Here is a 72,089-nt window from a genome sequence, read left to right as displayed (position 1 = left end):
TTGCCCTGAGCTAACATCCATTGCCAATCTTCCTCTCTCTTTTTTTTTTCCCTTCCCAAAGCACCAGTACATAGTTGTATACTCTAGTGGTAAGTCCTTCTAGTTCTTCTATGTGAGCCCCCACCACAGCATGGTTACTGACAGATAAATGGTGTGGTTTCACACCTGGAAACCAGGCCTGGGCCACTGAAGCAGAGTGTGCCAAACTTTAACCACTAAGCCACCAGGGCTGGCTCAGGAAAGCACATTTTTTATCTGTCAAAACATTGTTCAGTGAAAGAGAAGACTGAATTAGGTAATCATGTACTGACCTGGAAAGAACGATTGTATACAGTCACTGTTAGGTGAAAAAAAATCAAGTTGAAGATCAATGTGTAGCAGTGAGCATTAAGAAAAAGGGCGAAACCTAAATAATGAATAAAATATACATATATATGTAGGTGTAAATGAACATATGGAGAACTATAAAGGATACGTAACAACCTATTGACATTGATTATTTTAGTGAAGGTTGTAGTGGAGGTAAGAAAGGAGAGGATTTATTCATACACATTTGTTCTCTGGTCCTGCTTGGGCTCAATCTGGAAGTATCATTTTCATCTTATGTCAGATCGCTGCTGTGCCCATCTGACTTTGTTGGAAGATCTGACAGGATGCAGCTTATTATAGCAAGCCTGGAGGCATACTCACATGCTGCCGCTCGTGCAAGTGTTCCCTCTTTATCAGGGTCCAGAAATAGACCAGGAGCTGTTTCCCAAAAGACATCCAATTCTTTGTTGCAAATGGCAAGTATTTGCTCCTGAAGCTCTTGACCTTTGCTATTCTCTTACTGAAGCTTGTGATAAGCTCCTTTCTGCTTCTTTTCCCACTATTGAAACTTTCATCATACAGTCTGTTGTATCATGTCACCTAAGTGGCAAGACTGCTTGTACTGCAAGTTGGACTTGCAGCAGAGCCCTTTCCTACTCTGCATTCCACTTAATGATGACTGCCTTCTGTGCCATTTGGTATATGGGTTGAAGAAATATTCCTAGTTGTGGAATATGTTGCTTCCAAAACCCAAGGAATCAACCTGGATGCTGGTTCTTAGTGAATTTTACTTTGGAGGGGCAGTTCCAGCATCACCCTACCTGCTGGACCTGTAAAAACTCTCCCAAAGTGTCAAGTTCCTGAGTCTTAATAGGGTTTATCTTCCACCTGCTAAAGCACATATTTTGCCCTGCCCTCCAACGTTCTAGCAACCGCTTGTGGAACCTGCTTTATCCTTATGATGTTATCAAAGTAGGGGGTCAATGTAAGGTTTTGAGTGATGTTTAGGTGGCCAGGTATCTTCAGACTATATTATGAAGTAAGGCAGGGGAGTTAGCCTAGCCTTGAGGCAAAATTGTAAATGAATATCATTGTTCATCTCACATGAATGGAAACTGTTTCTGAGTCCTCTTTTCTAATCAGAAGAGAAAATAATGCATTCCCCAAATCGTTGATTGCATACCATTACTAGAGACCTTATAAGTGATCCCATGTATAGAATAGCACTACTATTGGTGAAGCACATTGTTGAACATGAGGCAGGCTACTGTGATTCTCTAGGAGCCACCTCATTTGTGCCAGGTATTGAACTAAATAGAAATGTGACTACCTCTGCTGCATCCTTTATGGCTTGGGTAGTGGCATTCATTTCTGGATTCAAGTGTTCTGGAATCCTATCATCCCCATTGATTCCAGGAAGCCAAAATCCATAACACTACCTCACATAACTGAGTTTCTCAGCAAGCTGGAATCCCTCTCTCTAGTGTTTTTCTTTATTGCTTTAGTGGAAGGACTGTCCTTTGGGTCTTTTCTATGGAATATAGTTACCTGAAATATTCTCTGGTCTTATATCTCAAATCTTTTTCAAGGATAACTATATCTGTGAGCCTTTGGGCCCCTTCTTCAACTCTCTGTCATGGTCTTACTGGTATCTCTACCTTACTTAGTGTAGGCTGTCAATTTTTCCAAGATTCAAGGAGACATCCAAATAGTGCATTCCCCTCAGCTCCTGGTGTATTGCCTGCAAACTAATTTCTGAGACGGTGGAGTCCTTCCATGTAAGTAAATTCTTCCTTACCCAGCTTTATATAAGCTTGTTATCCTCAAGATGTATACCACCACATGTTTTTCCAGTCCTGGCTGCTACTTTTTAGCCACATTCTATAACTCTTTTTGTGAATAATCCTTTTCCTTCCAAAGCAGGACCAATTTTCTTTAGTGATCAGACAATACCATTTTGAACCTTTCCTCTGGTAATTATGTCTCAAAGCTGTGAGGGAGGTGGGGCTAGATCTTGAGAAAAGCATTTCATTTTCTTGTGAAGCATCTGACACTGGTGAGGCCTCTTTATGTTCTCTAAGTTAAAAGAAGACTAGAGTCTTCCAGCAAAAGAGAGAAGGCCACTCCTACAGTAAGAGACATTAGGGGAAATGGAATATCTCAAACACATCCCACATAGATGTATTATTCCCAATTTTCACTGTCCAAGTCCTTCCATATCAGAGTCCTGACTTTTGTACAAGAGATATCAGAGGCGGTCATTTCAGCTTCTTTAATATTCTCTTTTTCACCATAATGTTCTTGGGTTGAGTTTTTGTACTGTCTGATCTCTAATTGTAGGAGATGAGGATATTTTTCAATGCTGCCTTTCTGACATTGATGTCATATCCTGAGTTTGAGATTTTCTGACCTGAGTCCAATATTTTCATCCTTCAGTATGTTAAAGGCATTCAACAACAACCATCTTCATAATAGTACCATTGCTCCCCATATCTCTCACATTCTAGAGATAATGCATAAATCAGTGCACATTTTTCACCTGAACCACATCCAAGTTCACTGCAGGTGAGTCTTAGGACTGCAGTGCTAGGACGTGCAGGTGGTTACCGACCACCCTATTCCACTAGCAATGTGCTGTTGTTGCCATCTGTCCATTAGTGATCTGATTACAGAATCTCATCCCAAGAACCTACTTCTAAAGGACCGATTCTGGTACCAGCTGTCTTAGCTTGAGTTTTTACAGAAGCAAACCCTGAGATAAGGATTCCAGTGAAGGCAGTTTATTTAGGAGGCAAAGGAGAGGTGGTTTAAGAGTTAGGAAGTGAGGCAATGAATGATAATAAATTAATATTCTCTGCTTTAAATTGTCCTATTTTTATTTTGGGAGTAGTGGTGTAAGGATATGTATTCCTTCTAATAATTTGGAAACTTTCTAATCTGTTTTTCTCTATTCTAGTGGTTACCTTTATGATTATATGTAGAATACTTCTGTCTTGAATTACTGCTTTAATGTATTCATGAGCAGATTGCTGCAGTGGGCAACTGAGGGCTAATCTTGCTAGAGATCTCTGGGTGCCAGTGTGAAAAATCCACGCATCACATTAATCCCACTTGCTCTGCAGGGAGCCTGTACATAAACCAGTCTTCGGTGGAGAGCTGTTTCTGAGAGATGCTAATTTTCTGGCACTTTTTGCTTGCTGGGCAGGCAGAAGAGCAGCAGGAAGAGTAGTTTTCAAGTGAAGAAATGCAGATGCTGCTGGTTGAATGTTGGGTTGATGTGCTCTGAGATGATAAGAGTGATGCACTGAAATGATAAGGGTGAAGCACTGTCTGCTATATTAACAATGTAGTGACTGTAAACAGCTTCTAGTTCACACTTTCCCTAGTGCCTGACATATAGCCAAGAGCTGATTTTAAAACCTCCTTTTTCCTAGGTAGTAATTGTTGGGACAATTGCATCACCCACTCGTCTCACCAGAGGAATAAGTGATCATCTCTACTTTTGAATGACCCTGTCTAATTTCAGGGCGGTTTACAAATCTGATTCAAATAAAATATGGGGAATACTGAGATCAGATATTGTAAGTCCATATATCACCTCATTAACAGCTACTTCTTAGCTACATTTCAACGTTTGGATTCCGGACTCAAAAAGGGTTACTGAGCAGAGAAGTGAGGAAGACAGTGAAAATCAAAGTCATATCACCCCAATTTAGGATCATAAATTGTCTTAGCTATACCATTTCATTTTTAAAACTTTCTGCTCTTAATACTTCTATTAAAAATATTTTACTTCATGCTATGATTCTTTCATGTTTAGGGCATGAGTACAGTATATATATTTCTTCTGATACTTTGAAAATTGTATAATTCATTTTTTGTTTTTTGATGTTAACCTTTATCATTGTATAGAATAAACTCCTAGTTATTGAATTAATACCTTAAAACCATATCAGTGTGAAAGATGTTAATATTAACACATTAATATTTTTCTTATTTTTCTTCCTTAGCCTGATTTTGATAGATTATATTGTTATCCCTAATACTCCTAGTGGCAAATTTTCTTTCTTAGAATATACTTACATATAAAATATTGTATTTATCACATTTAAGCAGTATTTAATAGCTTCCTGCACTGAGAGGAGGATATTGGTGGGCTACAAGTATCTTTAAAACTTGCTCTTCTTTCATTTCAAGTTCTCATTGACTATGTTACTACGTTATTAGTACTAGTACTAGTATCATTACTGATTATATTCCTATTGTTATATCACCATTTCCTATAATACCCAGTTTTCCAATCTTGGTTTATCTATAAGAGTATGCACTGTAATGGATGCAGTGTGGAATGATATTGTGGATAATTTTGAATGAAATTTGACATTTCTTTCCTCTTCAATTAAGAAACCTAACAATTGGGTGATGATATTTACAAACTGTATATCTTATAAGGGGTGAATATCCAAAATATATGAAGAACTCATGCATTTCAACAGCAAAAGAAACTAATAACCTAATTAAAAATGGGTAAAAGATCTGAACAGACATTTCTCCAAAGAACACATATAGATGACCAACAGGCACATGAAAGAATGTTCAACATCATTAACTATCAGAGAAATGCAAATTAAAGCTACAATGAGATATCACCTCACTCCTGTCAGAATGGCTATAATCAAACAACAAGTGTTTGAGAGGATGTGGAGAGAAGAGAACTCTCATACACTGCTTGTGGGAGTGCAAACTGGTGCAGCCACTATGGAAAACTGAAAGGCAATTGCTCCAAAAATTAAGAATTTAACTACCATATGATTCAGCTATTCCACTTCTGGGTATTTATCCAAAGAATATGAAAACATGAATGTGTAAAGATACATGCACTGATATATTCACTGCAGCATCATTCACAATAGCCAAGGCTTGGAAGCAACCTAAGTGTCCATCAAGACATGAATGGATAAAGAGGATGTGGTATATATACACAGTGGAATACTACTCAGCCATAAGGACTGATGAAATCCAGGCATTTGTGACAACATGGGTGGACCCTGAAGGTCTTATGCAAAGTGAAATAAGGCAGAGGGAGAAAGTCAAATACAGTTTGATCTCACTCATAAGTAGAAGATAAAAATAACCAAAAATAATCACATAGAGAAAGAGATTGGACTGGTGGTTACCAGAGGGGCAGTGGGGAGGAAGAGGGTAAAAGGTGTGATTAGGCACATGTATGTGGTGATGGATTGCAATTAGTCTTTAGTTGGTGAACATGATGTAATCTACACAGGAATTAAAATATAATGGTGTACACCTGAAATTTATATAATGTTATAAACCACTGTTACCAGGATAAAAAAAAATGAAGTCCAGACACTTATCAGAATAAACTGTGTAGTTTTATATTTTTTCTTAAGATATATTTATTTACCTTTATTTCATAGTACAGATCTTCTCACTGTTTTCTAATATTACATTTCTCTTCTTCAGAGATAAAAATTATCCGTATGTTACATTTTCCTTTCTGCCTTATTAATCATTTTTCTCTAAACTATTTGAAGTTATAGTTTGTTTTTAAATTTTTATTTTTTTAGTTTTCTCGAATGTCTTCCATGATTATTTCAAATTGTCTATAATCCCTTCCTATTGTGTTTCATATGACTCATAATTCTCATATCATTTTCTTTCCTGGACTCACCCAGCTTATTTCTCATAACCTGATAGAATTTTGTTATTTTTTTTCAACCTTGCTATTTCACTGAATGGATGTTGTTATTCTCAATAATACAATAAAGAAGAATTTTGCCTGTTAATTGCTCACATTTTTCCTACTATTTTCCATATTACTTTTTCCTTTTCATGTTTAATGAATGTCATTTTCTATTTTTACTCTGTTTTTGCTGTTTTTCTATTGCTTTTAATTAATTTTCAGGAGAATAACAGGTAGAAATACTTTTTCCTTGACATCTTTAATCAAAAGTATATAGTAAAATCTTAAATGTTAAATATAAGCAGTTGTGAATTATAGATTTTTGAATTTTATTTTCCAGTAATTCAACAAATATTCACAGAACACCAATTATTGACAACCTTCTGAGATAGATACTTTGAGCTATCTACAAACTACCAATGAAATGTTATGGAGGTTGATAATATGAGATAACAGCTCTTCTAGGGATAAACAATAATGTTCTCAGAGAAGGTGGTGAGTGAGATAGTTCAACCTATGTCATTAGACTCTATAATTTCTTCTCTCCCTTGTGACCCTTCCATGCCCAAAACTTCCTTTCTTCTCTTCCTGCTTCCCTGCTTCTATTCATCTCCTTAGCACTGCCTGGACTGCCTTTCCTGTTAACTTTGATTTATTTAAATTTTGCTTGTCTTTCCAGACCAATTCCTTCTCTGAACATTTTCTCATATACTCTGGTTTACAGGAATCTATCCTTCCTTTGGATTCCAGTGAACATTTTAAAAAATATTTTCCTAAAGATAAGTAAATTCCCCTTTGAACTATTGTTTTATTTTCATGTCTAGGTTTTGTCTCCCCAAAACCTATGCTACAGATCTCTAATAATACTAGATGACACTGATGGGCAATGATTCTATCCTGGACACTCTATGAAGTACTTTAAATGTATTACTTCATTAAATCCTTCCAACATCTCTTAGAGCTGGAAATCATTTTTCTTTGTTTTAGAGATGAAGAGAATGAGGCACCAAGATATTTAAAAACTTGCTCAAAATGACACAAAAAGTAAGCTGTGGAATTGCAATTTCCATCCAGGAGCAACCTACTTCATTCCAGATAGTTTTAGCTGCTCAATATCTCACTCCATACTGACAGAAAAAGAGATCTCTTTTGGCAAAGGAAGCTCCCAACAGGGGAAAACTGTATATTGTTTCTTAGGAATCCTCTCTTTGAGAAAATACACAATTAGGAAATAATACCTGGTCCAAATGCCATCAAGATTGTGTTAATTTTGTTCCTTCAGGTGTAAACACTTGAGGTTGTAGTTCTTTGGGGAACTGGCTCTAAACTATTGAAAACTCCAAAGAAAATGACACTTATTCTGTGCAATATGTGAATCAATGTGCAGGTCAAATAGCATCTCTACTCCTAAGCTCTTCAAGATGGGGGATTTGTCTTCTTCACCAAGCATTTAGAAAGTCATGCCCTTAAGGAAAGGTTACCGTCATGAAGGGAGCTGAACGTTTTATCCTTCCTTTTAGAAAATGATCATTTCCTTTGAGGCAGTTAAAGAAGCTACACAAAGGATATCCTTGAAGAAGTGAGTACATTTCACTTTGGATAATATGAAGTTTTTGAGATATGGTGGCGAAACATCAGGATGAGGTAGAACTTCAGGAATATAACCTCCTCACTCCAAGTTCTCTAAAGAAAGCAGACTTTGGCATTTTGTTTACATCCTTGTGAGACAACACTACTCATTTATGTGACTTTTCTGAACTGAATTTCTTGTTTATTTCTTTATGATATAGAGATACAGCAGTGTTCATGAAGAATTCTAAAGTCACACAATGTTAGATATGAAAGGGTATAGAGATCATCTTCCTCATTTTATAGAGGACTCACATTGACTTATACTCAAATAAATAAAAGAAAGAGACAAAGGAAGGAAGGAAAGAAAGGGTGAGTGGCTGTACCAAAACTAGGAGCTATCTGTATTACCCCTACCCTCACACACCTATACTGGGATATTTGGATGGGCATAGACAGAAATATTCACGGCCATGGACAATGCTCCTGTATGCCTATGACTGTCTTTGTGACTGCTGAAAATATACTCCACATAGCACTAAACAAATAATCATGATAGTAATAACATGATCATAAATTTAATAGATACAGTCATTATTTATATCATATATGAAACACCAATTATTAATTAATTTGCATAATTCAAGAGTAGGATATTGTTTTTATTTTAAAGAAGACATTATTTGAAATGATAATATTTAAAATCAGATTTTTTTTCATATAAATTATCCTGCATAATGATCTTTCTCTCAGAATTTTAAAGATTTATTTTTTCTTCCTTCACTAATGAGTCAGAAAGTAATATTTTCTTAGGGGGTGTTCCTTGCATAAAGTATTATTTATTTGATGTTTTACATACAATATTACTACAATTGATATTGCCAAACAGATTTTGGCATAAGTGCCTTAAAATAAGTTCGTATACAATAAAGAAAATTACATAAAATAATTCTATATTATTTTGGCCCAACAGATGCTTAATTTTCTATACAATCTTTATGACAAGTTGCTGTCGAACATGTGCCAGATCACTTGCCCTCAAAGGCAGTGCCTCTCCATTCGTCCCAAAGCATAATATTCCTTTATTGGAATTATGTGGTTGGGAGTAATTTCTACCCCCCACCTTTGCTCTCAATTTATCATTTTATATTCTTCACTCGTGTTGCCTCTTCTGTCTTTACAACTGTCAAAGTTAAAACTATTCTCTCTTTTTCAGAGCTGCTCTTTATAAAACATAAACATCTTTCATTATTTCTACTAATCTTCAGAGTGTGTAACCTCTTTGTCAAATGTGTGCATTATCCTTCCCACATCTTATTACAAGTGGTACTAGGAAATAGACTGATAAACACAGATATAAATTAGGTCTTAATAAAGTTAGAATGGTACTAATCATTCAATGGGAACAGTGTCTCACCTCTTAGGCTTTCCCAGATGTCTAATATTACGATCTGAATCTCATTGGTTTGTACAGTATTTCCAGTACAGATATTCACCAGTGGGTTTTATTATCCCTCATACAGTAAGGCGAAACATGGAGAGTAATTCTCATTTCAAATACAATTTTATAACTTGAGGAAGTTGTGGATAATAGAGTTGCACACCTCTTCTTATAGGAGAGAGTACCAACTCCAAACAGTTCACGGGTGAATTCCCAAGCTTAAACATGATGTTTGTACAACTCCCAGACGTAGTATCTAGGAACATTGTCTTCCAGTTGAACAACATTTCAGTAATTGTTATAGAAATTTTAAAAATAATCTGTTATTTGCTTAAAATATTATTTTTAGCTGCTAATGATTGATTTTTTAATGATTTTTTCTTTAATGTAGCAGATTACAACTAACCAATGGAAGATAAGAATCAGACAGCAGTAACTGATCTTCTTTTCTTGGGCCTCACAGATCATCTTCCTGAGCAGATTGTCCTCTTTATCATTCTTCTCCTTGTCTATCTTGTCACACTGGGGGGTAACTTGGGGATGATCACTCTCATATGGATTGATCACAGCCTCCACACTCCTATGTACTTTTTCCTTAGCCACTTGTCCTTTGTAGATATTTGTTCCTCCTCTTCCATTGCCCCCAAGATGCTGTGTGATACCTTTGTGGAAAAAAAAGGAATCTCTTTCATGGGTTGTGCTGCACAGATGTGGTCATTTGGTCTCTTTATTGCAACTGAGTGTTTGCTCCTTGCTTCCATGGCATATGATCGGTATATGGCCATCTGTAAGCCCTTGTTGTATACACTCCTTATGAGGCAGAGGGTCTGTATGCAGTTGGTGGTAGGACCATGCCACAGGTCTGATAAGCACAATGACTCACACAACTCTCACTTTTTGCTTACCCTTCTGTGGTCCAAATATTATCAATCACTTCTTCTGTGACATTTCACCACTTCTTTCCCTTGCATGTGCAGACACCTGGATTAATAAGTTAGTGCTTCTTATCTTGGCTGGAGCTATAGGAGTACTCAGTGGCCTGATCATCATGGTCTCCTATGTTTTCATCCTGGTGGCCATCTTGAAGATCCAGACAGCTGATGGGAGGCAAAAAGCTTTCTCCACTTGTTCTTCTCACTTGGCAGCTGTCTTCATCCTAGGTGGGACTCTTTTCTTTATCTATGTTCGGCCTGGCTCAGGTTCCTCCCTTGATATCAATAAACCTATTTCTCTATTTTATACTGTGGTAATCCCAATGTTGAACCCCCTCATCTATAGCTTGAAGAACAAGGAAGTAAAAGATGCCTTCAGGAGAAGGTTGAAAGGAAAAATTCTCTAATAGGTAGATAAAATAGAACTCTATTTGTGTTGCACCATAGATGTTGGTGCAGGATGTATAGTGATAAAAACACTATCCTCGAAGTCAGAGGCTGTATGTGTGTCCTGCCTCTGTCAGTTAACAGGTACTTAAAAATGAAATAGTTTTTAAATATTTTCTTCCCTTTGTCTTGTTCTCTGTGACATAATGGGTGTCAAAATAATATTGAGACAGATTGAGATTACAAATGTGAAAATATAGTAGAAAGAAAACTTGGATGAATATTTGTACATTTGTGAGTGTGTGAATACTATTTAATTCAGGAATGAAAATTAAAAGTTATAATGGACAGAGCAAAGCCCTGTAACAATACTAAAAGATAAATAATGCAATTAGAGAAAATATTTCTGCACATGTGCCAAACAATGGGAAGATAACCCAATATTCAACAAATAGTACAAAATTCACAACCAAAAAGAAAATCTATAAATACATGGACAAAAGAACAGGCAGGGGGCTGGCCCAGTGGCACAGTGGTTAAGTTCGGACGTTCCGCTTCTTGGCCGCCCAGGGTTCATGGGTTTGGATCACGGGTGTGGACATGGCACTGCCTGGCAAAAGCCATGCTGTGGTAGGTGTCCCACATATAAAGTACAGGAAGATGGGCATGGATGTTAGCTCAGGGCCAGTCTTCCTCAGCAAAAACAGGAGGATTGGCAGTAGTTAGCTCAGGGCTAATTATCCTCAAAAAAAAACCAAAAACTAAAACAAAAACAGGCAGTTTGCCAATATAGGAATGCAAATTGCCAAAAATGTATAAAAAAATGTCCAATATCAGTATCGGCCAAGTAAATGAAATGAAATGAAAATGTCAGTGCAGCCTTTCAATGCAAATGAAACATTCATAATTTTCAATGATGATGAGGTTCCTTGTTGGTTGTGTACACCCATTATTTCTTGCTGAGAATATGAATTACTCCATTTCCACAGTACACAGTCCACAAATTACGTAGTTTATATGGCATTTGACCTATAAATTTCCTTTAGAAATCTACACTACAGAAATATAAATGCCAGTGCATAAGATTACATATATTTCAGCATTAAGTGTAGTGGCAAAGAAAAATAAAAGAAATAACTTGAATATCTGTTACTAGTAGAAAAGTATATTTTTTTCTGTTTAATGTGCAACTAATGAAAAAGACTGAATTAGGCAATCATAGACTGACCTGCAGAGAATTATGGTCTATGCTCACTCACTGTTAGGTGAAAAAAAAAAATCAAGTTGAAGATCAATATGCAGCACTGAACATTAAGAAAAAAGGTGAAACCTAAATAATTAATAAGACAAACATATATGTGCAGGTAAATGAACATGGGGGAACTATAAAGGATACACAACAACGTGTTGACATTGATTACTTCAGTGGGAGTTGCACTGGGGAGGTAGGAAAGGAGAGGTTTTATTTATACACATTTGAACTGTAGCTTCTTCGTGTGCTCTGGTCCTACTTGGGCTCAATCTAGATGTATCATTTTCATCATTTGATAGATTCCTGTTGCACTGTCTGACTTTATTTATTGGAGGTTCCAACAAGACCAGCTCATTATAGAAGGCCTGGATGCGTACTCACATGATGCCCCTTCACAAGCATTCTATCAGGATCCAGAAATAGACCAGCAGCTGTTTCTCAAAAGACATAAAATTCCTGATTACGTGTGACAAGGATTTTCTCCTAAAGATCCAGACCTGTATTATTTCGTCACTTTCCCCACTATTAAAACTTTCATCATACAGTCGATTGTATCACGTGACCTAAGTGACAAGGCTACTTGTACAGCAAGTGAGACCTGCTGCAGAGTCCCTTCCTGCTCTGCGTCCTAATTAAAGCTGACTGTCTTCTGTGCCACTTGATATATGAGTTGAAGAAATGGGGAGTCAATGTAATGTTTTAAGGGCTCCACCAGCAATTGGCTCTTGTTGCCATCTGTCCAGTAGTGATTGATTCCGGAATCTCCTTCCAAGAATCTGCTTCCAAAGGGTCACTTCTGGTACCATTGTCTTAGTTTGAGTTTTCCCAGAAGCAAACCCTGTGATAAGAATTCAAGTTTGAGCAGCTGATTTGGAGGCAAAGGAAGCACTAGTGGAGGAGTTAGGAAATGTGACAGTGAATGGGAAAAAATACTCTCTGGTATGAGTTTTCTATTTTTATTTTGGGATTGGTGGTGAAAGGAAATGTATTCCTTTCCAATATGTTTTTATCTTTTCTACTGGTTACATTTAGCAGCATATGTAACAAACTTTTATGTCTTGAATTATTACTTTAATGAGTTCATGAGCAGATTGCTGCAGTAGGCAACTGAATGTTAATCCTTCTGGAGATCTCTGGGTGGCAGTGTGAAAAACCCAGGCATTGGACTAATACCACTTCAGGGGCAGTGGAGCCGGAGAATGTGTATGTAAGCCAGTCTTTGGTGGAGAGCTGCTCCTGAGAAGTGCTAATTTCCTGGGACTTTTGGCTTGCCAGGAAAGTGGAAGAGCAGCAGGAAGAACAATCTTCAAAAGAAGAAATTCAGATGCTGGTGGTTGAAGGTTGGGCTGATATACACTGAAATGGTAAAGGTGAGGCACAAACAGAATCTGCTGCATCAATCATTATAACAAATATAAACGGCTTCTAGTTCACACTTTCCATATTGCCTGGCATGCAGCCAAGAGCTGATTTTAAAACTTCCTTCTTTCTAGGTAGCAATTGTAGGGACAATTGCATCATGCACTAGTCCTACTCAATGAATAAATGACCATGTTTCCTTTTGAATGACTGTGTCTAGTTTCAGGAGAATGGACAAATCTGATTCAAATAAACTATTGGGAATATTGAGATCAGATATTATAAATCCATATATCCCCCACTAGCAGCTGCTTCTTAGCTACATTTCACAATTTAGATTCTGGAAAAAAAAGAGTTACTGAGCAGAGATGTGAAGAAGACTTTGACAATCAAGGTCACCACAAGCTAGGGCCATCATAGGAATGTTTACATACACCTGTTGTGGTTCATGTCCTTGGCTAGAAGGAATAGATCTCCCCCTGTTTAGTATGATTAGCTGGGGAGTAGTATTATTACTTTATTTTTGGCAAAATAATGGCAGTAAAAAAAATTAATTGGAGATTTAGACCTAATTCTTGAATATTTCTGTGAACTAATATACTCTATATACTATTTTTGTATTCTATTCTCTATCAATTGATAATATTGTAGTTATCTTTAATTTGCTAAATATTCCTTACAGCATATTCTATTAAAGCAATTTTTATATTTTAACGTGCATTTTTAATATGCAGTATAATTGCATGGGGTGCAAAATTCAAATAGCACATTAGGACATCTAAACAAGAATAAGCTTCCAATTCACTACACACAGAATTTGTTTTTTGTATTTTCAGACCTTTTTCTGCATATAAGAAACATATGTAACTGTGTGCATGTGTGGGTTTTTAAAAATAATACATATAAATGCCTACTATAGACAGTGCTCCATTCTTTGCTTTCTTTGCTTAAATATTTTACTGATTATATTTTCGTATAAACACACATAGCTCTAACTTGTTCTTAACTACATATTTAGCATGCCCCTTAATGTAAACATTTATTATTCAGTCCTTTGCAATAATAAAAACTAATTGTGCAAAAACCATGTAAGAAATATATAGTTTTAATTTTTAACATTCCATTCTTTAATGGTTTTTTATTTGAATGCTTTTCTCTAGAACATTTGCATGGCAAGGATTTCAACCTTAAATAAATAAATAAGGACATACATAAATATAAATAAATAATAACAAGAACAGCCATATACCCTCTGCTCAGCTTAAGCTATTAATATTTTGTTTTATCTTTTGTGCACTTGCATTCTCTCTCTGTCTCAATATACACATACTCACATAGATAGATATCACATATATAAAAGTTTTTCTTAAACCACTTGAGTGTGAGTTATAGTCATCACAGCCCTTTATCCCTGGATGCTTCCTTGTGTATTTTCTAAGAATAGGGATATTACCTAACATAACCACAGTACAGTTAGTAACCAGTACATCTTTTTATGTTTTTTTTTAATTGCTCCAGTGTGAGTTTCCTGTGCTTCAGGGAGTGTGTGAAGGTCTGGACTCCTTTTTATAACATGGAAACTTCATGATTTGTTTTTATATCTTCTAGGGTTACCTTTAGAATTGTAGCTATTAAAATTCTATTTCTTGCATTATGACTTTAAAACCCTACGACACTAAGAAAACTGTTCAAGTAGTGTATGTATATGTCTTACTTCTATTCCACAAACTAACTTTTAGGCTATATTATTATTTTTGTTATTTTTAGTGGTTAATTTTCTTCCTTTTTAAAATACACTTATACTGACAATACTGTCAGCTTTAAACATTTGTCATGGACCCCTCAGATGAGATTAGAAACTTGGTCACTTACACTACCTGACAAACTCTTTCTTATTCCACTCCTTACTTTTGTTAGTTATATCATCATTGTCATATCATCATTTCTTGTTACATTTAGTTTGTATTCCATACTTACCGTATTTTTAATGAGTTCATAATAGTTTTCATCATTGTGAAATTTCAGTTGTAAATTATTTCTTGTCTATCATCATACAAGTGCTCCCCTTCACCCCCTGTGCTCACTCCCCACCCCATCTCCCCCTCCCCCTGGTAATGACTGAACTGTTTTCTTTGTCCATGTGTTTCTATATATTCCACATATGAGTGAAATCATATTGTGTTTGTCTTTCCCTGTCTGGCTTATTTTGCTTAGGATGATATCCTCCAGGTCCATCTATGTTGTTGCAAATGGGATGACTGTGTGTTTTTTTATGGCTGAGTAGTATTCAATTGTATATATATATACCACATCTTCTTTATCCAGTTATTGTTTGAGGGGCACTTGAATTGTTTCAACGTCTTGGCTATTATGAATAGTGCTGCAATGAATATAGGGGTACATACATCAGTTTGGATTGTTGATTTCATGTCATGTTGTTTGGGTAGATACCAAGTAATGGCAAGGCTGGGTCACATGGTATTTCTATTTTTAGTTTTTTTTTTTTAAAGATTTTATTTCTTCCTTTTTCTCCGCAAAGCCCCCTGGTACATAGTTGTGTATTCTCTGCTGTGGGTCCTCCCAGTTGTGGCACATGGGACGCTGCCTCAGTGTGGCTCGATGAGCAGTGCCATGTCCGTGACCAGGATTCGAACCAATGAAACACTGGGCTGCCTGCAGCGGAGCGCACGAACCCAAACACTCGGCCACAGGGCCAGCCCCTCTATTTTTAGTTTTTAGAGGAATTTCCATACTGTGTTCCATAGTGGCTGCACCAGTTTGTATTCCTGCCAGCAGTGTATGAGGGCTCGCTTTTCCACACACTCTCTCCAACATGTGTTATTTTTAGTTTTAGTGATTATAACTATTTTGACAGGCATAAGGTGGTATCTTAGTGTAGTTTTGACTTGCATTTCCCTGATGATTAGTGATGTTGAGTGTCTTTTCATGTGTCTGTTGGCCATTTATATATCTTCTTTGGAAAAACGTCTGTTCATATCCTCTGCCCATTTTTTGATTGGGCTGTTTGTTTTTTTGCTGTTCAGTTGTGTGCGTTCCTTATATATTATGGAGATTAACCCCTTGTCAGATATATGATTTACAAATATTTTCTCCCAATTTGTGGGGTGTCTTTTTGTTTTGATCCTTGTTTCTTTTACCTTGCAAAAACTCTTTAGTCTGATGAAGTCCCACTTGTTTATTTTTTCTTTTGTTTCCCTTGTCTGAGAAGACATGCTATTTGAAAAGATTCTTTTAAGTTCCATGTCACAGAGTGTACTATCTATGTTTTCTTCCAGAAGTTTTATGGTTTCACGACTTATCTGCAAGTCTTTGATTCATTTTGAGCTTATTTTTGTATATGGCATGAGATAATGATCTACTTTCATTCTTTTGCAAGTGATTGTCCAGATTTCCCAACACCATTGTATGTTCTTAGCACCTTTATCAAAGATTAGCTGCCTGTAGATGTGAAATTTTATCTCTGGGCTTTCAATGCTGTTCCACTGATCTGTGTGCCTGTTTTTGTACCAGTATCACACTGTTTTAATTACTGTGGCTTTGTAGTACATTTTGAAGTCAGTGATTATGATGCCTCCAGCTTTGTTCCTTTTTTCTCAGGATTGCTTTAGGAATTCAGGGTCTTTGGTTGCCCAAGGTGAATTTTAGGATTCTTTGTCGTATTTCTGTGAAGAATGTCACTGGGATTCTGATTGGAATTGCATTGAATCTGTAGATTGCTTTGGGTAGTATGGACATTTTAACTACGTTTGTTCTGATCCATATGCATAGAATCTCTTTCCATTTCTTTACGTCATCATCTGTTTCTTTCAATAATGTCTTAAGCTTTTTTTTTAGGTTTTTCTTTGTTTTTTTGAGGAAGATTAGCCCTCAGCTAACTGCTGCCAATCCTCCTCTTTTTGCTAAGGAAGGCTGTCCCTGTGCTAACATCCATGCCCATCTACCTCTACTTTATATGTGGGACACCTACCACAGCATGGCTTTGCCAAGCGGTGCCATGTCCACACCTGGGATCCAAACCAGCGAACCCCGGGCCAATGAAGCGGAATGTGAGAACTTAACCGCTGCACCACCGGGCCAGCCCCTTAAGTTTTTATTGTATAAGTCCTATATCTCCTTGGTTAAATTTATTCCTAGATATTTTATATTTTTTGTTGAGAGTGTAAATAGAATTGTATTATGGAGTTCTCTTTCTGTAAGTTTGTCATTAGACTATAGAAATGCAACTGATTTTTGTAGGCTGACTTTGTACCCTACAACTTTACTGTAGTTGTTGATTATTTCTACTAGTTTTCCGATAGATCATTTAGGGTTTTCTATATATAAGATCATGTCATCTACGAACAGCGAGAGTTTCACTTCTACACTCTCTATTTGATTTCTTTTTGTTCCTTTCTCTTGCCTAATTGCTCTGGCCAAAACCTCCAGACTATGTTGAATAAGAGTGGTGAAAGTGGGCATCCTTGTCTTGTTCCTGTTCTCAGAGGTATGGCGTTCAGTTTTTGCCCATTGAGGATGATGTTGGCTGTGTGGTTGTTATATATGGACTTTATTATGTTATGGTAATTTCCTTCTATCCCCATTTTGTTAAGAGTTTTTATCATAAATCGTTGTTGGATCTTGTCAAATGCTTTCTCTGCATCTATTGAGATGATCATGTAGTTTTTATCTTTTGTTGAAGTGGTATATCACATTGATTGACTTGCAGATGTTGAACCATCCCTATGTCCCTGTTACACATCCCACTTGATCATGATGTACGATGTTTTTGATGTATTGCTGTATTTGGGCTGCCAATATTTTGTTGAGGATATTTGCGTCTATTTTCATCAGTGATATTAGCCAGTGGTTTCCTTTTTTTGTTGTCCTGGTCAGGATTTAGTATCAGACTGATGTTGACTTCATAGAATATGTTAGGAAGCATTCCGTCTTTCCTAATTTTTTGAACTAGCTTGAGAAGGATAGGCATTAAATCCTCTCTGAAAGTTTGGTAGAATTCTCTAGCAAAGCTATCTGGTCCTGGGGTTTTAATTTTTGAGATGCTTTTGATTACTGTTTCAGTCTCTTGTGATTGATCTATTAAGATTACCCATTTCTTCTTGATTCAGGTTTGAGCAGTTGTAAGTCTAAGACTTTATCCATTTAGTCGAGATTGCCCATTTTGTTGGCATATAGCTTTTTGTAGCATTCTGTTATGGTCCTTTGTATTTCTGTGGTATCCATTGTTATTTCTACTCATTTCATCTCTAATTTATGTGAGCTTTCTCTCTGTTTTTCTTTGTAAGACTGACTAGGGGTTTGCCAATTTTGCTTATCTTCTCAAAGAACCAGCTCTTTGTTTCATTTATCCTTTCTACTGCCTTTTTTGTTTCAATTGCATTTGTTTGTGCTCTTATTTTTATTATTTCTCTCTGCTGACTCTGGGCTTTGTTCTTCCTTTTCTAATTCAGTTAGGTGTAGTTTGTGATTCCTTGTTTGGGATTCATCTTGTTTTTTAAGGTCAGCCTGTATTTCAATGAAATTCCCTCTTAGTATTGCTTTTGCTGCATCCCATATGAGTTGGTATGATGTGTTTTCATTTTCATTTGTCTCCAGATATTTTTTTATTTCCCCTTTAATTTCTTCAATAATAAATTGGTTGTTCAATAGCATGTTGTTTAGTCTCCACATCTTTTTCCCTTTCTCAGCTTTTATCTTGTAACTTATTTCTTGCTTCATAGCATTGTGATCAGAAGAGATGTTTGTTATTAACTCAATCTTCCTAAATTTATTGAGACATGCTTTGTTTCCCAACATATGGTCTATCCTTGAGAATGTTCCATGCACGCTTGAGAAGAATGTGTATTCTGCTGTTTTGGGTTGGAGTGTTCTATATAGGTCTACTAAGTCCAAGTGGTCCAGCTTTTCATTTAATTCCACTGTTTCCTTATTTACCATCTGAATGATCTATCCGTTGAAATGAGTGGAGTGTGAGGTGCCCTAATATTATCGTGTTATTATTAATATCTCCTTTTAAGTTTGTTAATTGCTTTATGTACTCTGATGCTTCTGTGTTGGGTGCATAGATATTTATAAGTGTTATGTCTTCTTGGTGGAGTGTCCCTTTGATCATTATATACCGCCCCTCTTTCTCTCTCTTTGCCTGTCTCATCTTGAAGTCTATTTTGCCTGATATAAGTAGTGAAACACCTGCTGTCTTTTGTTTGCCATTAGCTTGGAGTATCACCTTCATCCTTTCACTCTGAGCCTGTGTTTGTCATTGGAGCTGAGATGTGTTTCCTGAAGGCAGCATATTGTTGAGTCTTGTTCTGTAATATATCTCACTACTGTGTCTCTTTTTATTGGAGAATTCAATACATTTACATGTAAGGAGATTATCGACATATGAGGGCATAATGGTGCAATTTTATCACTGGTTTTCTGGTTATCCTTCATTTCTTTGTTTCTCACCACATGTGTTTTGGTTTACCAATTGACTTATTTAGGTTTTTTTTATGTTGGATTTCTTTGTTTTCTCTTTATTTATTGTTTGGTTCTCTGTTTTATTTATTTGGTTAGTGGTAACCCTGAGGATTGTATACAAAATGTTGTAGATAAGATAGTCTACTTTCTTATGGCCTTTTATTTACTTAGATTAAATTGATTCAGTCCCTTACCTCTTCCCCTCCTATGTTGTTTTGTCACATCTTATTCCATCTTGTGTTGTAAGTTTGTGGTTAAAATGACAAGATTATCTCTGTTTTATGGTGTATTCTTGGCTGAAAGTTTGTCCTTTAAAGATTTGAATATGTCATTCCTGTAAAATTTCTGCATAGAAATCCACTGAAAGCCTGATAGGTGTTCCTTTTTAGGTTATTTTCTTCTGTCTTACTGTCCTTAGTATTTTTTCTTTGCCATTCACTTTTGGCTGTTTCACTCCTATATGCCCTACAGTAGGTCTCTTTACATTTACATATTTAATAGATCTGATAAGTTCTTTCACATGGATTTCCTTCTCCTTCCCAGGTTTGTGAAGTTTATTATTTCTTTGAAAAAGCTTTCTGCTCTATTCTCCTTCTCTTTTCCCTCTGGAACACCTATAATTCTTATGTTGCATTTTCTAATTGAGTCAGATATTTCTCAGAGACTTTCTTCATTTCTTTTTAGTCATGGTTCTCTCTCCTCTTCTATCTGGAGCATTTCAATATATCTACCCTCGATTATGCTGATTGGCTCTTCTATGATGTCTGCTCCAGAGTTTAGGAAATCCTTGTTTTGTTTTATCTCACCCATTGTGTCTTTCATCTCCAATGTTTCTGGTTGATTCTTCTTTATAGTTTCAAACTCTTTTGTGCAGTAGCTCCTGAAGTCATTAATTTGTTTCTCTACATTCCCTTTTATTTCACTGATTTTTTTGATGATAGCTATTTTGAATTCTCCATGATTTAGATTGCATATTTCTCTGTCTTCAGGACTGATTTCTGGGTAGTTGGTCTGGAGATTTAATATAATTTTTGATGCTGCTAGAGGACCTGACTTTGTTCTTTTGCATCTTGGTATTATTTGGTTGCGATTACCACCAATCACCACTGTGTGAGGGTCAAGAGTTGTGTATTCTGAGCCCTCTTTGTTCTGCCAGGATCCCAGGTGCTGGAGCCCGCACTGGGTGGATTAGGGGAAGAGGCTCTTTCTTCTGAATGCTCTGGGTATTTTCTCATTCTGCCATCACTATCTACTCTCCTAGGGTGGTGATTTGATGAAGTCACCCCTAAACTAGCTTTCACTTTGATAGAGGCTTTCCCCTAGGCTGTGAGGGACCTCAGAGGTCTTTGATGTTCCCGTAAAAGGGCTAACCCTCCCCACTTCATTCCCTCTTGGAGGCTATTCATTGTCCCAGATTGCAGTCTTTTGGGGAGGGAGCAAAGTTTTCTCTTAGCCCATTCCACCTTCTCCAAGAGGAGCTCCAGCCTCTCCATTCTCTGACATATGGCTGCATGGGTGTCTCAGACATCTTTTATGTTGTATGGATGCTCTCTGTTGGAGTATGAATGTTTTTTTCATTGTGTTGTGGAGGGACAAGATCACCAGGAGAGCTCACTCTACAATGATGCTGACATCACTGTCAATTTCCATATATTTTTAACATTGGTTCTCTATATAAACATATTCACTATAATGTAGTCAGAATAATGGTGTGGAGAAATTTTGAGGCTAATTTGAATAATTATGCCTTTGTTCTTGCTCTCATTAAGAAAAAATGTGGTCTTAGAATTCCAGATTCATTACCAAGAGAAGTCAGGATATCCTCACTTTTGTATTTATTCTTTTGAAACATATTGTGCACTTCTAGCCCATAGATATAGTAATTATAAAATTATTACATGTTCCATTCCATTTGTTTGCTTCTGGTTTTTAAAGATATTAATTATTTATATGTTATTTCTTCTTTTGAGCCTTACTAATCGTTTTCTTTGTAAACATTTTGTTGTTGTTATTGCTTTGATATATGACTTGCAAATATTTTCTCCAACTTAGTGGGTTGTTTTTTTGTTTTAATCCTGTTTTCATTTGCCTTGAAGAAGCTCTTTAGTCTGATGAAGCCCCATTTGTTTATTCTTTCTATTCTTTCCCTTCTCTGAAAAGACATGGTGTCTAAAAACATCCTTTTAATACTCATGTCAAAGAGTGTACTGCCTACGTTTTCTTCTAGAAGCCTTATGGTTTCAGGTCTCACCTTTAGGTCTTTGATCCATTTTGAGTTTATTTTGATGAAGAGTGAGAAAGAATGCTCAATTTTCATTCTTTTACATATGGCTTTCCAGTTTTCCCAGCACCATTTGTTGAAAAGACTTTCTTTTCTCCATTGTATTCCCTCAGCTCCTTTGTCGAAGATAAGCTGTTCATAGATGTGTGCTTTTATTTCCAGGTTTTCAGTTCTGTTCCATTCATCTGTGCACCTGGTTTCGTACCAGTACCCTGCTGTTTTGATTACTGTAACTTTGTAGTATGTTTTGAAGTAAGGGATTGTGATGCCTCCCATTTTCTTCTTTTTTCTCAGGATTGCTTTAGCAATTCAGGGTCTTTTGTTGCCCCATATGAATTTTAGGACACTTTGTTCTAATTCTGTAAAGAATGTCATTGGGATTCTGATTGGGATAGCATTGAATCTGTAGATTGCTTTAGGTAGAACAGACATTTTAACTATGTTTATTCTTCCAATCCATGTACATGGAATGTCTTTCCACTTCCTTATGTTGTCATCCAATTCTCTCATAAAGGCATTGTAATTTTCATTGCATAGGTCTTTCACTTCCTTAGTTAAATTCACCCCGAGGTATTTTATTCTTTTTGTAGCAATTGTGAATGGTATTGTGTTCTTGAGTTCTTTTTCTGTTAGCTCGTTATTAGGATATAGAAATGCTACTGACTTATGCAAATTGATTTTATACCCTGCAACTTTGTTGTAGTTGTTGATTACTTCTAAGCGTTTTCCAATGGATTCTTTGGGATTTTCTATATATAAGATCATGTCGACTGCAAACAGTGAGAGTTTCACTTCTTCCCTCCCTATTTGGATTCCTTTTACTCCCTTTTCTTGCCTGATTGCTCTGGCCAGGATCTCCAGTACTATGTTAAAAAAGAGTGGTGATAGAGTGCATCCTTGTCTCATTCCTATTTTCAGGGGCATGGAGCTCAGTTTTTGCCCATTGAGTATGATATTGGCTGTGGGGTTGTCATATATGGCCTTTATTATGTTGAGGCAGTTCCCTTCTATGCCCATTTTGTTCAGAGTTTTTATCATAAATGGCTGTTGGATCTTGTCAAATGCTTTCTCTGCATCTATTGAGATGATCATGTGGATTTATTCCTCAGTTTGTTGATGTGGTATATCACATTGATCGATTTGCAGATGTTGAAGCATCCCTGTGTCCCTGGTATGAATCCCACTTGATCATGATGTATGATCCTTTTGATGAATTGCTGAATTCTGGTTGCCAAAATTTTGTTTAGAATTTTTGCATATGTGCTCATCAGTGATATTGGCCTTTAGTTCTCTTTTTTTGTGAGGTCCTTGTCAGGCTTTGGTATCAGCATGATGTCGGCCTTGTAGAATGTGTTAGGAATTGTTCTATCCTCCCTAATTTTTTGGAATAGCTTGAAAAAGATAGGTATTAAATCCTCTCTGAAAGTTTGGTAGAATTCCCCAGGAAAGCGATCTGGTCATGGGGTTTTATTCTTTGGGATATTTTTGATTGCTGTTTCAATCTCTTTCCTTGTGGTTGGTCTGCTCAAATTGTCTGCTTTTCTTGACTTAGCTTTGGGAGATTAGAGGAGTTCAAGAATTTATCCATTTCCTCTAGGTTATCCATTTTGTTGGCGTGTAATTTTTCATTGTATTCTCTTATAATCCATTGCACTTCTGGGGAGTCTGTTGTTATTATCCCTCTTTCATTTCTGATTTTGTTTATTTGAGCTTTCTCCCCTTTTTCTTTGTAAGTCTGGTGAGGGGTTTGTCAATTTTATTTATCTTCTCAAAGAACCAGCTCTTTGTTTCATTGAAGCTTTCTACTGCCTTTTTCGTTTCAATAGCATTTATTTCTGCTGATTTTTATTATTTCTCTCCTTCTGCTGACTTTGGGCTTTGTTTGTTCTTCTTTCTCTAATTCAGTTAGGTGTAGTTTAAGATTGCTTATTTGGGATTTTTCTTGTTTGTTAATATGTGTCTGTATTGCAATGAATTTTCCTCTTAATACAGCTTTTGCTGTATCACATATGAGTTGGTATGGCATGTTATCATTTTCATTTATCTCCAGGTATTTTTTGATTTCTTCTTTAATTTCTTCAGTGATCCATTTCTTGTTGAGTAGTGTATTGTTTAGTCTCCACATCCTGGTGCCTTTCTCAGCTTTTTTCCTGTAATTAATTTCTAGCCTTATAGCATTATGATAGGAGAAGATGCTTGTTATTATTTCAATTTTTTTTTAAATTTGTAGAGGCTTGCCTTGTTTCCCAACATATGGTCTATCCTTGAGAATGTTCCATGTGCACTTGAGAAGAATGTGTATTCTGCTGTTTTGGGATGAAGTATTCTATATATGTCTGTTAAGCCCAATTATTTTAGTTTTTCATTTAGCTCCACTATTTCCATGTTGATTTCCTGTCTTGATGATCTGTCCATTGATGTGAGTGCAGTGTTGAGGTCCCCTACTATTATTGTGCTGTTTTTAACATCTTCCTTTAAGTCTGTTAATAGTTGCTTTATGAACTTTGGTGCTCCTGTGTCGGGTGCATAGATATTTATAAGCGTTATTTCTTCTTGATGAAGTGTCCCTTTGATCATTATACATTGTCCCTCTGTGTCTCTCTTTACCTGACTTATTTTGAAATCTGTTTTGCCTCATATAAGTATTGCAACACCCTCTTTCATTTGCTCACTATTGAAGTATTGTCTTCCACCCCTTCACTCTGAGCCTGTGTTTGTCCATGGGGCTGAGGTGTGTTTCCTGGAGGCAACAAATTGTTGGATCTTCTTCTTTAATCCATTTTGCCACTCTGTATCTCTTTATTGGAGAGTTCAATCCGTTTACATTGAGGGTGATTATTGATGCATGTGGACTTAAAGCTGTCATTCTGTTGCTCGTTATCTGGTTTTCCTGCATTACCTTTGTTTCTTGTCCTGTGTGTTTTAGCTTTCCCATTGACTTCTGCAATTTCATATGCTGGGTTTCCTAGATTTTTCCTTATTTATGTTTTGTGGCTCTGTTCTGTTTTTTTGTTTAGTGGCTACCCTGAAGTTTGTATTTAGAATCTTGTGTATAATATAGTCTATTCTCCGGTGGTCTCTTACTTACTTGGCCTAGCCTTATTTAGTCCCTGTTCTCTTCCCCTCCTAAATTATTATTTTCATCTGTTATTCCAACTCATGTTATGAGTTTGTAGTTAGAGTGATAAGATCGTCTTTGCTTTAGTGGTTTCCTTACCTTTATCCTAATGCTATAGTTGAATATTTGCTATCCTATTCTTGTTCTATATATCTGTCTCCCTACTCTGTGTTTTGTGACCCCTTTCTCCCTTTTCTTTTTTTCAGGTATGAGAGCCTTCTTGAGGATTTGTTGTAGTGGAGGACTTTTGGTTACAAATTCCCTTAACTTTTGTTTGTCTGGAAAAGATTTAATTTCTCCCTCATATCTGAAGGGTATTTTTGCTGGATAGAGTATTCTTGGCTGAAGATTTTTACCTTTTAAAGTTTTGAATATGTCACTGCATTTTCTCCTAGCTTGTAAGATTTCTGTAGAGAAATCCGCTGAAAGTCTGATAGGAGTTCCCTTGTAGGTTATTTTCTTCTGTCTTGCTTCCCTGAGTATTCTTTCTTTGGCTTTCATTTTTCCATTTTTACTACTATATGCCTTGCAGTAGGTCTTTATACATTGACGAATCTAGGAGATCTGAAAGCTTCCTCCACACACATTTCTCCCTCAATCCCTAGATTTGGGAAATTCTCTTCCATAATTTCATTAAGCACACTTTCTACTCCATTTTCTTTTTCCACGCTCTCCATTATTCAGATAATTATTAAATTCGTTCTCCTTACTGAATCCGCTATTTCTCTGATATTTTCCTCATTCTTTTTAATCCTTACTTCTCTTTCTTTCTCTCTCTGGAGACATTCAGGCTGTCTGTCTTCGATTATGCTAATTTGCTCCTCTATGGCGTCTACACAGGCATTCAGGGAATCCATATTCTGTTTTATCTGGTCCATTGTATTTTTCATCTCTAGTATTTCTGTTTGATTCTTCTTTATAGCTTCAATAACTTTTGTAAAGTAACTCCAGAACTCATTGACTTGTTTCTCTATCTTTCCATCTATCTCATTGAGTTTTTTGATGATAGCTACTCTGAGCTTATTTTCACTTAGGTTACCTATTTCCAAGTCCTCAGGACTTAATTCTTTGTTTTTATTTTTTTCCTTCCAGTCTGGAGCTTGTATAAATTGCTGAATGGTAGAGGGGTGGTTTTTGCACATGATGGTAGTATTCACTTGCAATTACAGCCTGCCACCATTAGATGGGGGTTGAGAGCTGCACGTTCTGTGCCCTCCATGTTCAGCCAAGATGGCGGCACCCAGCACAGGTTGAGGGAGGAGGGGCATTTCTCTCGTGCGCCAATCTGGATTCTGATCAGCTATTGTTTTCTGGTCTCAAGGGGGCCTGGCTTGATGGGGTTTCCACACACAGAAGCTTTCTCTCATCAATGGGTTTGCACTGCACCAGCCGCGGGAGTCCTGGACGATCCCCTGGTCGCACGACCCCTCCCCCACTCCTTCCCTCACCCACGGCAGCAACCCCAGTCTCTAGGGGAGGGAGCAATGTTCTCTCTTACCCTGTTCCAGCTCCTCCAAGGCTGGCTGCAGCCTCTCTCCATCCTCTGTCATCTTGCTCTGTAGGTCTCTGATGGTCTCAGCATTAGGGGTTATTGGTTGAAATTCAGTTTTTCCGTTTCTTTGGTTGTATTTTGGTGGGGAGAGAGTCCCAGGTCAGCTCACCCTGCCATTTTGCTCTGCCTCCTGCACTTTGTAAACATTTTAAAGCTGTAGTTTTGTCCTGTTTCATTTGCTCATTTTTTTCAAGACTGTTTTTCATGTCCTTGACTGTTTCCAGTAGTGTCTTTACTCAATTCTACATTTTCTCATGTAACAGTAATTTCTAAGATTTTATTTCTCACTTCACTTTCTTCCTAGAGTCATCCAGCTCATTGACCATCAAAGTAGGCAACTTTATCCTATTTTTTGAATGCTTATGTCCTCATAGATAAAATTTCATATAAATGTAAAAAAGAAGCATCTTCCAAAGGAGAATTTGCTTTATCAGATTTTTCATATCATATTATTTTCTCCTCTTTAAGTTAAATGAACTGTCATTTTATTTACTTGTCTTAATCAGAAGTGTATACTTTAACATAAATTGCTACAGTTATACCACATTATGGATTGTGGAATGGTTTATTTTATGCTTCATTCAAAAAATGCTTCTGGGATATATCTTATTTGAAACTTTCTGAGATAGATATTTCATAGGATACAGAAAATTGTGAGACTATGTCCTTGAACTCAAAAAGTCAGTTCATAATCAAGATGACCTGCCAGTGAAATTTTGGGGGTTTGCATGAGTGGGAGATCAAGAGAAACTTTCCAAAGAAAGTGGTTATTGTCATCCTCCAACTTATCTGAATTAGTTTCCAATTGCTGCTGTAAAATATTGCCACAAAATTAATGCCTAAAACAACACACATTTATTACTTTAAAGATTTGCAGGTCAAAAAATCCTACACAAACCTCACTCAGCTAAAATCAAGTTGTTGGCATGATTGCATTGCTTCCTGGAGGTTTTAGGAAAAAATCTGTTTCTTTATTTTTCCCAGCTTCTAGAAGTTGCCTACATTCCTTTGCTCATGGTTCCCTTCCTCAATCTTTAAAGCCAGCAAATTTGCATATCTCTGACCATTTTTACTGAGTTATGTCTCCCTCTAACCACAGTCAGAAAAGTCCAACCAGATAATCTCCTCATCTTAAGGTCCTTAATTTGAACACATCTGCAAAATCCCTTTTGCCTCATAAGGTAACATGTTTATATGTTCCTGGGATTAGGAGATGGACATCTTTGGAAGACTTTATTCTGACTACCACACTTTCTCCTTGGATGCTACATTTTCTTCTCTCCTCTATGAATCTTCATTACAACTAACTTGAATGTTCCTCTTTCCCTGCTTCTGTTTATATCCTTGATTCTACCTGGAATGCCTTTCCCCTTAACTTCAGGTAATCTCAAACTTGCTCATGTTTCCAAACTAAATCTTTCCATGAAATTTTCTCCAACCACTTCAGCTCCCCATGATTCTTCCTTCTTCTAAAATCCTTTGGAATGTTTTGCCTTGAACCAAGCAAGTGATTCATTAAACTGTAGGCTTTCTTTTTATTTCTAGGTTCTGTCTCCACAACTAGGCTGTATGTTCCTAAAAATATTATGACATTAGTGAGCACTTATCCTGAGGCATGTACTCTTGTAAGCACGATTCATTTGTAATTCATCTAGATCTCCCAATGTCTCTGTAAGCCAGGTACTATAATTATCCCCATTTTACAGATAAGAATATTGATGCACAGAGAATTGGAAACAAATGAACAAAATAACAGGCAGACAAAACAAAACCAAGAAACCCACTTGCCCAAAGGCATAAGCTGTGTAGCTGAGATTTGAAACTGGGCCATGTAGCTTCAGGATCTAGGCAGCATATTGCTTCACCCTAGCTGTGTGCCTGCTGCTTAACACATCACTGTCTATGGATGAAAAAGATGGTCTCCTTTTGCAAAGAAAATATCAAATTTAAAAAAGCATTGTTTGCTTAGGAATCTGCTGTTTGAGAAAATACATCATTTTGGAAATAAACTTGCCATAAATGCCAGTGAGATCACTTTAATTTTGTCCCTCAGACTTGTGAGGTTTTAATTCTTCAGAAACCTGGATTTAACATGTTTAAATCTATCAAGAACATGTGTTCCTTATTTTGTACTGGATGTGAGTCAGCTTGGAGGTCTAGGGGCATATCTTTACTCAGGCTTATCAGCATGGAGATTTATCTTCTTTACCAAGAGCTTAGGGTGTCATGCTTGTTTCAGAAGGTCACTACTGAGGAAATTAAATCTTCCAAACTGACTTTCTGATAAAGATCATAAAACCTTGCATTTTGCCCTTTACCTTGAAGCACTTAGTAGGGAAACAGAGGATCCCCTTAAAGAGGTGAGTATCCTGCATTTTTGATAAAAAGAAATTTTGATAAAAAGGAAATTTGATAAAAAGGAAATATTTCATAATGAATTTGAGTTTTATAAACAAAACTCACCACCCCAGAAACTCCAAAGTGAGTGGCCTTTGATGTTTAGTCCAGCTCTTCCTGATGCTAAACAACTGATTCTTTTGTTTACATTTTAATCTGAAGTTGTTCTTTATTTTTTAATAATATAGAGACACTACAATGTCTAGGAAGAATTCTAGGGTCATAGAATGTAGGAACGGAAAGGGCTTAGAGATTATACCCCTTATTTACAGAAGAAACAGAGTGTCTTATTCATGTTCACATGCTGAATAGTGGCAGAAGCAGCATGCCTCCCTCACCATATACACTTACCAGGTATGTCCATAAATATCCAAAATCATTGCCTACAAGTTCCAATAGAACTTTAGAACTATTTCAGACATAAAGTTAAAGAATTATTTTTCCAACCTCTTCAGTTCACAGTGATCCTTTCTTCTTCTGAAATCCTGTGGCATGTTTTGTCTTTGATCAAATACTGCAAAGTACTAGCAAATGCTACTTTGAAATGTAGGTTTTCTTTTTACTACTAGGTCCTATATCCCCAACTAGGTGTAAATTCCTAAAAATAACAACTGATGTTAGTGGCTAACTTTAATAAGCAATTGCCCTGTGGAAAATGTATCCCACAGATTTCTCAAATAATATAAATTCGGAGACACAAATATTGTTTTAACTATTGTTTTGTCACTATAGCATCTTAATTATTATATTGTCAAAGTATGATATTTTTGTTTGTTTATGAATGGAATTGAGCTGGTTATAAACATTGTATGATATTAGAATATTTCCTATGGATACTCTTGCACCTTGTGCTTCTTACTGTAATTTTAATAAGTTTAATACATTCTTCCTTAATGAGTCAGACAGGTAATATTCACTTGAAAATTTTGTCTAAATAAAAATGTTAATCATTTGGCATTTTACATATTTCATTAATAATAGATATTGCCTGTCTGAATTTATGCCTTAAAGAGGATAATAAACATTATGGGAACTTAGGGGAAATAATTTTATTATTGTCATGTACAAAACATATTTATACAGTCATAGATATGATAGGTAAAAATTATCTGGAGATGAAGTCTGCTGAGCTTACGGTGGCTACTTATTTTTCTATATGATTTCCATGAAAAGTTTCTATACAATATTTGACTGATGAATTAATCTCAAAGGAAGGCTATCTCAATGTCTTCCAATGCATTGTATTCTTTTATTTGAATTATATAGTTGTTGGTGAAATTTTCTTCACTTCATTTAACACCAATCTAGAATCCTCTGTTCTTATTTGTTTGTGCCACTTCTGTCTTCAGGATAGTCAAAGAATAAAAAAATCTGACATCTTGTCTGAAGAGCAGTCCTTTATAAATATAAATATGATCATTATATGCTACTATATAATGTCCATTCTAAATACCTCTCTGATATTTGTATGCATTCCCCCTTCTAATCCTTTTATAAGGTGAATAGATTAATGTACAAAGGTATGAATGTTGTTATGACGTCTGAGTGGTTCCATCCATTCCATAAGGACAAGAACAGAAAGGGCTTTACTTCTGTATTGTTTAGCCTATCTCAAATGTCTGTTATCAGAATCTGAATTCCTCATCATTTCTTACATTATCACTGGTAACTGTATTCTGGGGTGGATATTATTATACTATCAAGCCATAAAGATGAAATACTGAGACTGAATTTCATTTCAATTTTAGAAGCCAAGGGGGTTTTACATCTTATAATTGGACTCCTTTTTGAGTGGCAGAGGGTACTGAATCCAAAAATATCAAGTATGAATTGCTCAAGTTTACATGGAATCTGTGCATAACTGACAGAAACTAGTACTCAGAATACTGTTGACCACTCCAACACTATTCCCATAATTGCCTGCTACACAGATAAAAACACATGTAGTTTAAAAGACTATTTTGTACACACCAATTCATTTAAAAATTTTTTTTTTAAATTTCTTATAACACATTACAAGCGACCAATGGAAGATAAGAATCAGACATCAGTGATTGAATTTCTTCTCTGGAGTCTCACAGACCGTCTCCCTCAGCAGATTGTCCTCTTTGGCATGCTTTTCCTTGTCCATCTTTTCACAGTAGGGGGTAACTTGGCAATGATCACTCTCATATGAGTTGATTCCAAACCTCACACTCCTACATACTTTTGCCTAAGCAAATTTGTTGCTATTTGCTCCTCCTTGTCTCTTGACCCCAAGCAGTTGTGTAATATATTTGTGGGGAAAAAAGTCTTCTCTTTCATGGGTTGTGCTGCACAGATGTGTTTTTATGGTCTCTTTGTGGTAACTGAGTCTTTCCCTCTTGCTTTCCTGCCATGTGATTTGTATACGGACATCTCTAAGCCTATGTTGTATACACTCATTATATCCCAAATGGTCTATGTGCAGCTGGTGGTAGGACCTTATATCACAGCTCTCATAAGCACCATGACCCTTATGATATTGACTTTTTGCTTACCCTTCTTTGGTCAAATATAATTAATCACGTTTTCTGTAAAATTTCATCACTGCTTTCTCCTGCATGCACAAAGACGTCTATGATTAAACTTATGTTTTTATTTTTGGCTGGATCTTTCAAATACTCAGTGGCCTGATCATCAGAGTCTCCTAGGCTTTTACCCTGGTGGCCATCTTGAAGATTCACACAGCTGATGGCAGAAAGAAAGCTTTGTCCACTTGTTCTTCTCACCTGGCAGTGATCTCCATCTTATATGGGACTCTTTTCTTTATCTGTGTTCAGCATAGCTCAGGTTTCTCCCTGGACATCAATAACATGGTTTCTCTATTTTATACTCTGGTAATCTCAATGTTGAATCCCCTCATCTACAGCTTGAGGAACAGGGAGTTGAAACATTCACTAAGGAGCAAATTTGAAAGGAAAAAAACTACAGAAGGTAGATAAAAATAATTTTAATCGTGCTGCACCACAGGTGTTGATTCAATAAAGTGTGGTAAAAAGAATATTAGAAATTCTTTTTACTTCCTGAGTCTGCCAGTTACCAGGTCACTTATATACTGGGAATACTGTTTATATTGTTTTTTCCTTCAATCTTCTCCTTTGAAAGATTATGGGAAATAAAAAATAATTTTCAAATATATTAAAGATATAATTGTAATACATGCCAGAAGAAAATCCATAAAATTTATATTTTCTTATATATGAGAAGACATTTTATTCCAGACAAGAAATGCCAATATTATAAGGGAAAGATTAACAGATTTCAATAACAAATGTTCCATAGAGCTTGTTCAAAGTTAGAAAGTGGAAGGTGAGAGAACAATTGCAAAACAAGTGACTCACAATGAGTTAATGTCCCAACAGGAAAATATTGGAACATATATGCATATATATGAAAAACAGCAGAGAAATGAAACAAAGTATAGAAATAGACCAACAAATGAAAGGGAAATTGACACAATTGGAAATTCAAATTGCTAAAAACATAATTATATACAAAATTGTTCAACTTCACAATTGCTCATGTAAATCAAAATGATACCACAATGCTTTTGTTCATCCATCAGATTGGCAAATACAAAATGATCATGTGTGTAGTTCAGTCAAGATGGCAGTATAGGGAGACTCTGAACTCACGTCCTCCTACAGACACAACAAATTTACAACTACTCTTGCAAGTATTACCCCTGAATGAGAACTTAAAACTGGGTAAAAAGAATCCATGCAACAAGGTACAGTGCTGACTGAGGTGGAAGAGGCAGAAATTCCTTTCTGGGCATAAAAAAGCCACCTTCATGAACTACAGTCCTTTACAGCCAGTTGCAAGCAATCCTAACATACACAGCCTTTGCTGGAGGAGTGGGTGATTTGAGTGAGGGAGCATTACAGCTATAAGCAGCTTTTGGACTCAGCACAACCAAAATGAGGGTCATAATATCTCATTTTGCTGGTTATTAAGTACAATGGGGAATGCCCCCAGAAAAGATATTTGACATAAGGGGGAAAAAGCATACTCTTAAAGGACCCACATACAAGTTCACCCACTTTGAAAGGCAACCTAAAATCACCAGAAAGAAAGACGCACAGCCTTTTGGTGAAAAGAGATTCACCTCCTAGGTTCTGGGTGCATCTTGGTAAGAGGTGAGAACTCTCTGGGGACTGAGACATTGGAAGTAGCCATTATTGTAACCTAGTACAGATGTTCTGACACAGACACTTGCAGAGACCACTGGAATACTTCCCCTGGCTTATTAGCCCAGGGGTCTGCCCCACACAATAGAAAAGCAATTTAATCAAGGTCATCCAGGAAAAGCAGTCTGCTCTAGGTACTGGCATCACCTAAAGCAAGCCCTCAGGCAACTTGTGGGCCCACATAGGTGGGGTACATGGAACCTCTGCAGCCAGGTGATTGGGTCACCTCTTCAGGTCACAGCATGCATGAGGAGTTGGTGGAGTCTGTGGGGCACTGGTGGTGTGTGTGGGATCTCTGCAATGGGGTGACTGGGCCCACTTCAGTGGGTTGGGGCATGCACATGGGGCAAGAGAGTGTTGATGCAGTGTGTGACACAGTGTGGTCAGTGGGATGTTTCAGCTGCAGCAGACTTGTGCTTCTCAAGCAGCCACATAGGGGATCAGCCCCACCTTCCAAAGCCTAAAACAATTGGGTGCACCCATGCCTGGGGCCATCCCCACTTAGCTGCAATCCTGACAAGGGCTTTGCAGGCCAGAGGTCAACAGTAATTGTCAACACCTGAGCCTAGCAACCAGCCATGCTCAGGGCCACTCACTGAACAGAAAATCCGCAACAGGAATGTGCTATTAGAGCTTTCAGCCAACTGTGTTGGGATTCCCAACTCCAGATATAAAGTGATGGAAGAGTCCGTAGCAGCCACAAATGGCTGAGCATTACAACCAGCAGCCAGGCTGACAGCCTAGTCTCCCCAGGCACCTGCAGCAAGAGCAACCCTGCCACAACAGAAGGATACACATAGCCCACACAGGGGAATCTCCTGGAATATTTACAACTGATGATAAGAGGGAAGCACATTGCTGGGCATCAAAAGGCATCACTTACATAAGGCCAACTCTCCAACGTTAGGAAACTTAGCTGACCTACTTATACATAGATACAAGCTCAGAGAAAGGCACAAAATGAGGAGACAAAGTAATACATTCCAAGCAAAGGAAAAGGACAAGACATTAGAAAAATAACTAAATGAAACAGAAATAAATAATCTACCTGACAAATAGTTAAAAAAACATAAGTAATAATGATGCTCACTGATCTTGGGAGAAGAATGGATGAACTCCATGAGAACTTCAACAAAAAATTGGAAAATATAAAAAAAGAAATGATGAGAAATGAATAATACAATTCTGGAAAGGAAAAATTCACTAGAGGGCCTCAATAGCAGAGTAGATGATACAGATGAATGAATCAGTGAGCTGGATGAATGACTAGAGGAAATCACCCAAGCTGGACAAATAAAAGAAAAAAGAATTAAAAAGAATGAGGACAGTCTAAAGGACCTCTGGGACAACATCAGGCACAACAACATTCATATTATAGGTGTCCCAGAAAGCGAAGAGTGAGACAAAGGGGCAGAGAATCTATATGAGGAAATAATAGCTGAATTCTTTCCTAACCTAAGGAAGGAAACAGACATCCAGGTACAAGCAGCACAGAGAGCACTAAACAAGATAAACCCAAAGAGACCCACACCCAGACACATTATAATTAAAATGTCAAGAGTTAAAGATAAAATGAGAAATTTATCTCTAAAAGCTGCAAGAGAAAGGCAGTAGGTTACATACAAAGGAATCCCCACTAGGCTATCAGTTGACTTCTCAGTAGAAACCTTACAGACTAGAAGAAATTGGCAAGATATATTTAAAGTGCTGAAAGGAAAAAATCTACAGCCAAGAGTACTCTACCCAGCGAGGTTATCATTCAGAATGAAAGGAGAGATAAAGAGTTTCCCAGAGAAGCAAAAACTGAAAGAGTTTATCAACAAGAAACCAGGCCTATGAGAAATGCCAAAGTGACTTATTTAAGTGGAAAAGAGAAGACTGCAAATAAGAATAAGAAAATTCTTAAAAATAAAATCTTTGGTAAAGGCAAATATACAGTAAAGGTAGCAGATGAACCAGCTAACAAGATAATATGAAGGTCAAAAGTCAAAACTACCAAAATTATTTATTTCCAGGATAAGAGGGTAAAGGATACACACACACACAAAAAGGGATCAGATATGATATAGAAAACATAAAATGTGGGAGGAGGAGAGGAACAGAGTAGAACTTTTAACAAGAAGGCAAATTAATGAGATCATCAACTTAATATATATTGCTATATACATACGTTATGATATATGAACCTTATGGTAATCACAAACCAGAAACCTATATAGATACACAAAAGTTCAAGAGAAAGGAACCCAAAGATAATAATAAAGAAAGCCATCAAACCATAAGTGACGAGAGCAAGAGAAGAAAGGACTAGTGAAGAACTACTAAAACAACCAAAAAAAAGTAATGAAATGGCCTTAAGTACCTACTTATCAATAGACAATTTAAATGGCAATGGTCTAAATGCTCCCATCAAAGTCAAACAGTGAATGATTGAAAAAAAACCAAGGTTTATATGTATGCTACATATGAGAGACACACTTCAAATCTTAAGACACTCTCAAACTGAAAGCAAGGTGATGGAAAAACATCCTCCATGCAAATGACAATGCAAAGAAACCTGAGGTAGCCATACTTATATCAGACAAAATAGACTTTAAAGCAGAATTTGTAACAAGAGACAAGGCACTACATAATAACAAATAGAACACTCCCCAGGAGGTTATAACACTTGTGAATATTGATGCACCCAACATAGGAACATGTAAATATACATATCAATTATTAACAGATAGAAAAAGAGGAATAAATAGTAACACAAAAATAAGTCCCCATGGGACTTTAAGATTCTACTTACACCAATGGGTAGATAATCCAAACAGAAGATCAATAAGGAAACATTGGCCTTAAATGACACATTAGGCAGACAGACTTAGTAGATTTATAAAGAATATTCAATCCAAACCCTACAGAATGCACATTCGTTTTAAATGCACATAGAACATTCTCAAGGACTGAACACATATTATGCCAAAAACCAAGTCTCAATAAATTTAAGAAGATTTAATAATACCAAGCACATTTTCTGACCATAAAGGTATGAAGCTAGAAATCAATTGCAGGAAGAAAATCAGAAAAGGAATAAATATGGGGAGAATAAATAGGATGCTACTGAACAACGATTGGGTCAATGAAGAAATCAAAGGAGAAATCAAAACATATCTGGAGACAAGTCAAAATGAAAATAACATACGCCAAGATGTATAGGATACAGCAAAAGTGGTTCTAAGAAAGAAGTTAATAGCAATACAACCTTTACTTGAGAAACGAGAAAAATGTCAAATAAACAATCTAACAGTGCATCTAAAGAAACTAGAAAAAAAAGAAAAAAGAAAGTACAAAATCAGTAGAAAGAAAGAAATAATAAAAATCAGAGCAGAAATAAATAGAGGTTAAAAAATAGACAAAATCAATGAAATGATGAACTGATTCTTTAAAGATAAACAAAATTGACAGAACTGTAGCTAGACTCACTAAGAAAAAAAGAGAGAAGGCTTAAATAAATAAAATCAGAAATGGAAGATGAGAAATTACAATAGACACCTCTGAAATAAAAAGATCATAAGCAAATACTATGAAAAACAATATGTCAACAAATTGGATAATCTAGTAGACATGAATACATTCTTAGAGTCACACAACCTTCCAAAACTGAATCAAGAAGAAATAGAGAACTTGAATCAACCAATCACTAGTAAGGAGATTGAAACAGTAGTCAAAAACCTCCAAAAAAAAAAAAAATCCAGGACCAGATGGCATCTCTGGTGAATTCTACCAAACATTCAAAGAAGACTTAATACCTATCTGTGTCAAACTGTTCCAAAAGATTGAAGCGGACCAGAGCCTTCCTAACATTCTATGAAGCCAACATTATCCTGATACCAAAACCAGACAAGAAAAACACAAAAAAAGAAAATTACAGTGCAAAAACCCTCAACAAAATACTAGCAAATAGAATACAACAATACATTAAAAAGATCATACATAATGATCCAGTGGGATTTATTCCAAGGATTCAGGGATGGTTCAAAATCTGCAAATCAATCAAGATAATATATCACATTAACAAAATGAAGACTAAAACATACGTGATGCAGACAAAGCATTTGACAAGATACAACATCCATTTATGGTAAAAACTCTAAATAAAATGGTTATAGAATGAAAGTACTTCAACATACTGAAGGTCATGTATGACAAATCCACAGCTAATATCATTCTCATTGGAGAAAAACTTAAATCTATTCCTCTAAGAACTAGAACCAGACAATGATGCCCACTTTCACCCCTCTTATTTATCATAGAATTGAAAGTACTACCCGGAGCACTTAGACAAGAAAAAGAAATAAATACGATCCAAATTTGAAAGGAAGAAGTGAAACTGTCACTATTTGCAGACAACATGATTTTATATATAGAAAACTCTAAATAATACACCAAAATATTTAGAAATATTAAATGAATCTGGTAAATTTTTAGGATATAAAATCCACATACAAAAATCAGTTCCATACCTATACGCTACCAAAAATCAGCAGAGAGAAATTAAAAATACAATCCCATTTACAACTGCAACAAAAAGAATAAAATACCTACAAATAAACTTAACCAAAGAGATGAAAGATCTGTACACTGAAAACTTTAGAACATTGAAAGAATTGAGGAAGACACAAAGAAATTGAAAGATATCCCATGCTCTTTCCTTGTAAGAATTAACGTAGTTAAGATGTCCATACTTCCTAAAATAATCTACAGATTCAGTGCAATCCCTACGAAAGTTCCAGTTTCATTTTTCACAGAAATAGGACAAAGAATGCTAAAATTTATATGGAACAACAAAAGACCCTAAAAACCAAAGGAATCCTGAGAAAAAAGAGCAAAGCTGGAGATATCTCATTTGCTGATTTCAAAATATACTAAAAACCTATAATAACCAAAATAGCATGGTACTGGCACAAAAACAGACACATAGATTTGTGGAACAGAATCAAAAGCCCAGACATAAACCCACACATCTATGGACAGCTAATTTTCAACAAGGAAGCCAAGAACATACAATGGAGATAGGAAATTATCTTTAATAAATGGTGTTGGGAAAACTGGACAGCCATACGCAAAAGAATGAAAGTAGACAATTATCTTTCACCATATACAAAATTAACTAAAATAGCTTAAGGACTTGAATGTAAGACCTGACACTTTTCAACTTCTAGAAGAAAACATAGGCAGTACACTCATTGACGTCGGTCTTAGCAGCATATTTTCGAGTACCGTTTCTGACCAGGGAAGTGAAACAACGGGAAAAATAAAGAAATCGGACTACATCAAACTAAAAAGCTTCTGCAGAGTAAAGGACACCACCAACAAAACAAAAAGACAACCTAACAGTCACAAACCATATATCTGATAAGGGGTTAATATCCAAAATATATAATGACCTCATACATATCAACAACAAAAAAACTAACAACCTAATTAAAAAATGAGCAAAACATATGAACAGACATTTCTCCAAAGAAAATATACAGATCACCAACAGACACATGAAAAGATGTTCAACATCACTCACTATCAGGAAAATGCAAATGAAAACTACAAGGACATATCACATCACTCCCATCAGAATGGCTGTAATTAACAATACAGGAAATAACAAATGTTGAAGAGGATGTGGAGAAAAGGGAATTTTCATACACTGCTAGTGGAAGCACAAACTGGTACAGCCACTATGGAAAACAGTATGGAGATTCCTAGAAAAGTTAAGAATAGAACTACCATGTGATCCAGTTATTCCACCACTGGGTATTTGTCAAAAGAACATGAAAGTGTAAAGATACATGTACCCCTATATTCATTGCAGCATTATGCACAATAGCCAAGTCTTAGACACAACCTAAGTGCCCATCAAGAGACGGATGGATAAAGATGTGATATATATGCATAATGGAATTCTACTCAGCTATAAAAAATGATGAAATCTGGCCATTTATAACAACATGGGATAGACGTTAAGAGTATTATGCTAGGGGAAATAAGTCAGAGGAAGATAGTCAAATACCATATAATCTCACTCATAAATAGAAGGTAAAACAGCAACAGGGAACGACAAAGAGGCAGAGATTGGGTTAGTGGCTAACAGAGGGAAAGGGGGTAGGGAGGAATGTGGAAAGTGTGATTAGGCACATGTGTATGGTGATGGATTGTAATTAGTCTCGGGGTGGTGAACATGAGGTAATCTACACAGAAATCAAAATATAATGATGTACACATGAAATTTATGTTATAAGCCAATGTTACCTCAATTTAAAACAGTGATTATGTGCCATCCTGGTAAGGTTACCATTTGGTTATAGATAGCAATTTTACACTTAGCTACTGTAGCTAAGCTATGAATAGCTACATTTCAGAAAGTAATTTGATGATTGTTGTTAAAACGCACATAATCTTTGATCTAGCTATCTCATTTGGAAATCTATGCTATAGAAATATAAATACCAGACACTAACTTTGCAGAATCTTTCTTTCTTTTAAACATTGTGTAACTCATTACACAATGAATGAGTTAAGTATTCATGCTTTGGAGGAAACTCCCTGATACAATCATTGATAGATGGGGAAAAAAAATCAAGACAAAGTTTAATGTGTAGAATTAGATTTTGCAATCACAAAATCACACTTGTAAAGAAAATGTAAGGGTAAAATCTACCTAATGTGTAAAATATGTTGGTATGTTCATATGTACATGATCATGGAGAGAAGCATGCCATCATGGAGAAGCTCCAGGCCAAACTGTGCACATTGGTTATTGAAGCATGACATTGAAAGTAGCAAAGGAGGGTGTTTCATACTCATCTAAGTTGTTGGACTTGTTTTACAATAAATATGTTTAATCTTTTAGTTAAAATTCACTTTTGAAAGCTACAATCTTTGTTAAAACTGAATGAGTGAGTGAATGAATACATCAGTAAATAAATAAATTCAGGGAGTTGGGCCCAATGCCTTCTCCTAAGGCTACTTCTACATATAATATTCTGTGATTTCACAAAACATTTCTAAGCATTGATGAATGAAATATTTTTCAAAAATAAATAAAACGGAGGGGCTGGCCCCATGGCCGAGTGGTTAAGTTCTCACGCTCCACTGCAGGCAGCCCAGTGTTTCATTGGTTCAAACCCTGGGTGCGGACATGGCACTGCTCTTCAAACCACGCTGAGGCAGCATCCCACATGCCACAATTAGAGGGACCCACAATGAAGAATATACAACTATGTACCTGGTGGCATTGGGGAGAAAAAGGAAAAAATAAAAATCTTTAAATAAAATAAATAAATAAATAAATAAATAAAATGGAGAAATTCTCATCAACTCTATTCTTCAGTGTCTTACTTTTTCCATCTAAGGATTTGTATTTTCCCCTACCCCCCAGATCTGTAATTTTCATATATAATAGTAAATTTTCCCCTTATTAAAAACTTTGAAATGATAACAAAATGCTCTTAAAAGTGACACAATGCAAATACATTGAAATTTGAAAAGTATGCTAAATATTATCTTAAATATGTCCATACAAAACTACATTTTATTGCCTTTGTAGCAAAACATTTCATAGACAGAATGCATGTTTCTCCTGATACAAATGCAATTTGTTTTATTTTATACCTGCCTACAAATGATGTTTCAAACTTTGCATCTGGTATTTATATTTTCATATCATAGATTTCCAAATGTAAGATAGCTAGTTCAAAGTTTGTGTACAATCAGCCAATCTTGTGAAATTTTCCAACACCATTTTACTAAGAATTGTTAAAACTTGGGCTTAGGAGGACAAAGGGAAATGTAATTTTCCTAATTCTTTCTAAAGAGATCAACAATTTCTTTTGCCTTAAAATGACTCTATTCTGTTTCTTCATTATATACCATGTCTTAAAGTACAAGTCAAATTTTGAGATAGTCATGTCCTAGTATGACACCTGAAGTATTTTGACTTTCAATTTTTTTCTTAAACATTTATGATACAAAATATACTGAAAGGGGATTGGGAGGAGAACAGCAGGAAGCAGGTGATAATTATAAATTTCTTGACTTGCTTTCTGTTCCTTTTCAAATTGTATGCAAATATATTCAAACCAACTGTCTTCCTCTAGCTCCAGTTATTGATGTTCTGATATTGTAATGTATTCTTCTGCCTACAATTCTCTTCCTACCATATTTAAATGAATTCTACTTGTTTTTCATATACTGCTTACATATAGCTTCCACTCAGACATTATCCTAATTCTCCAATCTCAATTAGAGCCCCTCTGTATTTTGCTGTTACAGCATCATGTTTTTTTTTTTCTTCAGACTTTATAAGTTTAACATGGTACATGTTAACATAGACTTTTGTTTTGTTTTTATTAGTGAGAAATATTCCCAGCTGATTCTTCATATTAGGCAGTGACTCAAATTCACTTGGAAGTGTATTTTTTTGTTTGTTTCTTGTTTTTCTGTGAGGAAGATTGGCCCTGAGCTAACATCTGTTGCCCATCTTCCTCTTTTTGCTTGAGGAAGATTATCACTGAGGTATCATTTGTGGCAATCTTCCTCTATTTTATTTGGGATTGTGCCACAGTGTGGCTTGAAGGGCAGTGTTAGGTCTGTGCCCAGGATCTCAATCTGTGAACCCAAGGCCACCAAAACAGAGTGCATGAATTTAACTACTGTGCCACTGGGCTGGGCCCACATCTCTATTACTTTTACATGTTTGAACTGTTTGGCATAAAAAGCAAACTAAAACTGAACAGTCAAAGTAAATACTTGAATATCATAAGAACATCGATTTTAATTACAGCTAATGTATTAAAAGGCTATATGGCTTTGTAATTATTAATCTATAAAATTTATTTTTGTTGTTTTTATTACAGATTGTCAGGAAACAATGGATGATAAAAATCAAAGAGCAGTGACTTAATTTATTTTCGTGGGCTTAAAAGATCATCTTCCACAGAAGATTATTTTCTTCTTGATATTTCTTTTTGTCTGTCTTGTCACATTAAGAGAAAACTTGGGGATGATCACTCTCATTTGGATGGATTCCCAACTCCGCACCCCCTTCTACTTTTTTCTCAGCCACTTGTCCCTTGTGGATGTCTGTGCCTTTTCTTCTGTTGCTCCAAAAATGTCGTGTGATAGCTTTCCAGAGAGAAAAGTCATCTCCTTTATGAGATGTGCTTTATAACTGTGGGTTTTTGGTCAGTTTGTAGTGATTTGAGTATTTTTTCCTGGTCACCGTGACATATGATCAGTACATAGCCATCTGCAACTCTTTATTGTACACAATCACCATGTCCCAGTGGGTCTGTGTGCAGCTGGTAGTAGGACCTTATGTGATGGGCATTCTAAGTGCCATCATCTATGAGACCTTCACTTTTCTCTTGCCTTTCTGGGGTTCAACTCTGGTCAACCACTTTTTCTGTGACATTTTCCCTGTTCTTTCCTTGGCATGTGCTGACACTCAGAACAATAATTTGGTTCTTTTCATCATGGCTGGATTAATAGGAATACTCAGTACCCTGATCATCCTGGTCTCCTATATTTATGTCCTCAAAACCATATTGAATATCTGGTATGCTTATGGGAGGCAAAAAACTTTCTCTACCTGCTCTTCACCCTTGTCTGCTGTGGCCAGCTTGTATGGTACCCTTTTCTTCATTTAAATACAGCCCAATTCAAGTTCATCTTGGACATTAATAAGGTGGTTTCTGCATTCTATACCACATTGATTCTTATGTTGAACCCTCTCATTTACAGCTTGAGGAACACAAATGTAAAAGATGCATTTAAGAGGACTTTTGTTAGGAAGAATTTCCTGCTGGGTAAATAATTCAAGAATATTCAAGTAATTCAAGACTAGCTTTTGCCATTGTACAGGTGGAGCAGCTAAAGTGTGTATTAGAAAGATAATGTGGGGGCCAGACCAGTGATGTAGTGGTTAAGTACACGTGCTCCACTTCAGTGGCCTACAGTTTTTAGGTTCAGATCCCAGGCATGGACCTAGCACTGCTTGTCAAGCCACATTTTGGCATCATCCCACATAAAGTAGAGGAAGATTGGCACAGGTGTTAGCTAAGCAACAATCTTCTTCAAGCAAAAAGAGGAAGATTGACAAAAGATGTTAGCTCAGGGCTAATCTTCCTCACACACACGCACAAAGAGAGAACTGGACTTGGTCTAAAGAAATGTCAGTTTAAACCTTGTCTCCTCCAATTATCAAGAATATTAAAAGCATATAAATCCTACACCGTTTTGGGTTCTCAATGTCTTAATCTGTAAAATGAGGTAATTAACTCAAAGCCATCTAAATTATTTTCTTCTCTAAAGTTCTATGATTTTACACAATGTGTCCAAACTCCTATGAATGCCATCTTTTCATATAGTGGCCAAAAAACAAAAAAGAGCTTCCTAGCAATGATATCCCCAGTTTTCCAGTTTTCCCTACTAGTAACTGTATCCCTTGAGTTCAATTACCTGAAAGGTTTTTCAACTCAATGCTTTATAATCATAACACAAGTTTTGATAAAAATGATTAAGCACAAAAGGTAGAATGAAACTTTAGTACTTTATAAACAATAAGTTAAAAGCCCTAGGTGGAAAATTGTGAGGGACTAAACATCATGTGTGTTTTGTACACAAATTAATGCATAACATTAAAACAATACCTGAAACATGATAAATTTTCAGGAAAAAATTTAAATGAGTGAATGAATAAGACAAATAGTGACCTTAAGTCATAAATATACCCTCTCCTAACAAATGGGAAACATAACTGCTTTAGGGATATATCTCTTCTAGTTTTCTCTGGATAAATTTCTTTCATTAGTCTTCTTCTCACTGATGTCTTTTCAACCCAAAGTGATTTAAGACCCACATCATTCTTCATGGAAATGACCACTTCCTAGGATTAGCAATTCTCATTCTCTCTATCTGTAATTGCTTCTAGTTTACAATCTACATGTATTCCTGACACTTTTTATTTCTATTCCTCTAGCTATGGCTGGTACTATTTGGTTATTCTGTTACTACATGAGATTTTGAAACTAAAGATATTTGCTCTTTCTTCCACTTTTCAAAATGCTGGCCATGACCATGCTCCTCCCTAAACTACTATTTGTTTTTTCTCTTTTCTTCTCATTTCTTTTCCTCCTCCTATTTTCCTTTCTTCTGTTCCTTCCTGCTCCTTTCCCTCCTTTTTTTCATGAGATCAATGTATGAGAGATCATGTATATTGCCCTTGATTTTGGAGGAATGTGTCTCATCTAAGTTGAGTCCTCCTCAAACAGCAGAAATATTTGTCCCCATTTTCTTTCTTCGTGTTACACTATCTAACATCTTTTTAAAAAGGAATTTTACTTTTTTCATTTGTTGTCTACTTGGTGGGGCCAAAGTTTTCTTACTATATGGTCCATCATTAAATGTCAACTCCCTGATTTTTATAACGTGTTCCTTCTTAATTGAATCTGGCCACCTTCTTAGGAAACTCACCTGCATTCTATGGCTGTTTCCTCTAGTGCACATTGGTTTGTAGGCTGGCTATGTCTAGGAAGAACTGGTTAATACTTTTATCTAATTTTTAACTCATTTTCTTGCTTTCTTCTGTATCAAGGCCATATTTATGGCTTGGCATTTTCTTATAGTGAATAGAATGGTAATAAGCATAGGATATGAAATGTATTTATAGACTTATTTGTAGACTCTTTACTTTATTGAGACAAGTAATTTTTCAGAGCAGAGGAGTAGGGCATATTCTAAGTGCTATAACAGGAGGACCCAGGCTACAACATTTATCTAATCCAGCCCTTTGACTTGGACCCAGGCAATCTCATGTGATTGTTGATGAATAGTTTAGCTTTCCTATTTCTGAGAAGGCTGCTGATGTGATTAAAATAGGTTTTTCTAGACCTTGATACACAGACTGACACATTGGATACACATGGAGCCTAAAATATTTTCATGGCAGTGACGCTGAGATTTTAATCCTGTCAAAGCTTTGGGTTTTTTTTTAGCTGTCTTACTCACTGATGTATCCCAAGCACCTAGAATACTGCTTGATACATCATGGGTAATCAGTAAGTATTTATGCACTGAATGAATGAATACAAATGTGACATGGAGTAAAATATAATTTACCCTTTTCCTCTTAAGTACTTATGGAATCTCCTTACACTTCTGTCCCCATTCATTGCTGTGACCACAAGGGAGGCAAAAGCGAAAGTTTTTCTGGATCAATCTTCCAAGTTTATCTGGTTTTTCATCAATAACTTATTATGTCTGGCATTTGAATGATCACTTAGACCAAGAAATCTCTGGTATTTTCAGGCTTTACAGCCCTGATGTTGTGCAACTTGAATTCTCTCACTTCTTGAACTCTAGGTCTCATACATCATACCTGTTAAGTTCCAGTGATCTCAAATTTCAGAAATAAGAATTATACAAGTGTGATGAGTGAGAGAGCATAGTCTCTACCATAAACATAAATTTCTTATCATGACACTAGTTTTCATATTAGTGGAATAGAAAAAATATATATAATGGAAAGAAATATCTAGAAACAGACAGATGAGTATTTTGGGAATTTGTATATGATAAATTTGCCGCTTCCTTCAAATACAGAAAATTCACACCAGTCAGGAAAAATTTGAATGATAACTATAAGGGAGAATCACTCCATCACATATCAAATCTAACCTAACAGTTAATTATGTTATTTAATTAGTAATTAGAAATGTCTAATTAGTGAATGTGTAATTAGAAATGTGAAATTAGTCATTATAAATTAGAAAAGTGTATTAATTCTTTATTATTAATTCTGATGGCAGAAAAATAGTGAAGGATATTGTTATATTTCAAGTAAATAATAGGAGAAAATAGAAGAATATAAGATATATGTTCTTTCAGTTCAATCATCTATTCCTGTCTTCTGGTGGTTCAGCAACACCCACTGACATCTCTTGCCTGGGGTCCTATTATCCTCACACTACTCAGCTAGCATTGTAGTTCTGGAACACTGTCTCCTATGTCCAAGTGTAGTCTAAAGAGGAGAGCTACCACCAATCACTGTTAGTGACATTGGTGCCCTTCTGATCAGCATATTCTTATGGTATTTATAACTGTTGCACCCTATGGGCCATGTCTTGCCAAATAGTCACCTAAAAGGTCTCCAGCTGTAAATTCTAGATTTCCCATATCCCTGAACTTCTGAATTCATTTATACACTGTCTACCATAGTGATTTGGTTAGCATAAGTCATCACTCTTTTCATGCATCCACTCAAGCAGAGAATCCAATCAAGTGGCCCTTGTCTGAGTGTCAAAGCCCCTATCTTGGGAGAGTGTTCCCAAGTAAAAAATCTCTCATTTTCCAATTTTATATCCTGATTCCCTTGACCAAGCACTCTCAGACTCTACTCCTACACATAAACCCTTGTCTCATGCTAATACAGCTAGCAAATATTTGCAAATCCTTTGGGGTATAGTCTAGATTTTTCACACTGTTGTCAAATCCAAGACCTCCTATTTGGGTTTACCATGACTTTACCTCAATTATAGGTCTAGTGCCCTGAGGAGGTGGAGAGTTCTCTGAAGAGAAGGCATGTTGTCCTAGGGAGAGAGACCTCTACATTTTCTTATAGCCTGGTGGAATACTACCTCTCAGTGTGCAGGGCAGGCCATGTCTTCAGGATTAGATAGTTCTGAGATGTCCATATCTTCAGTGGCATCCACCCAGATATCTCCATCCCAAGTGATAGGGTCCCAGGACCAGACCTTGGCATAACAGACTTGACTTGTTTGGCCACTTAACTCTCTTTGAAGTTCAGACACTATTATTATTAAATCTTGAGCTTAGTCCCTAGTCTCTACCAACCCCACATAAAATGAACATGAGAATGTCATTGTATGTAACCAAAGACGCCCCTTGGCTTTCATATTTGGCTTCAATGGCTACTTACTCTCCCTCTGTTGTAGATCATCAATGGCTTATCAGTAACCCTCTGACTCCATTATCCTGATAGCTACTATTCCAGTCATATGTCTTAAATACCCGGTACAACATACATTCACTATTAATGCAGCTCATCCACTGGCATATCCTCCCCATTCAGCCTATTGCAAATTAGAATTGTTAGGCTGCTATCCTCTGTTGAAGGATGTCTGAACTCTTATCTATTACTGGTTATGGGGTTCTCATTGTCACATTGATGGTGACTGATTCAGCTCCAATTCAACATTTGCCTGCTCTCTCAGACTACTGATGCTACCAGCTATTGCAGGCTGCCTTCTCCTGAAGCAAAAACACTGAGATAGAGTTTGAATTGCAACATGTTTATCAAGGATGAACACTTATGAATGGAAGGGGAAATAAGTTAGATTGGGGAAAGAAAGAAGCAAGACTGTGTAGCCAACTTGACAGAACCTACACCAATGTGGTGAATTTCTACAGAAGTACTGCCAGAGTTGTCTCAGGTTAAGGCAAAATGGCCAAGAATTTATATTCCTGCCCACTCAGTCAGCTGATGGGGTCTGTTCCTGGAATAGTGTGACCTTGGGCAAGGTGGCTCTCTGCAGCTGAGGCCAATCCTAGCAACTGAAGGCTGTCTGCTTACTGCACTCTTTGTTTTTAGTTTGAACGTTCTTCCTTGATGAGATCTGGATGGTCCAGCTCTCTGTATAGCTTTTGGAAGAATCAGATTACCTAAGGCCAGGGGAGGAATGAAGAATTGGAGCCAAGCACAAACAGAGCCAAAATAAAATATACATTTTCTCTAAAGATATAGTAGAAATGGTAGTAGACATTGACTTGGATCTCTAAAGCCCAGTGATCTGTGTGTTGAGATGAAGTTTCAGTCTCTTGGGTCAGCTATGATCCTGGTGGAAACTAATTATAGAAACCACATAAAGGCAGATATCAGAGACTAGCCTTCTAGGTGAGGTCTAGGAAGATAGATGAACATTTTTTCAGACAATGAAGACTGACGCTTAGAATTCAGCCTTGGCTCAATTCTTCTCTCTCCCATATGAGGAAAAAAACCCTGTCCATTCAAGTTTGATCTTCCCTGGACTATCTCTCAAAGAAATAGCCTTAATTCATTTCCATTCACAAAGAAAGTTCTCAGTACCCAACCCCTAAAAGAAGGTAGATTACTCTCCTAAGTTTCCCACCTGCAACCACACTCTTAGAACTATTTGTCCATTACTGCATTTGTTTAAAAACATTCACTGAGCATTTACTCCTTAAGGCACTATTCCGGGAGTTGGGGATATAGTGTGGAAAAACTAAAAACAATCTATGCCCATTGTTACAGGCTGGTAGGACACAATAAAAATTCAGTGTTAGGTAATGGTAACTGCTTTAAAGAAAAATTAAACTGGTGAAAGGGAAAAAGTGAATGAGTGTCATGATAGGATTAACTATAATCTTTTTCAAAGGATTATCACTGATGGCCTTTATGATCATTGGATATTTTAGCAGAAAGCTGAATGAAATAAAGAAGAAAGTTGTGCAGCTCTCTGGAGAGAAATATACCATAAGCAGAAGAAAGAGAGAGGAAGCTTCTGAGGTAGAATCTTGATTTGCTTTCTAAGAATGGAAAATGGACTGAGTGAGGTGACGAGAGGTAGAAAGATCTAGGTCTTTCTGTTAACCCACTTTCTTGGGCTCTTATGAAGCTTAAAATTAGTTAATACTCTCAAAGCACTTTGAAGAATGCCTGGCATATAGTAAACATCTCCAGTGAGTAGATTAGTGTCCTCTGGAAAATTTTATGTGAACAGATGCCATCTCTTTTCTGAAATACCATGAAAGACTCCTTATTGCTTACAGAAACAAGTTCAAACTCATTTGCCTAATGTTAAATTACTTATGAATTTGAGGCCAAGTCTATCTATCTGACCTTATAATTTGAAATTTTTAACAGCCAATGTGGATTACATTTTCTCTCAAAGATGCTGTGCATATTTATAGCTTTCTATTGCAGCATAGACAACCGCAGTCCACCTTACTTTTATTTACCTATATTTTAGCATGCCTTTGCGATTCACCATGTCCAAGGGACTATTTCCAAACCCTCTGGTTGCAATGATTCTACCTTCCTAGTAATTCATGGGTCAATTACGGGGTCACTAGTGCTGCTATGTACCCAGGCTCCCTGTCTGATTATAATCTGTCTGAAGCAGAGCTCTATTTTAGAATCTCAAATCTGCACAATGTGAACAACTGGTACTCATCATGCAGTAGTTTATGGCTCAAAACTGTGTGTGTAGGTGGTCCCAAAGGGAGAGAGAATATTATTTTGTGCAGTTATGCTTGACACAAAGTCCCCAGACTATTTTCTCATAAAATAACTTTATTATCCTCTCTCTAGTCCTGATCTCCTGAGCTTCTGGTTCCTCAAGGGAGTTGGTTCCAATTTATACAACAACCTCTGCTGCACGTTTTCAGAACTGACTCAATGAACTCCTTTTGAAGGTGTCATTAGAAGGTCCAGGTTTCAAGATGGTGTAACTATATTGTTTATCTTCCTAGACACCTGAGGAAACTAAAAAGAATGACAAGTCTACATTTGTTGAGTAATTCATTTTCATATCAGGGTGTGTTAATTTTGGAATTCACTTTGCCATAAGCAGGCAGAGTCTAGGGCATGTTTCTTTAGACAGGTGAGTCAAGTGACTTCTCAATAGCCTTCAGGAGGCCACATATGGAAAAGAATTTAGGAACCTGGGAAAATATCATCTCTAAGCTTAGCATGACAAATAATTTGGTGCAAATAGAATATTTACTCGGTGTATTTTGGTTTAAATAACCTAACTTGCATGTACATTTTAGTTGAATTTTGTATTTGTCATAGAGATATTGTAATTTACTGGTTCATTTTTGGGCTCAGAGAATGTTCAAATTAAGAGACTTTGACTTCTCTGGGTCTTAATTTATTCACCTTACCTAAATTGGGTGTTATAAGTAGAAAACAAACCTCTGAATCGGCTGACTTGAATTTTCATGCTGCTCACGTCATAGTCGCATGCATACCTTGGATAATGACTTTTCAGTATTAGAATATTTGGATTGGGTACAGCCAAGGAAATTTAACTTAATAGGCACTTCCACAGAAAGAAACCATCATTTTCACACAGGAATTTAAGTTTTATACAAATTATAAAGCACAACAATTATCACTGATGGATGTATTTCATCACATTTGTTTACAGAGGCAATTTCTTGAGATGATAGATGTATATATTCTAGTTTCATCTTATGAATTTTTTTTATAACCTAAGTTTGTGACACTTAAAATGCCCTGTTTCCATCTTCTTTAGTATAGCTGATTCACATATGAATGACCTCTAGTGATTTTCTATGTTTAGAAAAACTAAATTCTTGGAACATTTTACTACTAAAGTATAGTTTTTATGACTAATCTTAAACTCTACCCCTCAAGGTCTTTTCTTCCAAGCTCTGAGACAACAGGAGGTCAGGGGCTTTTAATTTCATTAATTTCTTCTTAACAAAACCCTTTCAAGATTTTTTTCAGGAAAGAATATTGTTAGACTTATGTCACTACTTCTCCTGTGGCACATCCATTAATATTTTTATATGATTGTGCTTTTGGAATCATTATGATTATTTCAATGCCCAAATTGATACCTTTCTTCTTCAATTTTTGTTGATCGTTGTCCTCATTTCCTCTTGTCCTCCCTCCTCATTCATTTCTTATGAAAATATGTTTTATTTTGGGATAAAGATTCACAGGGAGCTTCAAAGATAGTACAGAGAAGTTCCACATACCCTTCACCCTGTTTTCCCCAGGGGTTACATCTGATGTAACTACAGTACAACATCTAATCCTGGAAAGTGACATTGGTATGATATGTGTGTGTATCCTTCTATATAACTTTATAACATGCTTAGGTTTTTTTAACCAACACCTCAGTCAGTAGACAGAGCTATTCCATCTCTACAAAGATCTCCCTTATGCTACCCCTTTACAGACTCACCACCACCCTGCTTCCCACAATTCCTGAGACTGACAACCACTCACATGCTCTCCATCTCTACAATTTTGACATTTCGAGAAGGTTATATAAATGGAATCATAGAATTGTGGACTTTTGAGATGTACCTTTTCAATTCAGTCTAATAACCTTGGGTGCATCCAAGTTCTTGTGTGTGTCATATTTTGTTCTTCTTTATTATTGAATATTGTTCTATTGTATGGATACACCACAGTTTAATATTCACTTATGGTAGGACTTTTTGGTTATTTAAAATGTTTGGCATTATAAATGAAACTTGTATGAACAAAATTGTACAGGTATTTTATGTGTACATAAATATTCATTTTTCTTACAAAATTACCCAGAGTGTCCCAATCGTCCTTAAAATATTTATATTTTTCCTCTCAAAAACCTATTAACACTATTTGGATCACAAAAGCAATATTTATGTCACACAATATTTAAGAACTGCTCCCTCCTTTGATGGACTTAAAAATCTGATGGAGTTCGATTAATCAGTGTATACACCATTGATATGAGGGAACATGAGAGTTTTGGAAAAGGAGTCACACCGGATTTTCATCCAGTTCCAAAGTTAACTTCTCTTGTCTCAGTTTTCCCTCCCTCTTTAGATATCATAACCTTAGATAACTTAATTAACTACTGCTATAGATTCTAAGGGCATTGGGGAGGAAGTTACGTTACTAACGTCTATTTACCCTTAATTAGCAGTGAGAATAGGTATCAGTCTAAATTCATTGAATTCTCATAGTGCCCTTTTTGATGGTGTGCTTCTTAAAATGTCCTTGGTTCCAAGGTAAATATTTTTAGAAACATAACCTGGGATGGTTAGAGAACTTGCCTCAGATAATCTCCAATGTCCACTTCTGGGTTAAAATTCTATGATTCTATTTAAAAAGCCTGTTTCCAAGGAAGAAACAGAAGAGTTCTATGAGCTATAATGTCTTACTCAGGATCACACAAATAGTTCGTGGATAGACAGCATAACTGTCAGGAGTAGAAATCAAGAGAGTGAGACGTCAGGCCATGCTTTTTAACTTAAAAAAATAAAGTTAAATGCAGATCAAAAATTAAGAAGTCGTTAATTATGAACTGAATGCAAAGAAACATTTTTCTCTTTCTCATGACATTAAATCAGAGAAATGGATTAATGGAAATCAAACTACGGTGATTGAGATTTTTTTATGTGGGCTTAACACATCAATTCCAGCACGAGGTCGTCCTTTTTGTAATATTTCTCTTGTTTTATCTCATCAGTCTTCTGGGAAAATTGGGGATGATCACTCTCATTTGAATGGACTCCCGACCCCACACCCCAATGTACTTTTTTGTCAATCACTTGTCCTTTGTGGATGTTTGCTCCTCTTCTGTCCTTGGTCCCAAGATGTTGACTGACATCTTTGTGGAGAAAAACCTAATCTCTTTCTTTGGTTGTGCTACCAAGTTATAGCTTTTTGGTCAGTTTGTTGTGACTGAGTGTTTCCTTCTCGCTTCCACGGCTTTCTCAATCCTTTATGGGACAGCTGTCTCAATCCTTTATGGGACACTCTTCTCCATCTATGTATGTCCGTGTTCTAGTTTCTCCCTGGACATCAATAAAGTGGTTTCTGTGTTCTACACATCAGTGATTCCCATGTGGAACCCCCTCATCTACAGCTGAGAAACAAAGAGGTCAAGGATTCTTTCAGAAGGGCATTTGAAAGAAAAGAGTTTCTTATGGGTAGATAAACTAGAACATCTTTTGTATTACAGGTTGAGAACTAAGATAAATACAAGATACATGAATATGGGCTGGATGTGGGAAACGTGTTTAGATTCACTCTTTATTTTACTCTTAAGTATTCTGTGTCATTGAAACATCATAGAAAGTCTTTACATTATAACTTTTTCATTTTTATTTTCTCATTCAGCAGGAATGAGTCTTAGAACTTTAAACTGAGTTTGGTGGATTATTGAATGTCAAAACTTTAAAAGATATTCTCAAGGGTTGTGACTCATATAATAAGAATATATACAGATGGCCAATAGGCACATGAAAAGATGCTCATCATCACCAGTCATCAGGGAAATGCAAATTAAAACTACAATTAGATATCATCTTATGCCCATTAGAATGGCTATAATCACCAAGATAAAAAACAACAAACGTTGGAGAGGTTGTGGAGAAAAGGAACCCTCATCAAGTGCTGGTGGGAATACAAACTGGTGCAATCACTGTGGAAAGCAGTATGAAGATTTCTCAAAAAATTAATAATAGAAATACCATATGGTCTAGCTATCATACTACTGGGTATTTATGCAAAGAATATGAAATCAACAACTGAAAGACACCAATGTACCCCTATGTTCCTTGCAGCATTATTCACAATAACCAACTTGGAAGCAACCGAAGTGTCCATAGACCAAGGATTGGATAAAGAAGACATGGTTTATATATACAATGCAATACTACTCAGCCATAAAAATGGTAAAATTGTCCCATTTGCAACCAGATACATGGATCTTGAGGGCATTATGCTAAGTGAAATAAGTCAGACAGAGAAAGACCAACACTGTATGGTTTCACTCATATGTGGAATATAAACAAATTTACAGACAAAGAGAATAAATTAGTGGTTTCCGGGGAAGCGGGGTGGAGAGCTGGCACAAGGGGTGAAAGGGCATACCTATCTGATGCATGACAAATAATAATGTACAACGGAAACTTCACTATGTTATTAGCTTTTACAAGCACAATAAAAAAAAGGTCTTTGCTAAATCCCGAGTAAGTGTTAGAACCACTCCCTTAACAGTAGTGTTGTTTTACTGACAGGAGGTTAAGTTCCCTCAATTGCCTGTGAACTTGGTCTTGTCTCTTTAAAAATATACTGTTAAAAATTGGATTATGGTCAAAAGGTAAAAAATTCCAATTATAAGATAAATGATTCCTGGAGATGTAATTAACAGCACAGTGACTATAGTTAGCAATATTGTCTTGTACATTTGTACGTTGCTAAAAGAGAATATATCAAAAGTTCTCTTAACAAGAAAAATATTTGTAGCTATGTAAGGTGATTGATGTTTACTAAACTTGTGTTAATCATTTTGCAATAGATACATATATCATCATATTCTATACCTTGAACTAATACAATGTGACATGACAATTATATGGTATTCACTAGGCAGGAAAAATATTGAATTTTTGAATTATTATTAATTTGTTTATTGAGGTAATACTTGTTTATAACATTATATCAATTTCAAGTGTGCATCAGTATATTGTGACTTCTGTATACATCATGTTCACTGCTAAAAGTCTAATTTCTATCCATCACTGTACAAATGTCCACCTTTACCATTTTCACACTTTCCCATGCCACTTCTCTTCTGGGAAACAACAATCTGTTCTCCATATCTGTGTGTTTATTTCTTGTTGCTTTTCATCTTCCACATATGACTGAAATAACATAGTATGTGTGTTACTCCATCAGACATATTTTACTTAGCATAATACCCTAAAGTTCCATCCATGTTGTCACAATTGGCAAGATGTCACCTTTCTTATGGTTGAGCAGTTCTCCATTGTGTGTGTATATTATATATTATGTAATTATGTAACCACATCTTCTTTGTCCATTCATCTGTCAAAGGGCACTTAGGTTGTTTCCATGTCTTGGCTATTGTAAACAATGCTTCATTATAGGGGTACCTATATATTTTCAATTTAGTGTTTCCATATTATTTGGATAAATACCCAGAAGTGGAACAGCTGGATCATATGGTAGTTTTATTCTTAATCTTTTGAAAAATCTCCATACTGTTTTCCAGAATGTCTCACTAGTTTATATTTCCACCTACAGCATATGAGAGTTTCCTTTTATCCACATCCTCTCCAACACTTGTTATTTCTTGTCTTTTTAATAACTGCCATTCTGATGGGTGTGGATAATACCTCATTGTGGTTCTGATTTGCACTTCCCAAACAATTAGTGATGTTGAACATCTTTTATGTGATTGTTAAAAAATGTATTAATCAGTAGGTATGTAAATATAACACTCTCTAATACTCCTTTTGTGTTTGGAGTACATATTTTGCAAAGGCTTTTTAAATCCCATATACTCTCTACTCATAGTAATAATTTATTGGGATTTTGTCACTGTAATTACATTATTCATGCATGTGAAGTGCAGAATGCATTGAAGTTATTTAATAAAGTGTTAGTTATTACTATTGATACATATTGATTTTTGTGTCAAGGGTGGGACATTAATTCTATTTTTATAGAAAATGAGCCTGAGAGCTGTGAAGAATCAATGGATTGCCCATTACCTCATACGTTTGTCTCACACATTTATTTTCTTCAGATACAATATTCTTTCAACCATACTTTTGTGTTTTATGTTCTGTAACATAACAACAAATCCAAGAAATAAGGGGACAAACCATTTGTTGTACAATTGTATGACTCACTGGGATCAACATTTTAATCTTGAAGGCCTTTTTTAAAAAGTAGTTAATTTTAGGAGGAAGATCCAAGATGGCGGCGTGAACAGACTTCTTTGTCTATCCCCCTTCGAATCTACAGCTAATTGGACATTCATCGCTTGACAAAGGATATCTATATAGCATCTCAGGACATCGGAGAGACCCACATGCTATACATCAGAAGGCAGACGGACTTCCCTACCGGAGGAGGTAGAGATAGGTGAAACCTATCCAACCCCGACCCCCGAACAGCCTAGATCCTGTGGGCAGCTTTCTCCCTGCAGACTCCCCCAGAGCATTGCCACACGCCAAGGGCAGGAGGGAGCGCATACCAGAGGAGAGACGGTGGAAACAGGTGAATGGACCCCTACCCAAGCCCCCCGCATTTACTCCTGAGACCAGAGGGAGGCTCCAGGGTTGCACACCGGAGGCCATGGGGAAAACCCCTACCCGCCATAAGCAGAGAGGTCCCGCCCAGCATCAACAATGCCTGGGGGCACCCAGAGAGAAACCCAAGAGGCACGCCAGCCCGCTGGCTGCCGCCGCCAGCTCCTCTAAACAGGCTTTTGCCCAGGAGGGGATCTGGACTACCAAAGATCTCCGGGGAGAGGTCCGGGGCTGGGTGGAGATCCAGCTGCTGGCAACGCGGCCCAGGGTGAAAAACTCTGAAGTCCTGTCCTGGCGGCAGGCAGGGACTTTGCCTGCCATTATTGGAGCGGCCCTGCCCAGTCTCCGCAAAGCCTGGGGGCTCTCCCAGATGGCACGCCAGCCCGCCAGCTGCCACAGCAAGCTCCACTGACCGGGCACTAGCTTGGGAGAGGCTCGGAACTACCAGAGATCTCCTGGGAGAGGTCCGGGGCTGGGTGGAGCTCCATCGTCCAGCTGCACAGCCTGGGGGAGAAACTCTGAAGGCCCATCCAGGCAGCAGGCAGGGTCTTTGCCTGCCATTAGCAGAGAGGTCTTGCCCAGCATCCACAATGCGAGGAGGGTCCCAAAGACGAGAATCTCAGGCAGGGCATCAGCCGACAAGCTGCCACTGAACTCAAGGTATCCAGCTATCCCCAAGTTAGGGCAATGAGCTCCCCGAGATCCTAGGGGAGAGGACTGGGGCTGGGTGGAGTTCCAGCGACCTGGTTCTGTGGCCCAGGGGGGAAACTCTACAGTGTCACAGAAGCCTCAGCGATAGCCTCTGCACAGCACTAGTAGAGAGCACCCATCTGTCAACCACAAGGCTGGAAGACCTTGGGAAAAAAGTAGCATAGCTAGGGGAGCTAACCACAGACTGTAGAAAATGCCCATAGCTCTGCTGTGACCCATAGTGGACAAGCAAGATTTTGTGGGTGCCGACAGTGACAGAGCTGCAAATATAAGTGATCCTGCCCCTGGCCGCTGGGAAAGCCCATAAAACCACTGCAAAACCTAAGGAGGGACCACGTCTAGGTGGTCTGCAACAGTAGGCACCAGCAGTCTGAAGCTCCCCTGTGAAAGCCTCCACAGCTGAAGAGGGAACCCGTAGGATCACTGTGACTGTGTGGAGGGGCCCAGGCCCAGTTAGCAACAGCTGATAGGGTTCCTGGTTGGAGCAGTATAAACAGCTGTCCTCCCACCACACCAGTAGAAACAAGTGGAAGCAGTAACTAAACTCTATCTCTATGTGGAGGCACAAATCTACACCATCAAGCAATATGAAAAAATACATTAAATCTCCAGAACAGAAGGAAAATGACAAACACACAGAAAACAACACCAAAGACAATGAAATATACAACCTAAAGGATGATGACTTCAAAACAGCCATCATTAAAAAACTCAATGAGTTAAAAGAGAATTCAGATAGACAACTCAAAGAGTTCAGGAGCTATGTCACAAAAGAGTTTGATACTATAAAGAAGAACCAAACAGAAATACTGGAAATGAAGAACACAATAGAGGAGATTAAGAATAATCTAGACACACGGAACAGTAGGGCTGATAATATGAAGGAAAGAATTAGCAATTTGGAAGATAGAAATACAAAAATGCTGCAGACAGAGGAGGAGAGAGAGCTAAGACTAAAAAGAAATGAAGAAACTCTCTGAGAATTATCTGATGCAATTAGGAGATGCAACCTAAGGATTATAGGTATACCAGAGGGAGAAGAGAGGGAGAAGGGGGCAGAAAGCCTATTCAAAGAAATGATGGCTGAGAACTTCGCAAACCTGGGGAGGGAGATGGAACTTCATGTAACAGAAGCCAATAGATCTCCAAACTTTATCAATGCAAGTAGACCAACCCCAAGACATATAGTAGTAAAGCTAACAAAGGTCAACGACAAGGAGGGAATATTAAGGGCAGCCAGGCAGAAGAAATTAACCTACAAAGGAACCCCCATTAGGCTTTCAGCAGACTTCTCAGCAGAAACTTTACAGGCTAGAAGAGAATGGAATGATATATTCAAAAATCTGAAGGACAAAAACCTGTAGCCGAGAATTCTCTACCCAGCAAAAATATCCTTCAAATACGATGGAGAAATAAAAACTTTCCCAGATAAACAAAAATTAAGGGAGTTCATTGCCAGCAAACCTCCTCTTCAAGAAATGCTCAGGAAAACCCTCATTCCTGAAAAATCAAAAAAAGGAAAGGGACTATAAAACCAAGAGCAAAGAAGATAAGTAGAAGGACAACAACAGAGAGTAGCAGCTCTACATCAGAACAGACTAAACCATGGGACGAGAAACAAAGGAAATTGAAGAGAACTGGAAAACAAGAGATAAAATGGCAGTGGTAGGCCCCCACACTTCAATAATCACTCTAAATGTAAATGGATTGAACTCTCCAATCAAAAGACACAGAGTGGCAGGATGGATCAAAGAACAAGACCCAACAATATGCTGCCTCCAGGAAACACACCTCAGCCTCAAAGACAAACACAGACTCAGAGTGAAGGGATGGAAGACAATACTCCAAGCTAATAATGAACAAAAGAAAGCAGGTGTCGCTATACTAATATCAGACAAAGTAGACTTCAAAGTAAAACAGGTAAAGAAAGACAAAGAGGGACAGTATATACTGATAAAAGGGATTCTCCACCAAGAAGACATAACACTTGTAAATATATATGCACCCAACACAGGAGCACCAAAATTTGTAAAGCAACTCTTAACAGAACTAAAAGAAGACATCAACAATACTATAATACTAGGGGACCTCAACACCCCATTAACACCAATGGATAGAGCATCCAGACAGAAAATCAACAAGGATATTATAGAATTAAATGAAAACTTAGACCAGATGGACTTAATAGATATATATAGAACACTTCATCCAAAAACAATAGGCTACACATTCTTCTCAAGTGCACATTGAACATTCTCAAGAATAGACCATATTCTGGGAAACAAAGCAAGCATCAATAAATACAAGAGAGTTGAAATAATATCAGGCATCTTTTATGATCACAGTGTTATGAAACTAGAAATCAACTACAAGAATAAAGCAGAGAAAGGTGCAAAAATGTGGAGACTAAACAACACGCTACTGAACAAACAATTGATTATTGAAGAAATTAAAGAAGAAATCAAATATTATCTGGAGACAGGTGAAAATGAGAACACGTCATACCAAATCATTTGGGATGCAGAAAAGCAGTCCTAAGAGGGAAATTCTTCGCAATAGAGGCTCACCTCACAAAACAAGAAAAAGTTCACATAAGCAACCTCAAACAACACATAACAGAATTAGAAAAAGAAGAACAAAGCCCAGAGTCAGCATAAGGAGGGAAATAATAAAAATAAGAGCAGAAATAAACGATATTGAAACTAAAAAGACAATAGAAAGGATCAATGAAACAAACAGTTGGTTCTTCGAAAGAATTAGCAAAATCAACAAACCCTTAGCCAGACTCACCAAGAAAAGAAGGGAGAACTCTCAAATAAATAAAATTAGGAATGAGAGAGGAGAAATCACAACGGATACCAAAGAAATACAAGGGATCATAAGAGAATACTATGAAAAACTATATGCCAACAAATTGAACAACCTAGAAGAAATGGACAAATTCCTGGACTCTTACAACCTCCCCAAACTGAAGCAGGAAGAAATGGAGAATCTGAATAGGCCAATCACAAGTAAAGAAATAGAAACAGTAATCAAAAAGCTCCCCAAAAATAAGAGTCCAGGACCAGACGGCTTCTCTGGAGAATTCTACCAAACATTCAAAGAAGACTTAATACCTATCCTTCTCAAACTATTCCAGAAAATTGAGGAAGATGGAGTACTCCCCAACACATTCTATGAAGCCAACATCACTCTGATCCCCAAACCTAACAAGGACAACACAAAGAAGGAGAACTACAGGCTGATATCACTGATGAACATAGATGCAAAAATCCTCAACAAAATTCTGGCAAACTGAATACAGCAATACGTAAAAAATATTATACACCATGATCAAGTGGGATTTATATCAGGGACACAGGGATGGTTCAACATCCATAAGTCAATCAACGTGATACACTACATCAACAAAATGAGAAACAAAAACCACATGATCACCTCAATAGATGCAGAGAAAGCATTCGACAAGATCCAACACCCATTTATGATAAAAACCCTCAATAAAATGGGTATAGAAGGAAAGTACCTCAACATAATAAAGGCCATATATGACAAACCCACAGCCAACATCATACTCAATGGACAAAAACTGAAAGCCATCCCTCTGAGGACAGGAACAAGACAAGGGTGCCCACTTTCACAAATCCTATTCAACATAGTACTGGAGGTGTTAGCCAGAGCAATTAGGCAGGTAAAAGAAATAAAAGGAATCCAAATAGGCAATGAAGAAGTAAAACTCTCGCTGTTTGCAGACGACATGATCTTATATATAGAAAACCCCAAAGAATCCATAGGAAAACTACTAGAAACAATCAACAGCTTCAGCAAAGTTGCAGGGTATAAAATCAACATACATAAATCAGTAGTATTTCTATACACAAACAATGAACCAACAGAAAAAGAACTCAAGAACTCAATCCCATTCACAATCGCAACAAAAAGAATAAAATACCTTGGGATAAATTTAACCAAGGAAGTGAAAGATCTATACAATGAAAACTACAAGACTTTCTTCAAAGAAATGGACGACGACATAAAGACATGGAAAGACATTCCATGCACATGGGTTGGAAGAATAAACATAGTAAAAATGTCCATACTACCTAAAGCAATCTACAGATTCAACGCTATCCGAATCAGAATCCCAAGGGCATTCTTTACAGAAATTGAACAAAGAATCCTAAAGTTCATATGGGGCAGCAAAAGACTGCAAATTACTAAAACAATCCTGAGTAAGAAAAACAAATCCGGAGGCATCACAATCCCTGATTTGAAAACATACTGCAAAGCTACAGTGATCTAAACAGCATGGTACTGGTACAAAAACAGGTCCACAGATCAATGGAACAGAATTGAAAGCCCAGAGATAAAACCTCACATCTATGGACAGATAATCTTTGACAAAGGAGCTGAGGGCCTATAATGGAGAAAAGAAAGTCTCTTCAACAAATGGTGTTGGGAAAACTGGACAGCCTATGTAAAAGAATGAAGATCGATCATTCTTTTTCACCAGTCACAAAAATAAACTCAAAATGGAACCAAGACTTAAAGATTAGGCCTGAAACAATAAGTCTTCTAGAAGAGAATAGAGGCAGTACACTCTTTGACATCAGTTTCAAAAGAATCTTTTCGGACACTATAACTCCTCAGATGAGGGAAACAATAGAAAGAATAAACAAATGGGACTTCATCAGACTAAAGAGTTTCTTCAAAGCAAGGGAAAACAGGATTGAAACAAAAAATCAGCCCACTAATTGGGAAAAAATATTTACAAGCTACTTATCTGATAAAGGATTAATATGCATAATATACAAAGAACTCACACAGCTTAACAACAAAAAAACAAACAACCCGATGAAAAAATGGGCAGAGGACATGAACAGACATTTCTCCAAAGAAGATATAAGTATGGCCAAGAGACACATGAAAAGATGTTCATCATCCCTAATCATCAGGGAAATGCAAATCAAAACTACACTAAGATATCACCTTACACCCGTTAGATTGGCAAAAATATCCAAAACCAAAAGTGACAAATGTTGGAGAGGTTGTGGAGAAAAAGGAACCCTCATACACTGTTGGTGGGAATGCAAACTAGTGCAGCCACTATGGAAAACATTATGGAGATTTCTCAAAAAGTTAAAAATAGAAATACCCTATGACCCAGCCATCCCACTACTGGGTATCTACCCTAAGAATCTGAAATCAGCAATCCCAAGAATCCCATGCACCCCTATGTTCATCGCAGCATTATTTACAATAGCCAAGACGTGGAACCAACCTAAATGCCCAGAACCTGACGACTGGATAAAGAAGATATGGTATATATACACAATGGAATACTACTCAGCCATAAAAAAGGACCAAATTGTTCCATTCGCCTCAACATGGATGGCCCTGGAGGGTATTATGTTAAGCGAAATAAGCCAGACAGAGAAAGACGAACTCTATATGACCCCACTTATAGGTGGAAGTTAACATATAGACATGGAGAACTGATGGGTGGTTACCAGGGAAAAGGGGGGGTGGGGGGAGGGTACAAAGGGTGAAATGGTGTGCCCACATAATTACTAACAATAATGTACAACTGAAATCTCACAAGGTTGTAATCTATCATGATCTTAATTTAAAAAAAAGTTAAAAAAATAGTTAATTTTAGTCCACTGACTAAAGGATGTAAATAATCTCTAATACCCTAGAATTTTTTGCTTGTTTTGCTTATTTTTCCCCATACTTTCTGGTAGTTTTGGTGTCTGTATTAGGTGATGACTTGGGTCAAGATACTATTCAATTAAGAGGAAGCCGGAGTTAGGTAATGTTATAATCAACAATTAATTTAACAATTTTTTTTTGTATATGACTTTCATGTGCCTAAAACTTTACTGGGTGTTATTCATATTGAAAAGAATGGTGCTCATGAAAATTACAACCTGGTGGAGCATAAAGACAAGCAACAAACTAAAATATTAAAAAGATGATTACATATCCATGGTGATTTCTGTGACAAAAATAATCAAGGCATCAAGATAGACTATAAAGGAGTATATTTATGCAGGGGTAGTAAAGCAAAACCTTTGCAAATAATGTAGAAATAGTGAAAAATATGAATAAATTCTGTTCATTGTATGGCTTTCCTTGGAGTCTGGATGTCAGTATTTGGGTTATAAAATTAGAAGGGACCTACAAAATAGTGTTACTGAACACAACACAGTTTCATTACCTGATGTGCAGGAAGGCCAAATTGCAGCAATGTCAGGTTTGTAGAAAGTAAAGAGGTTTATCATTGAAATGCAGACAGACAAGGAGATGGGAGTTAAAAGTCAAATCCATATCCTCAAAGGGAAAAGGATAAGGTTTATATTCTTGCCGAGGAAGATTCACATTGAGCTAACCTACACTGCCAGTACTCCTCTTTTTCTTTTTGCTTGAGGAATATTAGCCCTGAGCTAACATCTGTGCCAATCCTCCTTAACTTTTTGTATGTGGGACACCTCTATAGCATGGCTGATTTGTGTAGCAGGTCCACACTAAGCATCCAAACCCACAAACATGGACCACTGAAGTGGAGTGCATGCAACGTCAACAACTTGGCTTCAGGGCTGGGCCCAAAAAGGGTAGAGGATTTTGCCTGGGGTTTTAGGTAGTGGAGGAGAGTATGTGCTTGGATTTTAGGTAGGGAAGAGGGAGAAAGTGGCCTTCCTGATTGGCGTTTTCCCACCAGTCTGCATTTTCCTTTAAGACTGACTTTCTTTTTCTTTGACTGTCTAGACTTTTCTGTTTAGTTTTCCTTCTCAGCCTGTGTTTGGCTTTTTCAAGCTGCATCTCGTTTTTCTTGATGTCTAGACGTTAATTTCCTAGGAAAACATTTCACTCTTATTCTAAGGAGGGACAGAAAGACCTGGTTAGTTTTAAATAACAGTTGATTATGCTGAGTATGCACATCTGCAGTTAGTAAAGCTTAGCTCAAATTTTTGTTCTAGGCAAGATTTTAAGTTCTTCATTCTCAATTTCAGTACACATTGTCTTATGATCATTCCTAAATCTTAGGGAATTGGAGGGAAGACCACTCTAGCTACTTCCTGCTGTGAAAAGGTGAAGTTCAGTGTCTGAGGAATGAAACTGTTCTATCTTTATTTTTAAATGGTTTTGGATACTAGGTGGGGAGAGCAAGGAATCCTTTGCATGAATAATATTTTAGCAGTCTGATCAATGGCTTTGGAACAAGATTTAAGTCCATATTTTATAATTACACAGATGGTCACACATATTGGCAAAATAGACAGCCCAAGTTTTAGTATCCCCTCCATAGTGGACCTCAATCCTAGGGGAATCTTTTGTAAGATGCCTGTAAACCAATAAAGGTTAGGGCCTAGAATCTGAGGTGAAACCTGATGTAGCCATGTAGCCTGCTATCTAATAGTCCAACAACTAAGATAAACTGGGAGTCATTTATTACTTATCTTTAGGGGGCAGTCTTCTGAACAACTTGTGGCCTATAAGGTGTTCCCTTGTTGTTTCAGAGAAGTCAGTGTCTAGAGTATGAAGCCAGGCAAGGTTTGGGTTATCCCAATTGTGATGATTTTCTACAACATTCTTCCTGTTCCCTGTGGCATTTCTCTTGTGGTCTCATTCAGTGGGGATGAAGTTGATGTTTGGTATGCTGGTACTCCCAGGATTTCAATAACACTCAGTCTCCATGATGAAGATGGTGCAGAGGGACATCTGACAGTGTTTAATTCCTTAATTTGAGTTCCCTCTGTGTCTTTTGGATGATCTCTAGAACATAGAATATGTCTCCCAAAGTTAGACCTATATTGTAAGCAAGTAACCCAGTATTTAAGAAGAAGCATTTCCAGAGAAATAGAAAGAAAAAATGAGATTAATATTCAGAAAAAAAATATAATCCAATTTCTGAGCCCAGGGGATGACCAGTCAAGAAGATTTCTAGATTTCAAGGTTCAAGCATCTTTTGCAGTTTGAAATGTCTGATGATGTCATTGAGTGTTCAGGTAAACATTTGATTGGCTTATACAGTAACAGTCATGAAGATTGTCTAAACATAGGTTATCATTGTGTTTTCTCTTAAATTTATATCAAGTCATCAAGCTTTAGTTTACAGGACGTCTGGAAAAATGGTGCTTTCAGTTCTCAATGACTCAAAATGAAAAAGATGGAAAAAATTAAAAACACCAATTTGGAGATGTGTGCCAGATTTTTGAGGGAACTAAAACAATTCAAGATCCAGTCCAGTTTACAGGTAAAAAGCAAAAACTTCAAAAACAAATAACAGAACTAGAATCTAACTCCACAAATGTGTACTATAGTTTCTACTGAAACATAATTTTTTTCTCTAAAATAACCCTCATTTTTTCCAAATATAGTCAAATTCAGTCTCATTGAATTGAAAAATAAGTAGTTTCAATAAACCTGTCTCAAATATTTACATAAGTACGGCAAGAATAGCAATTGATCATATAAGGTCTTTTATGTCTGCTTTGCTGAAACTTATATAAGGAATCTCAGATTGAACTTTAAAGGACTCTTGAGGCCATGAAAGCCAAGCTAGGGACTTGTCATCAGACTCTGCCTGCAATGCACACATATTTTGGGTAAATTCCTCTCTTCTCAAGTATCCCAAATTATCTTGAGATTCTTGCACCAGCCAGGGAAGTCACCTTCTTTATTCACCTGGTAAGGTTGTTGGGAACCCTTTAAGCAAGGCAGCAGGTCAGTATTTCCAAGTGGCTTTATTTGTTATGTAAAGTCAATCCTGTGACTTAAAGTTGTTTGGTAATATCTGAGTCTATGCCTGTTTATGCCAAATATGATATTCAAGTCAAAGCCTTGGTACTATAACCAGTGTTTTGAATTGTGCCCTGGTATAAGGAGAATAGATTTTTATTGAACTTATGCAAATAACTATATTGCCATGGAAATAAATATACTTATTCATTAAGAGTCTCGAAATTCTGGAGGGATAAGGTGGGGAAAAAAATAAATGCTTCACTTCAGTTTATAAATTGCTATGTCATAATCCCTTAAGAGAAAATAGAAAAAGATTTTCTTAAATCTAGGGAAACAAAAAATAAAAAATATCAGCAATATTTCAAAAGGAAATTCATAAAAATTGTAATCATCCTCATAAATTTATTCAGTTCCATGTAATCACTTTTGATCTTGATCTTTTGTTGGCAGTTTTATGAGGCCATCAGTTTCTCTACTACACGTCTGTAATTTCTTACCCAGCTAAATTTAATAATCTGAAAGTTTATCAGAAATCTGGATTCTAGAGCAAATGTCAGATTCATTTCCATGAATCTCTCTAGAGATGAAACATATTTTCAAAAACATCAGAGTAAAACGATACTGTCTGTGAATAACAAAAGACTTAAAAATGGCAATTGACAGAGAAACCTAGCTATTTCTGTGACATACAACAGTTTGAGATAATAACTAGAATTATGACTGACAACCAGGACAGATCAGAGTATTAGGAATGTTATATAATTTTTAAAGCACTTATATTAATGATATTTAGCACACAATATAACCTCAGAAGGTTTATCATCTTTTATTTGACAATACTTCCTATGTAATTTAACACATCAAACAAGTTTAGTTTAATAGCTCTCTTCTTATAGAAAGAGAGAATAAATTCTTTGAGAATTACCAGAGTTTATTGGTAATCTTCAAAGTTAATTTTAAATCAGAAGAAAGACTTTATCCAGGATTTGAAACTTGAGGAAAGTTTGTCAAAATTTAAGAAGATTGTAAAACAGTTGCTCAAATGGGAAACAATGCTTAGTTATCCATTCAACCAAAGTGATGACAGAAGATCGCAAAGGCAAATGTAGAGACTTAAATGCTTAAATAAAACCTCTCATTGAGAGACCTTAGCCTTTTTGAATGTAGAAAATGATTTTAACAGAACATAGATTCTCTTTTTCTTAGGTAGATTTACTCAAAAATAAAGAAAAATCTTTTATAACCTCTTTATCAAAAGCAGAGCAAATTTCAAGAAAATTATGTTTTTCAGAGAGAGAAAGACAAATTCTAATTTTGCACCAGCTTACTTGTGATATTGATACATATTCACTTAATTAAATTCATTTTAATCACTGCCAACTTGACAATGCACAAAACTCTTTCCTTAGGGTTTTATTTCTACAAGCTTGCTGTCACTTGCTTTTTACATTCAGAATTTGTCCCACGTCTTCTTTCCTTTTACTTTAGGATTTATATATCTTTCTTAAGAAAACAAAAAAAATCCATTTTTTATAACTTCTTTACTGAAAACATACATCTTGTTTTCTTGTAAGATGTAAGAATGTAAGAAAACATTCATCTTACCTTCTTCCAGAAATACGTGCTTTCTCATAGAAAATTTTTCATCATAGCGTGAAACATGTTTATTGATAAACCCAATCATCTATCATTTCCTCTGAGATAACAATCCAAAGACAGCCAAATCTATGCTTAGCAATCAATTTCTAATATTTTATCTTATGTGGAAAGCACCTAGCAATTCAAAAAACTTTTACTAATTAACTTAATTTAATAAAATTCTAAGGATTCAAGTTAACAAAAAGATTTTGGAAGCTATTTTTCATGTATACATACCACAAACCATAGTTATTATACCCAAAAACTCCTTCCTTTTTTATATATGTAAATCATGTGATCTAAATAATTATGTTTAGATTACTCACAAAAACCTCATGCAATGTTAAGCAGCCAGCCATCATATTAGCTTTTTAAGTACATTCGTCACAATGTAATTATTGTTAAAAACTTCCCCAAAAAACTTTCATCCTTTTCACACCCATTTAGTTTACATATTCCCAATAATTATATTTAGATTCCCTACAAAGACTTCATGAAACATCAGACAAAATCTGCTATTATTCCAAGTTATTATGTTTTTGCTGACAAATTTTGTAACAGAGGTTACATTTCTGTATCATATCAAATGTTGACAACTCTGAAGCATTTTTATTTTAATCAAACTGACACACTTAAACACACTTTCATTTACCAAAGATCATTGTATATCTTGTTAACTCAAAAGACATCTGAGGTAGTTTCTATTATACTTAGAAATAATTTATATAGATAAGCCCTTACTACAAGCCAGTTAGTTAGAGCTGTTTTAGAAATTATACCATCTGGAGGTAGACAAATATATAGCAAGAGTTACATGCTGGTAGACACAGAGATCTTCAAAATTTTAGCAATGTCTCTTACAAAATTCAAAAAGTAGTTGAATACAAATTGCTACTTGGCAGATGGACCTGCTCAGATGGGCAAAGATTTTTACTAACAGTTCTTTTGCTTTTGCTATAAGGATTCTTTTAAGTGCTATTTTTGAAGTCATTTTGCCTTTTAGAAGCTTCTGCATACTAACCAAATGTTCCATTCCATTGTCTCTGAGAGGTTTTGAGTCTCTTTTTAAAGAGGACCCTTAAGGTGGACTTACCTGAAACAGAATTTCCTCAGAATGGTTATTGTAGATCCAAATTATTTCAATAGCTTACCCATTTCCTTTTGCATAATTTTAAATCAGGAATTTTGGAAGAGCTGAAAAAGGGAACTTAGTGAGAGAAGAGCAGCAGATTTGGTTTCGTTTCACTAGCATGTTTGCTGCTGCAGCTGACATCCACCATTCTGGCATGAATTTTATTTAATTATTTTCATTTAAAGAGGCAGTAAAGGATTCCTGATCCTATTTAGAAGCCTCAAAACTTAAAATAGTCATCCCACTGGGTAAATTTTATAGCCAGTTTTTCCAAACTGCACATGCAAATATACCGGTTTGGATAAAGTGAAATTGTACTATTTGGCCAATTTAAAATGAGGCCTCCTTTAGTAGGTTTAGTTAAAATTATCTGAAGGGTGGATTTATATGCTCTGACAATATCAGGCATTGGAAACATTACCCACTGAGACATATGTTTATCTTCATAATATAATCTATAGTACAATCAAGCAAAAAAGATGAAATTATTTTATATAAAACCCATTTAAATATACCAATTTTCTTACAAAATTTTTTCTTAATTTCATCAACTCTTATAACTGTAATTATAGTTTTCATTAGGACTTTATCAATAAGTCTCAGCCTTATAATACTGGGTAGGGGAAGCATTCCTAGCCAGGCATAACATCCCTCCCCAAAAAACATTCAAACAAAGTTAACATGACTTCTTAATATAATATTAGCTCAAACATTTTAATCTTTATAATCTTATCAATCTTAGCACATTAACTGTTGCCCCAAGTGATTATTGGTCAGGTTTCTCATTGTAATTTCTGTCTTCTGGCTTTTTAATTTTTTCCAAATGAGAGTAAATATGACAGGCTTTTTTGAGGTCCCTTCACGTTAGGGGGCTGGAAGGGGGTCCCTTTAGCCTGCTCAACCTTAGACAGTGTTTTATTAAAACCTTTGTTTTAACTTCATTAATGTCCATTCTATTCATCCCATTTTTTCATTTTAATAACTAGATAAATATTTTTGTCCTGCTGGGGTGACTCCTGTGACTCTTCCCTTTCTGATTCTTTTTTCTTTCCCCCCTTTATAATATTTATTTGCTCCACTGTCTTATTTCCTAAAATTCTCTTTAAAAATTTCCACCTTGTAAAGCAGAGTCCCTTTATTTTTTTATCTTTATTTTATTCTTCTGTTAACTTGATATTTTCATTAGCATCTGTAAGACCATTTGAGGAAGCTGAAACCCCAAATTTGATTGTTTCATCTTTTTCTTTTTCACAAATTTATAACAGAAAACATTCCAACTTTGCAATATATAACCCAGAAGCTTGCCTCTGAGAATCAAATTTGAGTTTCCCATTATGGCATCACCCACACATACACACATTATGCACATTTGCAGACAAACACACACAGTTATCAAAAGAAATGGAACCAAGATTTCCTTTATGAGAACAAAGCTTCAGTAACCTGAAAGGGAACCCCTGAAAAGGTGAACAAATTACACATTCACATGTGCACACACACACACACACACACACACAAATATTAAAACAAGTGGAACCAAGAGTTAGCTCTTTCAACAAATCGGGCTTCCCCTGAACAAACTTTAGTAAGCTGGACCAAAGCCCATGAAACTGAGGCAAACAAACCACACATTCACAAACATACACACACCCACAAATATCAAAACAAATGGAGCTCAGAGTTAGTCCTGGCTGAGTGAGGATCTCTAGCTGTTTCATCAAAAATACCCCCTCCAAACAAACTCCAGTAACCTGGAACAAAACCCCTGAAGCAGAGGCAAAAAAAATGAAAGAGAAAATAAGACTCAGTAACTTTTAATGCGTCAACTCAACAAAAGTACCAAAAAAATGGAAGCTGGAGTTTTCTCTCTGAGCAAATTTCCTAGTACTTTCAACAAAATTGTGGCCCCCTTGGGGCCAGCCCCATCGCCCAGTGGTTAAAATTCTGCATGCTCTGCTTCAGCAGCCCAGGTTTGTAGATCCAGATCTCAGATGCATACCTGCACCACTTCTTAGCCATGTTGTGGTGGTGACCTACATTCAAAATAGAGGGAGATTGGTGCAGATGTTGGCTCAGGGCAAATCTTCCTCAAGCCAAAAAAAAAAAAAAAAAGAGGAAGATTGCTAGTAGGTGTTAGCTCAGGGTGAATCTTCGTTCAGAAAAAGATAATAAAATAAAATAAAAATTTAAAATTAAAAAAAATTAAAAAATAAACTTCAGACCCCCTCAAACAAACTCTGGTAACCTGGAATAAAACCTCTGCAGCAGAGACAAACAAACAAAAGTAAAAATAGTACTTGGTTAATTTTAACAAGGAACCTTGCCAAAAGGACATCCATTCCCAACCAAAAGCAAAAACTAAAAAGAATCTAAAGCCTGTTTCCTTGCCACGAGAAAAATGCAGCTACGTACAGTGGTGTCAGGTCAGCAGAAAGCACCCAGGATAGTCCCTATGGCAAATTGTATAGGCAAAGCTGGACAGCTTCCCAGGAAATCCCAGTCTGAGCAGGGTCACAGAGCCAAGGACAAAAGAGCCTCTTGGCTGGCTCACCTAATTTATAGCAAACTAAACACAGGTTCATTACCCAATGCTCAGGAAGGCAAAAATCACCCAAATGTCACACTTGTAGCAAGGAAATATATTTATTATCAAAAGACAACTAGACAAAGCAATGGGAATTAAACTTCAAATCCTCCTCTGTGAAGGGAAAAGACCAGGGGTTTATATCTGAGATTTTAGATAGAGGAGTGGGAGCATATGCTGGGGTTTTAGGTAGTGGAGGGGGAGCACATGTCCTTTCTAGTTGGTGCCTTCCTATAATCCTGCATTTTGCCTTGAAGATTTGATCCCTTTTTCCTTGACCATTTGGACTTTTCTGGTTAGTTTTCATCCTAAGACCATGTGGGTTTGGCCTTATGAGACTGAATCTTCTTTCTTCTTGACGTCTGGACATTGACTTCCTAGGAAATGCAGCACACTCATATACTAAAAAGGGAAATAAAGACCTGGTTCATTTTAAACAGTAGGTAATGCTGAGTATGCACATCTTCCATCATCAAAGTTTATCTCAAGTTTTTTCTCTAGGGAATATTTTAACTCCTATCTCCTCCTATGGCTGCTTTTCAATATAAACCTCTTTCCTTGCTGCAAGCCTGACATTTTAGTGATTTGGCCTTCCTTCAAGATGGTTAATGAATCTGTGTTTGTGTTTAATATCAACAGTAAAAGATAATTCTGGAAATTCTAGAACAGAGGGTAATGTTTTCAAACTAATTGATTCTGATCCTCAGAATAATTTTCTTCATTCATTTATATGATGTGGATGTTTCTGGAATGGAGAAGGTTGAAAGTAGGAAGGCCTTAGGTATTGCTTTGTTGGGATAAGACATTTACCATGAAATGTATGAGTGCAAATAAAAATTATTACTTTTGAAAATACATTAAAATACTCATCATTTTTTCACCAGATGACACTTTGATGCATAAAATAATATCTTTCTAGGGACATTATGCTAGATTAATTGTGGTCTATTTCCTAGTCACTCTAAGTTCCCATGCACCTTGCAACAAAATCAAAACAAAACCTGGGATAGATTATTTGGTAGCCTTAAACAGTGCACTCTGTTTCCTTTCTATCTTTTTAAACTACTACGTAGATTGCATTGCCCTGCAATGGTGTGTACACCATCCAGAGGCTTCCTCTCTGGAATTTCTTCAGTTAAACTTGGGGTCTTACCTGGCTTTTACATTTTCTCTTTCTTCATCCTGGAGCAGTATCGCAGTGCATTGTTTACCTCATGGATGTCTCTGCTCAAATATCCTATCATCAAAGAGCCATCTGGACTTATTTACCTAAAATACTTGTCTTCTCTTCCCATATCGCAAACGATTTTCTTCTTTTTATTATTTTATGAAGTACTTAAGAACACCCAAATATTATTTATTTACTTATTTGCTTATTGGGTATTCCTTTG

General features: G+C 36.5%; 3 pseudogenes; all 3 read left to right on the top strand.

Annotated features, from left to right (window-relative positions):
• The first annotated feature begins 9,431 nt into the window (after positions 1 to 9,431).
• Positions 9,432 to 10,362, top strand: LOC124229456 (olfactory receptor 5G3-like; annotated as a pseudogene).
• Positions 10,363 to 30,807: 20,445 nt separating this feature from the next.
• On the top strand, positions 30,808 to 31,717 carry LOC124228369 (olfactory receptor 5G3-like; annotated as a pseudogene).
• A 10,321-nt stretch (positions 31,718 to 42,038) lies between these two features.
• Positions 42,039 to 56,300, top strand: LOC124229113 (olfactory receptor 5G3-like; annotated as a pseudogene).
• Positions 56,301 to 72,089: the final 15,789 nt, after the last annotated feature.

This window comes from Equus quagga, chromosome 17 (assembly GCF_021613505.1).
Source record: "Equus quagga isolate Etosha38 chromosome 17, UCLA_HA_Equagga_1.0, whole genome shotgun sequence".
Taxonomy (NCBI): Eukaryota; Metazoa; Chordata; class Mammalia; order Perissodactyla; family Equidae; genus Equus; species Equus quagga.
Note: the sequence above shows the minus strand (reverse complement) of the source record. Positions and strands in the feature narration are given on the sequence as shown.